Source organism: Talpa europaea (assembly GCF_964194135.1).
Source record: "Talpa europaea genome assembly, chromosome: 16".
Taxonomy (NCBI): domain Eukaryota; kingdom Metazoa; phylum Chordata; class Mammalia; order Eulipotyphla; family Talpidae; genus Talpa; species Talpa europaea.
The window spans coordinates 7,419,614-7,480,561 of record NC_140084.1 but is presented as its reverse complement, the minus strand read 5'-3'; the positions used below and the strand labels follow the sequence as shown (position 1 = coordinate 7,480,561).

Below are 60,948 nucleotides of genomic sequence, written 5' to 3'. Positions count from 1 at the left end.
TTGTCAAGAGAAATTGAAACTTCACTCTAGCAAAGGCAAAAATGAAATAGTTTTCTCCCTGCTGCCTCTTTGCCCTTACTCCTACATCAGGCCCCGGGGCTGTTAGGAATGTTCCGGTTTCACCAGCATCCTGGGCGAGTTCTCTAATTTTCTGTCTGGCTTGATTCTGACGCCCATCGGGTGTCATTTAAAAAAAAAAAATACAAAGAGGCCATTCTTTAAAGTTGGAAAATCCCTTCACAGTGTGATTGCAAATCATTCAAGTTAAGAGCGATCTGGCCCTCAAAGGCCTGAATAAATGGTAACTGCTACCAATGAACACGAATGGCACTTACCATGTAAGGTGTCATTCGGTCTCCAGAGAAGCTCCCATTTAATACATGGAAAACTGAAGCCAGCGCAGAGGTTAAGAGACTTGCTGGGAAATAGCAGAGTCGGGAGCCCCTACCCCTGCCTCTCCACATTGTGCCCACAGACTCGAACTCTCCAGTACCACACCCACGACAGCGGTCACCCTTCCAGAAAAGATGTCGCCGGTAGCTCTGGGGCGTGGGGGAGGGCTCAGGCCCTGGGTGGAGGCTAACGGTCTTCACACACAGAAGAGCAGTTGGGAATTTGTGGGGGAGGCAGATGGTTTGCCCCGACCTGGGTCGTAAATGAATCCTGAGCTTCCTCTACCACTGGGAGAAAGCTGCGGGGAGGCTGGCAGGGCAAAGGCGCCCACGCCCCCAGTCCAGCTGAAAACCCTAAAATCCACTGAGTGTACACCTGAAATGGGTGTGTGATACAGTGAGTTGTGTCAAAAAGGTCACTCCCCTGGCACCTCTGGGAAAAGTTCCTTTAATAAAAAAGGTTCTAGCACATTTACACGATTGTCATCACTCTTCATCTACACTTGAAAGGGAAAATAAAAAAGAACAAACTAGACACGCTCAGTATAAAAACGCTGTAACCCATTTGAACATGAGGCCTCGGGCCTGGGGATGAGTGGCGAGGGCTCCACACACAGCAGGTCCAGGCTGGGCTTCCAGAGGACTCCAGGGGATGGCTGAGGACCTGCCTCTAACTTTTTAAAAATTAAAAAAAAAACAAAAAACAAAAAACCAGGTTACAAGAAGACCTTTTTCTAAGGAGAAGGGTCCATTCCAGAAGAATGTCACCACGAGGAGGGTCAAAATCAGTCTGGGCCCAGGAGACGGCGCAGCACATTCTATGGCAGATGAGAGTTTCAGAAATTCGGCTTCCGGGGCAACCCCGGCTTGAGCTGAGAGGTTTTTAGTGTTGAAAGCAAACTGCCCACGTGGCCCTGTTCCCAAAGGCTCAGAAACCAACCCCTCAATGTCGGACTCAGGTCTCTCCCCTCCGAGCTGCTATAGCCGCTCTCGACCAGCTCCAAAGTCCTTGGCTGAGGTGGGACTGGGACACCTGGGAGCTGTGGCCGTGGCCTGACGTCCGGTCCCTGGCCCTGCCGACGGGCGGCCTAGTCATCCTCGCCGCCGCCATACATGTCGGCCAGCTTCTTGAAGCGGCTGCCCCACTCGCTCAGGTAGTCATAGTCCTGGTCCTGGTCCTGGTCCGAGGAGGTGAGGGAGCTCAGGGAGGCGGCGTCCGAGCCACTGCCCTCGTAGTCAAACACCAACAGGGAGTCGTAAGGGGGGGCGGTGGGGTCTGTGTTCGCCGCCTTCAGGTTCTGTGGCGACAGAGAGCAGGTGGTTAGGAGCTGCAGGGCGTGGGCGTGCTCACCTGGCCGGGCCGGCATGCCCACATCTGCGATGCCATCGCTCCCCTCCTGTACGGCTTGGAAGGATGAAGGAATGTCAGGCCTACACAGCTGGCCCTTGAACAGTTGGGGGTTAGGAGCCTCGACCCCTCCTCAGTAGCTGAAAATTCTCGTCCCATTTTTGACTCCCTGAAAACGATTACTCACAGCCTGCTGGTGGTCGGAATCCTGACCAAAAACATAAACAGTCACTTAACCCACAGGTGTTGTGGTGTTTTATCTAGTATATTCTGACAATAAAGTTAGCTAGAGAAAAGAAAATATAATTAAGGAAACACTAAGGAACTCTACCTTATTTATCTACACTTTAAGTTTCGCTCACGTTTTTACAAGGAAATCCAGGTGTAAATGGGCTGTTTCAGGGCCAGCTGGGCATGCTCTGCAGAGCCAGCAGGCCCGCAGCAAGTGCCCCGAGGGATACAGGTGTGTGGTCGCAGGCGGGGACCCTGACACAGGCCTCATACACTGGTTCTGTGATCTTGGGCAAGTCCCTGAGCCTCTGTCATTTCCCCCTCATCTCTGCAATGGGGAGTCCTCAGGTTTGGAGGAATAAATGAACACATGGAACAACTGTAAAGCGCTTATCAGAGCAGTCCCTGGCAGAGTGGGACACTATTTTCCCCTTGTAAAGTGAGGATGACAGCAGTGTTCCTGCCCTGCGGAGCGAACGGGGGAAGACAGTATCTGCCAACTGCCCGGCACACAGACATTGCGAAGGCGTCTTCATCAAACTGGAGGAATAAGCTCCGGGCACTTAGGGGCAGGCATCTTCTCAGACCAGCTGCCCCCTGCAGTCTCCCCCCAAATGATTTGATTTGCCAGCACTCTCAGCGTGCTCAGGCCCAAGAACAGAGCCTCACCATCAGGCTATTCTAGAAGGCAAGAAGGGTGAGCTGTTCGGTCTCTCTCTTTGCAGAAAGGAAGGCTCAGGCAGAACGTGAACAGGGTGAGGACTTGTGACTGCCCATCGAGCCTTCTGCCCAGGGCAGCTTCCTCAAATCCCCCAATCCATCCACCGATCTGTGCGGGCATCCATCCTTCCTCTTCAAAACCTGTTCACGGATTGCTGACAAGGTACCAGGCTGTGCTAAGCTCCTCTCTTCTCCTATGTACTCACTTTGGTGTCCCTCACAACCCAGGGTGTGAGTGATTCCCTTGGAGAGCAAAAGACCTGTCAGAGCTGAAAAACTTGGATGCCTGGATCGAGGCACTGGTATGAATCAAAATTCTTCAGGTAAGTCCAGCGTGTAAGGGTTCACAGTTATCAGCAACAATAGCAATCGCTCCCCAACAAATGCCAGGGATCCGGCCAGTGCGTCCCAAACTTCAATTACGTGGGAATCTTTTCAAAATTCTGAAGCCAGCCAGCCACTAAGTCTCAGCCTCAGGGGTGAGTCAGAGGCAGCAGCAGTTCAAGTTCCCCAGGCCATGCCGGCCTGTTCCAGGGGCTGCTCATCCCACCCTTACAACCTGCAACAGAGGGGCCCAGCCTTTGTCCCCCAGTGGGATCACCTGGGATCTCCACAACTTCAAACCCAGGTCGTGAGGTTCCTGTTTTCTCTGAGTAACTGCTGTATTTGTTGCACAGGTAAATAAGTAAATAACTTATGCCTAGCCTATCCTTACCCACCGCAAGTTAGGGCTCTATGCAGGAGGAAACGGAAGCCCCAGGTACTCTCACCCAGCTGGGTGGTGATGGGGCTGGCCTTGAACCCAGAGCCAACACCCAGAGCCCAGGCGCCACCCCCCTGCCGCCAGTGCTTGAGCACATGGCCCCGCGGCTGCACACGCTCACCTCAATGATGAAGTTCCCGATCTCGTCTGGGTTGGCGGGGCGCGGGCGGTATACGGGCGTGGGGATGAAGGTGGGCGCCACGTCATTGCGCAGGATCACCTCGGGCCGGGCCTCCAGGCCACGGTGGAGCTGGGTGATGTCATAGTCCTTCATGAAAGCGAAGGAGGGCGTGGGATCAGACCACGGTCTCACCATGTAACTTCCACCGACCTCCCCCCAACACCCGGATAGGCGGTTCACGGGCAGGTCTTGGAAGACAAGTCCAGAGATTTCCGAAGCCCCAGTCGCCACACACGAACCCCCTCCCCCAAATTAAGTGCAGTCTCAAGGTGACCTTGGCTGAGGTCAGAGAGCCGGCAACGGAGCGGACACCCCCTGGGCAGAGTGCGTGGTCAGCTGTGCACAAAGCCTGAGGCTTCAGGTCAGGGTCCAGTCAACACAGCTGACATGGTGAGCCGCTAACTCGCACGTCCCTGCAGTGGCCCCAGGGCCGGCCACCTCCCATGCCCAGACCTCCCGACGCCTGACCTGGTCCTCCTCGCCACCTCCCTCTTCGCCATAGTAGAAGACGTTGTCCCGCGTGTCATCTTCTGGGAGCAGAAGCGGTTCCTTGACCTTCCGTTTCTTTCTCACCAAGAAGAGCAGCACCAGCAGGAGGACTGAAGAGAGGGAGAGGGTGAGCACTCACCACCACGCTCAGCCACACGGCCATGCACAGCCCCCGCGCTCAGGACCTCATCTAACTCTACGCCACATTGCTCTAGCCAGGGCTGAACACACCTCACTTGCTTCCCGGCACCTCTGAGAACGCCCAGCTCCCAGAAGGGTACAGGACTCGGCCTGCCTGGCTCTGTCTGCCTCCCGCCCCCTGCGGTGGAGTCACACAAACACCCAGCAGGTTCCCAACTTGCAGGTACCTCCCCAGGGACACCCCCCCCACCCCGCCCAGACAGGCTCTCTCAGCTCAAGCTCAGCTTCCCGGCAGCACTGGGACACCCCTCCCCTCTGCCTCTACTCCCACCCCTCTAGTTCCGGGTCCTTTCCCGTCACTCCTCCTGAAGGAAAGCCACCTCTATTGGGGTGGGGCTCTCCCAGCAGATGTCATTTTGCAACAAGACTCTCCGGTCCCAAGTGTCCCCTAAATTAGCCTTAGATTTTATTTTTTTATTTATTTTTATTTTTTTTTTAATAGAGGCATGTTTTATTTATTTATTTGTTTGTTTTGTTTATACATGCACTGGGTACAGTCAGAAGCGCGGGAGGGTGAGAGAATTCACCAGAGCCAGAGCGGGGAGCAGAGCAGGCAGAAGGACCGAAGTACACTGCTGAGGGGAGCAGCGGGCGGCAGGAGAGGTCTGCGTGGGACCCTCCTCTGGTGGCCGGGGAGCAGCCAGGGATTTAACCGGCGCTGCAGAGGCCGTGGGCAGCTTTGCAACCCAGCGCTCAACCGCTGCGCCACCGGGGAGGCCCATAGCCTTAGATTTTAAGTTAAAGGCAAGACAGTGCAATAATCAGGTGCGACCTGAATGGAGGGACTGGCTTTAGGGACAAGGAGACTGGCCAACCGATGATGGCTGCTCTCCCTGACTGCCAGGACCACCCCAAGTTCATCCCACCGAAAGAGGGTGTCCCTGGCACTCTCTGTGGCTGTAGAACGGAAGAGGATCTTGCCTGCTCACGGAGCCGTGGTTTCTCCAGGCAGACAAAACAGACTGAACATTCTTTGGGCTCAGTGGGTTCTCAAGATGCACACCCCATGTGGGCTAGATGCAACCCCGCTGTTGCCCTCTCCTCCCATGCTCTGGGGAAAGGCACCCAAAGCTTGTGTGTCTAACTGCATACGGGTATTTCCATGCACCTGCCTGGCAAATCTCTCCGCGTGCCCTTTCCCAAACTGAAACTCCATGTTTCTACTTGTTCAGATCTTAGACTCATTCCTGGCTGTCTTCCTCCTACCACAGATCAGCCTGACAGATTCTACTCAAGACAGGACCATCTCTCACCACCAAGTGCATCCTGGTCGGAGTGACCACCTACCATCTGTGCCCAAGACCATGGCAACAGCTCCTCAGTGGTCTCCCTGCCACTCTTACCCTCTGCAGCCTATTTAGTAGGAGTCCTGTAAAAGTCAAGTCAACTCACATCACTCTTCTGCTCCAAATCTGATGATGTCCTGTTTTGCCCAGAGTTCTCACAACAGCTCACAAAGACCACCACACGGGACGTCCCACCACAGCCATCACCTCTCTGACTTCATCTCTTCTCCACTCCAGTCATTGCTGTTTCCATACACCAAACACAGACGGCCTCGGGCCTCTGCACTCACCACTCCCTAGGGTGCCTACATGGTTTGTTCCCTCACCTCTTTCAGGTCTATTCAAATATTCCCTTCTCAGCAAGTCCTTTCCAGCCCATCTTTTTATTTAAAAACTGCAGATCTCCTTCCCCATCTTCACGTCCCACCCTCCCACACTTTCTTTTTCTCCACAGCAAACACCTATTTCCCTGACAAGTTATTATTGTTTTTTGCTTCCTGCACTGGAAAGTAAGTTCCACAAGGACAGGAATTGGTCTATTTTATAAAGTAATGACTCCCAGAACAGTGCTTGGTGCACAGTATTTTGATGAAGCCATAGTATTCATATCTGATTGAATGCACTTTCTGTGCAAACACCAATTCAAAGTGTGGAAGAAATAACAGGTTCTATCTTTAGAGTAAAGGAAATATTTTTAACTAAATACAGCAGCCCATCAGACCAGGGTTCTCAAACTCCAGTAAGCCTCAGAACCTCACAACCCCTGGGAGGCTCTCTGAAGACAGAGATTACTGACTGGTTCTCACCCCCAAGGGTCTCATCAATAGGTCAGGATGGACCTGAGAACTGGCCTTGCTAACAAATTCCCAGGAATGCCAGTGCGGGTGGTCAGGACACCACCACCCCTTCAGAGCCCCTGCTCTGGATTCTAGATGATATGAGCCAGGGCCAAGGCTGTTTGCTCACCACAATGTCCTCAAGTCTCGCACATTCCAGAAGCTCCTTATCCACTGACTGAACGACACTCCTAGAACCACGAGCTTGAGGAAGATGGGGCCACACTGGTGGTCCCTTGGTCCCCAAAGTAGAAGGTAGAACCGTGTCTTCTAACTACCCCATCCCGGGGGGTGGGGAAAGGTGCTGGGACTCACGCAGCAGAGCCAGGACAGCCCCCAGCACAGGCAGGAGGAAGCCCCCCTTCCAACGGTCGGGGCAGGTCTTCACATGGCCGTGGCAGTCACACACAGTGGCCCTGATCACCGTCAGCTGCTCCCTGCTGCCATGGTCCAACAGAGACAGATGCACGTCATATGGGCCTTGCTTCAGGAACTTCTTCAGGGACAAGGCCACAGAGTCGCCTGGATGAGAGAGAGAATCTGTTCACCCTGGGAGGTTGTTAGTGGTGGTGACTGTCCACCACAACAGATGTTTGAGGAGACGGGGAGAAAGATTCCCCAAGCACACTTACCCGAGTGTCAAAACTCAAAGATAGTGAACATCAAATTCACCACTGTGGAAAGGATTATTATTATTTTTTTAAGATTTATTTATTTATTTATTTATTTATTTAAGCACTGGGTACAGTCAGAAGCATGGGAGGGTGAGAGAATTCACCAGAGCCAGAGCGGGGAGCAGAGCAGGCAGAAGGACCGAAGTACACTGCCGAGGGGAGCAGCGGGCGGCAGGAGAGGTCTGCGCGCCATGTGGGACCCTCGCCCGGAGGCCGGGGATCGAACCTGTGCTGCAGAGGCTGTGGGCAGCTTCGCAACCCAGCGCTCAACCACTGCGCCACCAGGGAGGCCCTGTGGAAAGGATTATTGAACTAAAAGAATAAATTCACCCCTTTATTTCTAAAAAAATACAATAGTCATAGTAGTTTTTTAATATGAACTTGTAAAAGTCGAGGCAGGCAGAGGCACAAACTTTCCAGTACTGCTGGCTGCTCAGCTATCTTTTTTTTTTTTTTTAAGGCATGTTTTATTTATTTGTTTGTTTTTTTTGTTTGTTTGTTTATACATGCACTGGGTACAGTCAGAAGTGTGGGAGGGTGAGAGAATTCACCAGAGCCAGAGCAGGGGCAGAGAAGGCAGAAGGACCGAAGCACACTGCTGAGGGGAGCAGCGGGCGGCAGGAGAGGTCTGCGCGCCATGTGGGACCCTCCTCCGGTGGCCGGGGAGCAGCCGGGGATCGAACCGGCGTCGCAGAGGTCGCCAGCAGCTTCACAACCCAGCGCTCAACCGCTGCGCCACCAGGGAGGCCCTGCTCAGCTATCTTGGGCTCAGTAAGAAGGCTGTTCTCCCTGAGAGGGCGACCCTGCGCTCCAAACAGTCACAGTGACTGGTCACCTGCTCCCCCAGTGGGAAGTGCACTGCCATCTGTTAACACATCATGCTGCTCTTGTGGCTGGCAATATGATGTTTATACCTCAACTGCATGATAGAATTTTCAGATAGGAGAACCTCTATTTCTAAGGGTGCCTAATTATTATTATTATTTTTTAGATTTATTTTTATTTATTTGTTTTGTTTTATTTATTTATTTATACATGCACTGGGTACAGTCAGAAGCGCGGGAGGGTGAGAGAATTCACCAGAGCCGGAGCGGGGAGCAGAGCAGGCAGAAGGACCCAAGTACACTGCTGAGGGGAGCAGCGGGCGGCAGGAGGGGTCTGCGCGCCATGTGGGACCCTCCTCCGGTGGCCGGGGAGCAGCCGGGGATCGAACCGGCGCTGCAGAGGCTGCGGGCAGCATCGCAACCCAGCGCTCAACTGCTGCACCACCGGGGAGGCCCAGGGTACCTAACTATTAATAAATCCAAATACATCATGACCTGTGGATGCAGCTGGTGCAGCTAGGCGGAAAGATGCTAACCCCTGTTCTCACGTCTTCCAAGCCTACATGCCAGCTCAGGGGCAGATGCTGGAAACCAGGCTGCAAGGAGCTCTGGGCCTTCAAAGGCCTAAGTGGGTGGCAACAGGGGTGGGGTGGGCCTTGCTGTGGGTGAGGAATCTAGGGTCAAGGCTCTTTGAAGAAAGGCCTTGAAGTTAGACCCTAGTTTCTCCAGGAGGGAGCTGTCAGTGTGGGCAGAACCATTCTACAGCACGTAGGACTCCCCAAGTGTTACTGTTCTCCCTACCAAATGCCAGTAGTGTCCCCAGATATGGGGGCCATCAAAAACAACCCCACTTTTCTAGCCCACCTACCCAGTGACCTCTAGCCATTTTTAGTTCAAAGGCTCTGGGCCCCTTAGTAAAAGGATCAGAAGGGAGGACCCACTGTTCCCCCTCAGCAGTGGCAGAAGGGGGCGCTGCAGAACAGGTATTTGGTCCACGTGAGAAGGGGCCAATGTAGGGTGTCTCCCCACCACCTCCCTGGTCTATGTCGCAGTACTGCCTTCTCCGTTGATGATGGGAGTGGTACTGGTGGTCATGGGAGCTAGACTGACGCCATGTGCCAGCCCTGCTCTGACCTCCAACTGAGCCCCAGAGATCACAGGTAATATGGCAGAGTTTTGATTATCTTGCTGGACGACTGGGGCAAAGTCAGGAAAACTAAGTAAAAAGCAAGAAGCAGGCACCAATACTGGGATGGGGTGTTGGTATCACTGGGGTCTTCCCATGATGCGCCCCCTCAGAGTCCCTCTGTGGTCGCCACTGGGAAACAGCAGAGGTGACGAGGGCACCCACTCTCCAGACATGACGCTCTGCCTGTTTCCACTCCCTCTGCTGTCGCGGCCACCCCTGGCGCCATTCTGCAGAGAGGGAAACTGAGGCCGAGAGGGATTCAGTAACTTGCCCAGTCACAAAATTAGGAAGAGGAGGAGTCAAGTCTTGAGCCAAGGCATTCTGGCTCCAGAACTCGCACCTGTATTGGGTGTGTTCAGGGAAGAAAAAGGTGGTTTCTAGACCACAAGGGGGTGGGAGGAGACCAACTTGGGTTCCCCAAAGTGAAAGTGCCGGACAGACACACCAAGTCACAAGACTCATAACTCGATGGGGCAGAGGCCGCAGGCCTTGGGGCCCTTTCTCGGCTGGGCTCAGCAGCTGTGAGGGACGCTGGGCATTTGCAGGGCAGAGCCTGAATGCAGGGCTTCTCCACCTCTCTCCCCGGGGACCGGAGCCACAAGAGGAAAGGGAGCATCATAAACCAGAATGACGCAGTGTCTCTGGGGGCCTTGCTGGCACCAGAGGGCTGGATCCACCTTGGCATGCACCCCGGGTCTCACTTGCTTCAAGTACTGTTTTCTGCTCTCTAGAAACTGCGCCCTGACTCCACCTCTGCTTCGTTCCACGATGCCAGTAAGGCCCTGGACTGGGAACTCTGAAGACTGAGCGGCTTCGGTGGGAGTGGGGTGGGGCGGGGCGGGGGGGCTGGGAAGGGAAGGCCAGAGGTGGATGGGATGGGAGCTGGGGCTCCGTGCTCAGCTTCTGCTGTTTAATCTCTCCCAACCTCATTCCCATCTGTAAACAGGGATCAAAACGCTGAACACAGAGAGTGGTAGGGAGAGTAGATGAGGGACAAAGAAAAACCCCTTGCCCGCGGCCGGCATGGAGCATCACACCCTGGACTGCCTGGGTTCACATCCCGGCGCCGGCACTTTGTAAGCTATTTAAGCTCTGGAAAGCCTTGGCTTGCTCCTCTCTACCCCAGGGGTGCACACGTGTGCTTGTGAGAACAGTACCTTCTTCAGGGGGCTGCCTTGAGGACTAAGTACCCTAACCTACGCGAGCACTGCACAGTAGCTCAGTGCCCGTGAGGGACTCTCCCCTGGCGCCCTGACTCGGGTGTGACACTGAGATGACATCACGTCCCGGCTCTCCCTGGGCCTGGGAAAGCAGCTGGGGAACAATGGTCTTTAAAGGCTCCTGGCAAATCCACAGGCGTAGACCAGGATAATAAGTAGCACCTGACGGATGTTCTTGAAGACACCTCGCACCGCCCCCTCCCCATCACTTACAAGATGTGGGGTAGGAATGTGTGTAGGGTCACGTTTTGGGGAGACGCCCACCCAGTCAAGCTGTCACCACCTACTGCCATTCTGTTACCTTTCTCGCTGACCTCTGCTGTCCAGTAGATGTCGGAGTCATGTGTGAGCCGGGCCTGGAAAGGGGAGGTGTGCGGTGATAGGTCCTTGTCCGTGATGTTCAGCACTTGGAGCACAGGGTTTTGGTTGCAGATGGTGATCTGAAGGGGCTCGGGCACCGGGCCGTGGTCGTTGATGTCGATAAGTGTTAGCAGGAGGGTGCCCGTGCCAGTGGTGGGAGGGCTCCCTGTGCATAATTACACATATGACTCCTTGTCAGCCCTTGGCTGGTTTGATGAATCAAGGTTAAGTTCCCTTGTGACCAGCCCAGTTGGCCCTAGGACGGTCCTGTTCACTGCCCAGCTGAAGCCTTAAGGCCCTCTATGCCTCACTTCACTATGGATGAAACCAGTGATGGCAGATTGTGGCATGCACACCATCATTCTCTTGTTGTGCCCACGGCAGACATTACTAGGCAATCACAGCACAGTTGCAGCCACTTCATGCACAGTCATTTCATTACCCATCTATTACACAGCAAAACCAGTATTAATCACTTAGAGCGAAAGCACAGCTTGCTGTTGAGCTTCAAGGAAGCTGCCCTTTATCACCCTGCATAACCCCTTACCTGCCTCCCAGCCTGGTTCATTTTAAGTCAAGCAGAGAATAACAACCACATCATGCACCCCCCCACCCCCTGCCACAATCCTATCATCAGGATTGTGTGTCATCACTAATTAGTTGTGGCACTTTCTAGGCAGCCCTATTCAAGCAATCCCAAGGGGGAAATGCAGGCCAATTCAGGGCTCAAGGAACCAAAGACTCAGGCTGAAAGGAGTCTTCAGGTATTTCTCAATACCTGGGTTTTTAGGGATTCTGGAATCGTGGGCAGCCACTCTAGGACCAGTCTTTAAAAAACATTACTGTAAATAACCCATTTAACCCTCCAGATTGGTTTGCTGAGCCCCTTCGCATCACACGCTCACACGTGCACACACACACACACCCCCCCATTCTCTGCCTATGGAGGGAACATGCTATGTCATGTGACCTCGGATCCATGTGGAGGGGCTGGAAGGAAGCTCTCACCATCATCCGTGGCCAAGACCACAACTTCATAGACATTATTCCTCACAAACCGCTCATCCTCACGGTCTAAGACACCAGCTGCGGTGACCTGCCCACTGTCTGGGTCCATCTCTAGCCATCCTGCTGGGTCTCTCAGGATGTGGTAACTGAAAAGGAAGCACCACAGAATTCTGTCATCATTCCAAGCCTCCGAGTGCCAACTGGAAGACGGAACTGGGGGCGCCTAGGCAGGGGTGGAACATGCATCTCATCCCTACACGGTAACTCGGATAGCAAGGGTTGGTGGGGGAGGAAGCTGCAGGGAAAATGAGAGACAGCAGAATGCCTGCCCCTGGCTTTGCTCAGTCTTCAGTCTTGGGGAGGGGAGGAAGAGGGACCCTGTGAGGGGTGATGCCAAAATACTTAACGATCCTCATGGTACTGACAGCATGTGCTGGTCATCACAGACTACCCATGTGACGGTGCCAGCACCGTGGGCTGAACATGAGTCCGTTCCCGAGTACCTGATCTTCTGCGTGCCCTCATCAGGGTCCTGCGCGGTGTAGGTGCAGACGGACGTCCCCACGGAGAGTCCCTCCTGGACCTCGAAGGCTTTGTAGGGTGGGACAAACTCGGGCGCCTCGTTGACATCGTCCACTAGGACCACGATGGTGGCCGTGGAGGTTGGGAGCTTCACCACGAAGGGAACCTCATTGGTCACTTCAATGTATAAGGTATACTGGTTCTGGGCCTCAAAGTCCAAACCCTGGGCAAGCAGAGGAGGAGGAGTAAATGCCACTTTGTGAGGAGCCCCAGGCCGTGCTGCAGGGTCAGAAGGAAAGGCCCCATAGTGGGGAGTTGGCTTCCCACCAGCAACTGTCCGCCTGCACTTCCTGAGTGGACATCCAGTGGGGCCTCTCAGACCACCTCGAAAGCAACTAGACTAGGCACCCCTAGAATACTGGCTCCCAACGGGGTGGTAACACCCCACAGAAGGTGTTTTAGAAACTTGAGAGGCATTTCCCACGATGGGGATGGGATGCCACTGACATTTTCAGGCAGGGGTATAAAGTACTTTCCCAATATCCCCTTGGACATTTGTGCGTCCATGGCTGTGGAGAATCTCTTTCTTATTTATTTATTTATTTATTTATTTTTAAAAGATTTATTTATTTATGCATACAAGAGCTGGGGTATAGGCCAGAGATGCGGGGGGTGAGAGAACTCACCAGAGACAGAGTGGGGAACAGAACAGGCAGACTGACTGAAATACACTGCTGAGGGGAGCAGCGGGCGAGACAGGAGAGGTCTGCTGCGCCATGTGGGTTGCTCCCTGGCCGGCTGGGGATCGAACTTGTGCTAGAGGCTGTGTACTGCTTTATAGTGCGGTGCTCAACCCCCTGTGCCACCAGGGAGGCCCTACACCTCAGTTCTTTTATGCATAAAGAAATGAATCTTAAAAAAAAAAAAAAAAAGAATTCCAACATAACAGCCTGGCCTGTGGGGCCAGATGGGGGCAGCAAAGCACCCAGGGAGGGTGCTGCCTCCACTGATGTGTGGTTAGATCAGAGACTCTTCTGTTTTTCCAGTTGGCCTCGGGGGTGAGATGCCTCTGCATGGAGGGCTTTCCCTGCGCGAGAGGGAAGGACGAGGTTGGAAGGTACAGGCCTGGCGCATCCCTGGCGAATGGCCCAAGGCAGGCGGAACCTCCTTATCCTGGAGGCTGTAGACTTTACTGCCCAAGAATGCCCTTGCCTGACGCCCAAGCCAACTGACCTTCCTGGTTGTCAGGACACCCTGGTTGCTCTCAGGGTGGGTGCTGATGGCAAAACGGTCCTCGTTGTCGCCTCCCACGATGCGGTAGGTGGCGCGCCAGGCCGGTGAGTCGGACACATCCAGGTCGGTCACCGTCAGCCTCTGCACCTCATGGCCCACCTCATTCTCAGGCACATGGGCCTCATACTGTCGGTGTGGGGGGAAGCACAGCACACTCAGAGCAGGGAGACAGGCTGGCCTGAGACATGGCTCTTCAGCAACTGGGGACCCACTCCCCAGGCAAGTCTGAGCCCCTTCCATTTCCAGGACCTGCTAATCCACTTCTCAGGATTTCAGGGTACACTCGGGGGCAGGAAGGCCCGACAATCAGCCACACGGCTGCTGGGACAGGTCACACTGCTCTTGGGCCTTTCTAAACAGCCAGAGGCCCGCCCGTCTGGTGCCCTCGCCCTCGTCATGGGTGACCACCAGCTGGCTGCGATGGGGAAGGTCTAAGGAAGGTGGCAGAGGGGCCAGGTGCTGACCACTCTGGGCCATCATCAGGGACTTTTGTGGCAGTCCTGCAACAGGTAGCAAGGATGGGAAATCAACTACTCAGAATAAACCCCCGAGTAATGCGCCACAACAGTCAGCGCCATCTGAAGAACAAGGGGCGGGGGGCGTCACCGTGGCCCTGACGGTGTTGAACTTTTCATACCAAACAAAGACTTTCTTATCTGGCACGTACTAGGCACTGGGCTTGTGGACACAGATTTTTTTTTCTTTTTAAATTAAAAGTCAGCACAAAAAGCAGTGGTAACAACCATCTCCATCTCTAGATAGGAAAGGGGACACAGCGGTTAGGCGTGTGCCTACGGCCACACAGCTAGGAAGTGGCAGATGTGGGGCTTGAGCAAGACAGGCCGGTTTGAGTCTCAGAAAGGAAATACCTTAGCCCTTCAAATCTGACGAGGGAAGGGGGGCATTAGCCCTTCATATCCGACGAGGGGAGGGGGAGCATTACCTTCTGGGGGTCAAACACAGGAGCATTGTCGTTGGCATCGAGGATTTCCACGATGGCCACTGCTGTGGTGGTGGAGCCGTCCCCGTCCATGTCTGTAGCCTGGACGGTCAGCGTGTACTCAGGGACTCTCTGCAGAGAAAGGAAAGTGTGAGGCCTCGGTGGGTCTGGTCTGAAGGTCCCTCAGCCTGGGCTCTCAGGCACAACTTGGGTGTGAGTGGAGGGACAGGAATGTTTCTTGCCTCGACCCCACTGCTCACCCGCCACCACAAGAACAGAAGCAAGAGGGGCAGAGGGTGGTCTGCAGGCTCAGACAGTTCTCTTGGGGTGTGGGCGAGTCCAGGCATTGACCGCACCCCACCCCGGACTGACCCAGAACGGGAGCTTCCTGAGGGGATTTGGGTGAAGGTATTAATTAGGAGACAGGCAGCAACTCTAATATCCACGGAGCTACTTCTACTTTGTGGCTCACAAGGGACAGATCTGGGCAATGTGCGTGCTCAGTGAGCCATTCCGAGAGGAAATGAGGAAAGCTACGGGAAATATCAAACGTCTGCATTTTATGGCTGCCTCCCCAGCTGAACGAGATCGTTTGGCAGCGGCCGCGGGTCCAAGGGAGCTGTGCGCGCGGCAACACGACTCATGACTTGGGAGGGAGTTGCCACCAGTCCCAGCTGACTTGAGATCACAATGCTCCCCTGGGGCTCTGGGGTGGAGACAGGGGCTTTTGCTCTGCTCTGAGCGTCAGGCCCCAGTCCGGGCAAACCTATTAGGCAATGCTCTCCCCAAGTGCCACTCACCTCTCGGTCGAGGCCGCTGGAGATGACACTGATGGTGCCTGTGCTCCGATGAACTGTGAACATGAGGTCGTGCGGTTCCTTCGGCTCCTGACTGTGGATGGAGTAAGCAACCACCCCGTTGTAGGTGTTGACAGCATCGTCCTCATCCGTGGCTGTCACCTGCATCACAGAAGTGCCTGGAGAGCGGGGAGGGGGTAGAGGGGCGACGTGAGCTCCCAGGGCAGCCTGGGCCACTCCCGGAGCTTTGAGTGCCTCCACCCCACTCACCAGCTCTGACCCCTTTCACTTTGTGATGCTGGTGACCAGTCGGTGCCCAGTGTCCTTTCTCCCTGCTTTCTTAGGAACATAATCCTAGTCATTTCAGGCGGAACAAAGGCCCACTTGGAACTAAAGTTATTTCCCATCCCTTCTTGCAGCGAGCTGTGGCCATGAGGCTAAATTCTGACCAATGGGCTACCAGATCTAAGGGCTGGAGCACTAGCAATGACATGAGGGAACCTCGGGACAAGCAGCAAGATACAAGGACCAGGTCTACGACGCTTCCAAGCGCCATTCCAGCCCGGCTTGGGCATCTCAAGCCTCTTGAATGTGAGGACAAAAAGATCCCATCTCATTTAAAGTACTGCTTTCCTCTTGGGAATCTGAATGTCACACGTCTCTGTAATTCTCCACAACACATAGGAGAAGGCAGCCCCTTCCCAGTGCAGCCTGGGCCACCTGTCTTCGAGGGCATTAATACGCAGCTACCTCCCTAGCCTTCCACAGGCCCCCTCCCGCCCTTTCTCCCAGTTCCGGCAATTTACTTTCTGTTCCCCATTCGTAGGAAACCTCGTGTGGGGGAGCCTCATCTTACATAATAGCCTGCTGTGCTGCTTCTAATTTTTCACAACTCCTTCTCAGAGAAGATGGAGGCTCAGAGGTCAAGAACTTGCCCAGGGTTGCAGCAGGTAAGGAGGCAAAATTCAAATGTAGGTCTTTGCAGCTGCAGGGTAAGCGGGGTGCCCAAGTCAGGCCAACTAGCTAAAACTTTCAGAAAGTGTCAAGTATTCAGATTCCAGACCTCTACTGAATCTGACTCAGGAACCTTGGGATGGAGTGGGGAAGGAGACTGCAGGTGATACCTAGCCAAGGAGATCAGAAGTGGAGTGTTTTCCAGCTTTTAAGGGTGTGGGCTGACCTCTGGGTGATTCCAGAAGTTGATCCAAGGCCAGGTCTCCACCCAGCAGATCTGTGACAGGCCCTCCCCAGGACTCTTACCAGGTAATACGCCCTCCAGGACACTCCCTCTGAAGACGTCCTGGGTGAACTTGGGCTTATGGTCGTTCTGGTCTGTCACAATGATGGAGATGTTCATGGGCTCTTCCACAGAGGCCCCATTCTCTGACACAGCGTGGCCATAGAGCTGTGGGCACACAGGTCTGGGGTCAGCCTGATGCCACCCCACCCCCACCCCCCCGCCAGGTCCTGGAGTCCTGCTTGTTGGATACGTGCCTCATACTTGGCAATCTGCTCCCGGTCCAGGGGCTTATTCAACAACAACCAGCCTGTTTCCTTCTCTATAGTGAAGACCCCCTCAGGGGGGCTGTCTGCCCCAGGCCCCGTGATGCTGTAGAAAATCTTGGTACCTCTGTCCTTGTTAGATTTCAGCTGAAAGCAAAAAAGATGGCAGCTGACAAAGTGTCAAACATCTCACAATCGCAGCAAACTCTTCCATAGGGAGGGGGACAAGGTCTGGTCTATCAGAACCCGCTTCCGCTATAAAGGCTTCCTCTGCAGTCCCAGCGCTCATTAGGAAGAAACCTCATATTTGGGCCTTTGAATGAGGGTCCCTGGAACTCCCAAGAACTCCAGGGAGAAGGCACAGATATACCTGATTCAGCTTCTGAGGGAAGGGGCCCTTGCCATTTTCAGGGACAGATATTGGCGGTACCACCCATTCTCTCTTGCGTCTTCGTAAGATACGTTTGAATGGAGAGATTGCCAAAGCCTTTCTTTCCTGCAAGGAGAGAAAGTCTCTTAACCCAGATGTGCAAAGAGCTGGAACACACTCAACAACATCCTCTCACCTGCAGGAGTTAAGGGTGAAGAGAGAGAACATGGGTCTATTGCAAAAGGAAACTTAGAAATGCTCTACATGTTCACTTATCAAGGAGGATTAAGTAAAGGTGCTACAGTACATCCACCTGGTGGAATAGCACACGGCTCTGAAAATGAGGAAGCTCTCTTTGTACTGATATGGGAAGATCTTTGCTATATTCTATTGCATGAGAAGACCAAGGTACATAATAGCTTAATACATAGTTCGGTGTTTTATTTAACACACGTCATGGTCAATACATGCCAGGCACTGTTCTGCTTTTAATGTAAAAGGATAGGACAATAAGACCATATACTATATTTGCTTGTACAAATACAAAGTCTAGGGCCTCCCTGGTGGCGCAAGGGGTTAAACACCACACTATGAAGCAATCTGCAGCCTCTGTAGCACAAGTTCGATCCCCGGCCAGCCAGGGAACAACCCACATGGCGCAGCAGACCTCTCCTGTCTCGCCCGCTGCTTCCCTCAGCAGTGTGTTTCAGTCCGTCTGCCTGTTCTGTTCCTCACTCTGTCTCTGGTGAATCCTCTCACACCCCACACCTCTGGCCTATACTCTAGGTCTTGTATGCATAAATAAATAAATCTTAAAAAAAAAAAACAAAAAACAAAAAAAAAACAAAGACAAAGTCTAGGAGATACAGAAGAAACTAATAACACTTATTATCTGCGGGGAAGAGGAGGCATTGTACAGATATAATAAATTTTAAAGTGCAAAAAGAAGGTGCAAATGTAAATAACTTTTACAGATAATAATATATGCAAAATACACACATATATAAAATGTCATTTATAACACAAGTGTATATTCACACAAACTATGGAAGGAAGCTGGTTAACGGTTTCTTAGAGGGGTGGAGAGGACAGACAATGGGGAGAAACGGAAGATTATTCATTGTGTAACATTTTAATATGTTTAATCTTTGAACCATGTGGATGTAACAACTATTCAAAATATTAAAGAGGGGCCTCCCTGGTGGCGCAGGCGGTTGAGCGCAGTGCTGTGGGGCTGTCTGCAGCCTCTGCAGTGCTGGTTCGAACCCCACCAGCCTCAGAGCAGCCCACATGGTGAGCAGGCCTCTCCTGTCTCGCCTGCTGCTTCCCTCAGCAGTGCATTTTATCAGTCTGCCTGTTCTGTTCCCCGCTTTGTCTCTGGTGAATCCTCTCACCCTCCCGCATATCTGGCCTGTACGGCTTTTGTATAAATTAAAAAAAAAAAAAAAAAATTACAGAGGGCCTCCCTGGTGGCTCGAGGGGTTAAATCTCAGCACTATGAAGCTGTCAGCAGCCACTGCAGCACGAGTTCAATCCCAGCCAGGGAGCACACGGTGCAGACCTCTCCTATCTTGCCCGCTGCTCCCCTCAGCAGTGTATTTCAGTAGATCCACCTGTTCTGCTCCCCACTCTGTCTTTGGTGAAGCCTCTCACCCACCCCCCTCCGGGCACCTCTGGCCTACGCCCCAGCTTTTGTATGCAAAAATAAATAAATGTTTAGAAAAAGAATGAGAGAAACAAAGCAGCGTGACCAAATATGAAGCTCCTAGGACTGGCAGTCTTGTGTTAGAACCACCTTCACTTGGGAGTTGCCAGCAAGACAAGGGAAAGGACAGGGTGGGGGACCAAGGAATCCCAGGGACGAAGGGCATGGTCATTACTCAATGGGCAGCTCTCTGCCCACTGGCCTGGCTCTCTGGCACCCCTGCTGGGTGGTTGCAAGCACTGCCCTCTCCAGATGAGTGTGACCACAGTTGTGGGCAGTTCAGGGCTAAGGCCCCACTGAAGGGTGACTCAGCTTCCTCCCAATCTAGTGCTTTACCTGTACTGTTCCGTCGCTCAGCACAGGGAAGTCGTCCTTGGCTCCCTGCAGGGCGGCCTCTTGTCCAGGGCAATCCATGAACAATACTGCAGGGAAGAGAAAGGGAGAGCACTGAGGAGGAGGGGACTTTTTGAAGTGAGCCCAGGGGAAACAACCCACCAAGAGTCCCCTGACTGGATGATGGGTGCTGTCAAGCCACTGCACTGGGGGTTACTGCCTCTGAAGAGCAGTGTGGCCACAAGTTTCAGGGGGGATTCCAAGTTTGAGGGAGAGTGCTTCATAGTCAGTTTGTAGGCCAAGCCACTTTCTTTGTTCTTAAGGTCAGAGAGCCAAGATCATAGACATTAGTCCCAGGTGGCCTCAGAGGCTGAGCCTAGGTCACAGCCAGAGGCAGGCTTTCAGGATTTTGAAGGGCATGCGTCCACACCACCGTAGTAAGTACCGGCTACACGGTCGCCCACACAGATCACGCTGGACGACCTCTGGTTGTTCCAGTTTGTCATGCTTTTCTGAATGCTTGCTGCTTGGCCACCCTTTATACAGGAGCTCTGAGTTAATAACTACCATTCACCAAGCCAGAGACCAGGTGCATTTCATCCTTTACAACTACCAAGGTAGGTATTAGTCCCCTTTCAAAGATGAGTAAACAGGTTCAGAGGCCAGGTGTGCCAACTCCAAGACACACGCTAGAGTGTTCACAGCGGCCCCCTTCCTGGTGGCCAAATCATGAAATCAGGGAAAGAGGCCGAGGCCACACCAGGGTCCATCGGCACCGCACTCTGCCCGGGCCCCTCGTTTGACTGAACACAACCAGGTTGGTGGTGTGTGATGGAAATGTTGGGGTAAGGTCCCCTAACTGTCCTTTTTTAAAAAAATTGTCCTATAGTCTTAAAAGTAGAATTCCAAAGGATTAATAACCAGAATATATAGAGAACTCCTAAATCTCAACCACAAAAGGCGATCAACCCAATTATTGACAAGAGTCAACCACCTACGTGAGAATGTTCAGTGTCGCCAGGCATTAGGGAATCTTCAGCCCTGCTTCCTTAAACTCACAATGACATGCCACTTCACACCCTCTTGGGCTGATGGCTTTTTTTTTTTTTTTTTTTAAATAGAGGCATGTTTCTTTCTTTCTTTCTTTCTTTGCTTGTTTTTTGTTTATACATGCACTGGGTACAGTCAGAAGCGCGGGAGGGTGAGAGAATTCACCAGAGCCAGAGCGGGGAGCAGATCAGGCAGAAGGACCTAAATACACTGCTGAGGGGAGCAGCGGAGAGGCCGCGGGCAGCTTCGTAACCCAGCGCTCAACCGCTGCGCCACTGGGGAGGCCCAGGCTGATGGCTTTTTTATTTTTATTTTATTTTTTTTTAATAATAAATTTTATTGTTATATTCCCCATACAATTGCAGCCCCCCCATTCTGACCCCAATCCCTCCCCTCCCACCCCCGCCCCCCTAAAAGTGTCTCTGGTTCATAGTTTTTTGTTGATTTTGATTTTCACTTTCTTATAGTTATTCATTTTCCTGGTCCCTTATTTAAGTTTTCTAGATTCCTGCTATGAGTGAGACCATCCGGTATTTTTCTTTTTCTTTTTGGCTTATTTCGCTGAGCATGATCCCTTCCAGCGCCATCCATGTTGCTGCAAATTGCATGTGTTTATCTTTTTTGAATGCTGAGTAATATTCCATGGTATATATGGACCACATCTTCTTGATCCAGTCATCTATTTTTGGGCATTTGGGTTGTTTCCAAAGCTTAGCTATTGTAAACAGTGCTGCTATAAACATAGGGGTGCAGGTGTTCTTTGGAATTGATGTATCTGTGTCCTTTGGGTAAATACCTAGGAGTGGAATTGCTGGATCATATGGAAGCTCTATGTTTAGTAGGTCCAGAAATCTCCACACAGCTTTCCACAGTGGTTGGACCAGTTTGCACTCCCACCAACAGTGCAGAAGAGTTCCTTTTTCTCCACACCCTCGCCAGCATTTGTTGTTGCTAGTTTTTTTAATATGTGCCATTCTCACTGGTGTAAGATGGTATCTCATGGTAGTTTTGATTTGCATTTCCCTGATGGCAAGTGATGTTGAACATTTTTTCATATGCCTGGGCAGAAGAGCTAAAAAGAAACTTCTCTGATGGCTTTTTTAAAAAAGGACAATAACAAGTGTTAGCAGGAATGTGAGAAAGCTCCTTGCACGGCTGGTGGCAATGTAAAATGATGCAGCTGGGGCCTCCCCGGTGGCGCAGCGGTTGAGCGCTGGGTTGTGAAGCTGCCCGCGGCCTCTGCAGCGCCGGTTCGATCCCCGGCTGCTCCCCGGCCACCGGAGGAAGGTCCCACATGGCGCGCAGACCTCTCCTGCCGCCCGCTGCTCCCCTCAGCAGTGTACTTCGGTCCTTCTGCCTGCTCTGCTCCCCTCTCTGGCTCTGGTGAATTCTCTCACCCTCCCGCACTTCTGACTGTACCCAGTGCATGTATAAACAAAACAAACAAACAAATAAATAAAACATGCCTCTATAAAAAAATAAATAAATAAAATGATGCAGCTGTAGAGAGAAAGTCTGGAGGTTTCTTGAAAGTCAGACATCTATCTGAAGAAGATGAAACCATCCACCTGAAAAGTTCTACGCAATACAGTGCTTACTGCAGTATTCTTTACAGTAGCTAAGATACAGAAGCAAGCGAAGTGCCCACTGGCAGGGGACTGGAGAAAGACACACAAATTAAATGGATAAACAGACAAATTAAGATAAACTTGTGAGTAATGAAAACTGCAATGAGACTACCAGAGGTGAAGAGGGAGGGGGTGAGAGCAAGGGTAGGGGGCATATAGTGGATGGTGGTGGGTGTTGTGTTGTTTCTTTGAACGTTAAACGTATTACTGCCGCAGGACCCAGTGATTCCACTCCCACACGTGTACCCAAATGTGTGCCTGTTCACGATTTTTCATAGCATCATTATTCACAATAGACAAAATATGGAAACAGTTCAAGGGTCCACCAAGAGACGAGTAAATAGGGGCCTTCCTGGTGGCACAGGGGTTAAAGTCTCAGCGCTATCAAGCTATCACCAGCCTCTGCAGCATGACTTCAATCCCCGGCCAGGGAGATACCCACATGGCCCAGCAGACCTCGCCTGACTCGCCCACTGCTCCCCTCAGCAGTGTATTACAGTTGATCTGCCTATTCTGTTCCCCACTCTGTCTTTGGTGAATCCTCTCACCCCCTGCACCTCTGGCCTACACCCAGTTCTTGTATGCATAAATAAATAAAAATAAACCTTAAAAAATAAAAGTAAAGTCAGCCACAACAGTGTAAAATGGGGCAGTCACTTTGGAAAACCATTTGGCAGCATTTACTGAAACGAAATATACACATTCCCCAAGACACCGCAACCCCACTTGCAGGCACAGATCCAATCAAAACAGTCACCAAAAGACATGGGGCTATGATGCCCACAGTAGCACTTGTCGGTAACAGCTGGAAACTGGAAACAGTCCAAACGTCCATCCAGCTAGAAGGAACAGAACATGGTGCTAGACTTCACAGACAGCATGAGGAATCAACTCCAAGGACAGGTGACAACATGGGTGAATCTTACAGACATAAGGTTGACTGACAGAGGCCAGATACAAGGGAGGCGGCAGGTATGATTCCATGGACATGAAGTTTAAAACCAGGCAAAACTAACCTAGATGAATTAACCTATTCTTTGGGGTCAGAGCTGGTGAATGGAAGAGGGCAGAGGGGACTGTAAAGCAGACAGCACTCCTTCAGCTCCCCACAGCCCCAGGAGCTCATGCACTCAGGCAGGAGCCTTTGTGGAGGGCTGGAATGTGCCCTGAGAAAGAGAAGATTGCTTAGAAACCAGCCCTGCTTCCTTGACAACATCCCCACTGAGGAGTCTTGGGTTGTGACATGCTTGGCCAGTGGGGAGGGGGAAGAGGCAGGTCTAATTCGGTTCCAGAGGGTCCCAGGGGCAGCGAGAATCCAGGGAGGCTGTCCTGCACCTGCAGCACACAGCTTTCTGGCGTCATCCTCTGAGGACATTTGAAAGATATGTGGCAAAGGTTAAATCATCTTCATATAAGGCACATACTCCATGGATAATTTACACAGCTATACAAAATATTTACAGTAGGGGTTTTTATTTTTTTTTAATTTTATTATTATTATTTTAAAAAAAGATTTATTTATTTATTTAGACAAGCACTGGGTACAGTCAGAAGCGCGGGAGGGTGAGAGAATTCACCAGAGCCAGAGTGGGGAGCAGAGCAGGCAGAAGAGGTCTATGCGCCACACGGGACCCTCCTCCGGTGGCCGGGGAGCAGCCGGGGATCGAACCGGCGCCGCGGAGGCTTCGGGCAGCTTCGCAACCCAGCGCTCAACCGCTGCGCCACTGGGGAGGCCCAGTAGGGGTTTTTAAAAACTATCTAGGGAAGGTTTTATGCTACAAAGGAAAGAGAATGTAGCGCTGTGTTCATAAGTACAGAAAAAAGACTGGAAGGAAATGAACAACTATTGACTGTAGTAGCAGAAATCCAGACAAGTTAAATGTCTATCAGTAAGAGATTAACTTTGTGTTATACACAAGATTAACTTGTGTTATGCGGCCGACACTATGCAGCCATTAAGAAGCTGTATAAGGTGAGGAAGTTCCTATGGAAAGATCTCTAAAACATAATGTTAATTTTTAAAAAGCACAGATCAATGTGGTCTGTGCTAACATGCTTTTTTTTTTTATCCCAAAATGTGGCTATTGGGATGGGTTCCCGTTCATCTTGATTCAGGGTGCATTTAGCGCTGCTTCCATCCGAGGGAGCACCCTTCTGTAAGCCTGGCTTTTCCTCCCAACCGCTGGCATAATAGTTTGTGCACAGCCACAAATTTGATAGCCTCCTGGGCATTTCACATCCATGAAAGAGGAATTGGGGTTCTTCACCAGGTGCTTCTTGAGTCTCCTCTTCTGGAAAGGGATGAAGGAGATCCTTTGCCCAGAGGCATGTTCTCTGGGGAGGCTGTCACTGCCGGAAAGGCAACATGTGTATCTTTTAATTACCTTTGAAAAACACCTCTAACTGGAAGGTTGGGCTTATGTATGGAGAAACCAGGTTAGAGAACAGGGATGAGAATTTCAGAGCACACCTTCTGAATCCCCACTCAAGGGAACAATCGCATTAGCCATTAGCGACTCATGCTGATAAAAAGTAAGTCACTTTTCCTATTCCCAAGGGAAGGTCTTCAGCTAGAAGACTGGCCAGATAAGTCTGTCAGCGATTTCCCTTAATGAGGACTCTGAACAGCTCTCAAATCCTCTCCTCCCTAACCACCCAGCAGGAGGTTAATGGACTGATGATCCTATTACACAGAAGCCTTAATCTCCCAAACTCTAAGAGTTGCCAGGAACTCAGAAACCCTCTTCCTGCTGTCTATAACATCTGCCCCCCATGAGTATACCGCACATTTCACCGCTGTTTGCTCACTTGTTTCCATTATTATGTGGTTCCAGATATTTGTAGCACAAACAGTAAGAATAGACTGTCCAGAAATGGTGCCAACCAACAAGAAGTCAATAGTCTTGTACCCCGAGTGTACATGCCTCCACTCAAGACTGTGCTTTCCAGTTGCATCAGAGGGCTTGGCCCCATCAGCTCTTCCCCACATTCGGCTGGACGGAGAACAGAACCAAGCAGCGTGAGTCAGACAGACAGGAACACACTTCAAAGACCCACCCTGCCTGAGACACGCAGCCAAGTATTTTCCTATCCGAACCCTCAGAAACTAACCTGCAGGGTGGAAGTTACTACTCCCACTCTGACAACTCAGAAATCAAGAGGCTGGCTGAGGCTGAAGTGCCTTAGAGAATAGCCATAGACTAGGAACAACAACTAGGAAGAAGCAGGGCCAGATTTCAAATCCTCAAGGCAGGTAGGTGATGGAGAATGCGGGATTTGGAGTGTGAAGGTCTTAGGTCCAAATCCCCATTCTGTGAACAACTGGAAGGAATGCCTGGCCCCGTGTGGCTACTGGGAGGTGAGTGGGCTAATGCTCACTCAGCACTGAGCACCGTGCCTGCCCAGAGTAGGTTCTCAAGGAAAGACCCCTTCCGCCTACTCACAACTAACCTAGGTTTCAGATTCCAAGTCCGGGTCTCCCTGCACACCACAGAGAAACTGCCTCGGAGGGCACAGGGGGTTGTTAGCCACAGCCACAGGCTTCACCTGCGGACAAAGCACTGAAGGGCAAAGGGGGTACACAGCACCAGAGTATAAAAGAGGGGGCTGGTTCAGTCTGCATTTGGAGAGGACTGTCCCTAGGGGTGCTCTGTGGTTATGGGGGCGGGGGGTGCAGAGGATGGAAAGCTCGCGGACAAGCTGACCTGCCCAAAGAAACGTACAGAGACACCTGTAGGGACAAGAGATTTCTCTGCAAGCCGTTGAGTCACCGAGAGACTGGCAAATGCGGCCGATCATTACCATTTCCTCCCAGATGCTTCCCGGCACTACAGGCTTGTGTCACTGGTTTCAAGATGAAACTGATCCGAAACCAGGTCTCACCATCTCTCCTCTTCCCTTCCACTCTGCCTTCTAACAGCGCACGAAGAAAGCAATGCCCGTTCCTGATGCACCCTAGCTCCGCGGGGCACTCATTTGGCCCAGACACGGGGCGTGAATGGGCTTGTGTCAAACTCTCCGGGGCAAGTTGGTGCACACTGCTGGACGCATGGGGCAACAGTTCTAAACATAGCTCTTCCACATCCACCTGCATGTTAAACAAAGTCACTTGAAAGTCTTGGATTCAGCTTCCCACCCCCGAGCTCAATCACCAGGCCAGTGAAGCTGAGGAAGAGGTCGGTAAGGTCTATGCCAAAGTTAAGTCGATAGCTTTCAGCCCTGAGCCTAAACACAATTGCTAGAATATTGTTGGGAAAGGGAGTTGGTAACCTGAAATCACATCTGGAGAAATTAAAAAAAAAAAAATTTAGAGCTGTTAACTGCTAGACGAACAGCCACTAGGACCGGCAGTCCCGGCCTGAGCCTAGAGCGCCTCTCTAAAGACAGTCCTGCCAAGCCCACCCCACATCCTGAACTGGTGCCACCATAAAACTTGGGCACAAAGAGTGGACTCTCTGGGGTACTAGAGCCGTTCAAAAAATATTTTAAAATCAATTAATAAGGATCGATGGGCACGGGGCTGGGCACTCATTCCTGGCTGCTTGTAGCTTGGAGTCACCTAGTTACCTCCAACCTTCCAAGAAACACCCTTCCAAGTCAGGAGTCTGTCTTCTCAGCCATGACACAAGAGGCTATGTCTATGTCATCCCATTGCTCAGTCTTACTGAATGTTCTGGCATAATAAACCACCCAGCTCTCTAAGGACACAACATCCTTTAAGTGATCAGTCTTGGCCGGTTTCCCTCTTGGTCTTGGTGCACTTTGATTAGCAAATGAAAGCGTCAGCTTGAAAGGGTTGAGACCAAACTGCAGCTGGCGGGGGCTTGGGAGAGACTGTTAAAGATGACTCCACTCTAGCTTGGTTTAGGGACATAAGTAGCTCCTAAAGCAAACAGGACCTGTCTTCACTGCTCTCACTACCTTCTGGTAAGGGATTGGGATAAGAAGGTGCAGTGGGAAAGCGTGTGGAAGCAACTGGCATTTTCCTGAGTAAAACTGCCTATGGGGGGAAAAAGTTCACTCTTCTAAGAAATAGTCAAATCAAAAGGCCACATGTTGTTGGACTAGCTGGGACGCAGGTGCCGCTAAACACATCAGGGACTTAGGGAGCACACACTGGCACCACTTTTGGCAATTAAGGAGCCTTTAAAAGCCTCCCTTTGACGTACAAATTGTGCCAGGACATCATCCCCCATGTCACAAAACTATACCGCAAGGATGCTGGGGTGCTCAGTTTTTAAAATATTGCAACAACTTACTTTGGACAGAATAGTTATGTGCTACAGTTGCTCAGATGACTAATCTACAGCTTTAAATGCTGTAAAGGAAAAAAAAAAAAAAACAGAGCTCCACCGAGGTGAAAAAAAACAGGTCACAAAATGGCCATTTATAGTTTATTGCCTGAGCCTGACAATTATAACATAAAATATTAATATTTTTATACTTGTTAAAAAGAGAGATGGAGAGAGAGAGGAGCTGAGCCTTGGCACCAGGAAGGCGACTAGCTCCCCCCACAAGCAATGCTCTTCCAGGCAACAACCGAAAAAAGCCCAAGATGTTGGCGGGTGAGCGGGACCTGACCCCTCGAGGCCAATGGGGAGAGGCCAGAGGCGTCTTGGGGAAACAAGGGAGCCCATGGTGCCAAGGGACTTGAAGCCTTTTGATTGACTGAGAGGTGGCCCACGGCATGCTGGGAAATAAAGCGCCGGGAGTAAAGCCAGGTAAACTCCCAGAGCCCCTAGGGCCCCTAGTAGAAGCCAGATTTTGCTTCCCGAAAGCTGAGAACGGACCAAGCGGCCCCACCATGGAGGTGGCAGTGATGATCCATCACCATAAGGCCATCTTCGGGGGTGCGCAGGAGTAGCATGTGCTGGAGGTGAGGCACTTGGTGGACAGCATTCTCCAGTGGCAGCCCATGCAGCAGCACCTTGACGAAACTGACCAGCTCCTGGAGGACAGCATGACCTTAGCCAAGTGCGGCTACAACTGGCAGGCAGCCCCAATCTACAGCTGTTTACCCTGGAGCTGGATCTTCCTGCAGATGGGGCCAGCCAGGCATTTGGGGCTGTCAGCATGGAGCCCTTCTCCTGCCCCCCCACAGGAGAAGAGGAAGGGGGACTGGCAGCAAGTAGAGCTGGAGGGGGGCGCAGTGCAACAGTGGGACTCGGGCCTCCTCCCTCCGATCAGGCACCCTCAACAGAAGACTTGGCTAGGGAAATGGACTGCAAGGCCAACAGACAGTGTTCATTTGCAGTAACAGAAGTCCTTACGGGCGGCAGGCCTTATGTTGCTCCTCTTCCAGTTGCCCACAGTAAGCCTGTGTTTGATTTGCAATTAGAATGAGATGTTGTCATTTCTTTCTCACTCTAACTAGAAAAGGTACATGTTAATCCCATTTTGCTGAGGACGCAGTTCTTTCTAGAAGAGTTACTGTGCTTCTCTACAGGAGGCTCTTTGGAATGAGCAGCACTACTGGGCTCCTCCGTACCCTGGGAGTCTGGCAGAGTCGCCAGAGAGGAACTCTAGCAGGGTACTACCCCATTTGGACCTTGGAACGTGGCTGAGTCACTGATTCCCACTCCCCAGGACTATTCCAGAACAGAGAACTCAGAGGCCATCTGGGGGAGCAGCGAAGGGTCTGGTGGGCAAAAATGCAATGACACTGCAGCCTTGGGTGAGTCATTTCCTATTTAAGTTTTTTTTTTTAAGATTTATTTATTTTTATACAAGAACTGGGGTACAGGCCAAAGGTACAGGAGGGTAAGAGGATTCAGAGACAAAGCGGGGAGTAGAACAGGCAGAAGCACCGAAATACACTGCTGAGGGGAGCAGTGGGCAAGTCAGGAGAGGTCTGCTGTGCCACGTGGGTAGCTCCCTGTCTGGGGATCAAGCTTGTGCTGCAGAGGCTGCGGACAGCTTCACAGGTTGCATCTTAACCCCTTGTGTCACCAGGGAGGCCCCCGCTAGCTCTTTTTAAAAGATACTTAGCTCTTATCAATGTCCTTAATGATATCACAGGACATTAAGTTCCCAAACATAGCTGATATTGATGGAGTCCGCTGGAGAACTTTTTAAAGATCTACAATGCCCTGGCTTTAGGGCACCCCTCTCTTCCACTGAAGCAGTTTCTGGAGGTAGAAGGCGGTTTATTGGTTTCTCCCCCCGCCCGCTTCCCTCATTTCTCCTAAGCAGGTAAACTAATACACTAGTACGGCTTTCTGAAGGCACGTCACAAGATATACCAAGTTTGAAATGTTCAGATCCTTCCTCTGACCAGCCTATGGAACTATCTATTCCATATCTCCCTCTGGATGCTTTAAAGTACATTGAAATCAATATGTGAAAAAGCAAATTCCTGATCTTTATTCTTAGCCTAAATAGGGTCCTTTTCCAGTGTTTCTCCCGGAAATGGCTTATCATGCAGCAACTAATTGAACCCAAAATTTGGGCCTCAGAAGTAGTACAGTGGACAGCACGACCTTGGCTGAGTGCCCCAAGGTCTAGAGTACCTGGGCTCCAACTCTAGTTCCACCACCGACTTCGGGCAAGTTTGGAATGATGCTAAGAAAAGCTAGCATCTTCATCTTCCTCGACCATTTTTACCTCAGACTCCCCTTCTCAGTAAGCCACTAAGGCTCATGCCTCTCCATTTTTATCTTTGCCACCTTAGTACATCATCTTTAGCCTAAATGAGTATACAAATCTCCGTTTTTTTAAAAAAGGATCTTTTAAAAAACGTAACAGATACATTTGAGAAAATGACATAAGCTCACTTCTTTGAAACTCATCAATGACTTGCCATTATTCATAGGATAAAAAACACAAAATTGGGGCCTCCCTGGTGGCGCAAGGGGTTAAGCACTGCACTATGAAGCAATCCACAGCCTCTGCAGCACAAGTTTGATCCCCCAGCTGGCCAGGGAGCAACCCGCATGGAGCAGCAGACCTCTCCTGGCTCGCCCGCTGCTCCCCTCAGCAGTGGATTTCAGTCAGTCTGCCTGTTCTACTCCCCACTCTGTCGCTGGTGAGTCCTCTCACCCCCTGCATCTCTGGCCTGTACCCCAGCTCTTGTATGCATAAATAAATAAATCTTTAAGAAAAAAAAAAACCCACAAAATTAATGTTCCCAATTCATACTGTCTAGCCACATTAGTCCTCTTCTTAAATCCATCTTATCCCAGGACCTTTGCACATGCTTCTCTATCAGAACGATGTCTCCCTACATTCCCACTGATATTTTATTTATATATTTTTTAAAGTTTGTCTTCATTTTTTTAAAAAGATTTATTTATTTATGCATACAAGAGCTGTGCTTGTGGCCAGAGATGCAGGGGTGGTGAAAGGATTCATCAAAGACAGAATGGGGAGCAGAACAGGCAGACTGACCGAAATACACCACTGAGGGGAGCAGTAGGCAAGAGAGGGAAGGTTTCCGGCGCCATGTGAGTAGCTCCCTGGCTGGGAATCGAACTCATGCTGCCGTGGCTGCGGAATGCTTCATAGTGCTGCAACTTAGCCCCTTGCACCACCAGGGAGGCCCCATCCCACTGATATTTTAACCAGTTAACTCAATTCAAAAGTTACTTTGTCTGGGAAAGTTTCCCTCAATCCTCCTAAAGTAGATCAGTTCCCCCAGTTAAAAAACTCTTCTAGGGCCTCCCCGGTGGCACAGCGGGTTGAGCGCAGTGCTGTGAAGCTGTCCTCAGCCTCTGCAGCGCAGGTTCTATTCCTGGCTGGCCAGGGAGATTCCCACATGGCGAGGCAGACCTTGCCTGTCTCGCCCGCTGCTCCCCTCAGCAGTGTACTTCGGTCCTTCTGACTGTTCTGGTCCCTGCTCTGTGTCTGGTGAATTTTCTCACCCTCCTGTGCCTCTGGTCTGTACCCCAGTGCTTGTACATAAATAAATAAATCTTTAAATAAATAAATAAATAAATAAATAAATAAATAAATAAATAAATAATTCTTCTAGCTCTGTTATTTTATTCCAAAGAATGTATTACAACTTATAATTACGCTTACTTCTGATTATCTAATTGCCTGTCTCCCCTATTAGTCTCTATAATGCCCAAAGGGAAGAACTGTTAGAACTTGCTTATCACAGTATCCCAACACGTAGCACTGCGCTTGGGACAAAGGAGGAGTTCGATAATTGCTGAATAAACTATCAAAGCCCTTTGATCCAACAATTTTGCTTCTAGGAATGTATTCTAAAGAAATATGCATACCAATTAGTCCAATTGTAACAACACTACAGGCTTTTCATACACCCACTCATCTAACCCTCACCACAGGATAACGAGAGCCCATTATCCCTTTTCAGATTTGGAAACTGAGGCACAGAGATTAAGTAAATTATCCAAGTCTCCACAGTTTATAAATAGATAGATTTAACTCACATACAGTGGCTTTGCAGCCCCAGCTCAGCACTCTGTACATCATAGTTAATATTTTATGTAAACTTCAACGTGAAACTGGAAATGGTACCATAAATATTCAAGTCTCACTTTGTATGCAAAGTTTGAAGAAATAAAAATCACCCAAATTAAGCAAAGTATAAAAAGTCACATAATTTCAAAGCTGGAGAGACTCGTAAATTGTGAACATCCCACTAGCTCTCTCATCCTACACATACACACTTCCCATGTGTTCAGATGAGAATGCAAGCCTTAAGTCATGGGAGCTATGAATTACTTGAAGTTTTCAAGAATGCATCCTGTACATCAAAGCAACCACCCTGTATAAGAATGTGTATTGCAGAAATATTTTGGCTTAAGAAAAAACTTGTAAATCTCTCTTGGGGGCAAAATAAGATCAGAAATGTGTCCTCTTTAAAAATGGAAATCAAGGCCTCCCTGGTGGCTCAGAGGTTAGATACAGTGCTATCAAGCTATAGCCAACCACTGCAGCTCCCCGGCCAGGAAGCTAACTCGCATGGAGCAGCAGACCTCTCCTGTCTCACCCACTGCTCTCCTCAGCAGTGTATTTCAGTAGATTTGTCTGTTCTATTCCCCACTCTGCGGTAAATACTCTCATCTCCCCCACCTCTGGCCTACACCCCAGTTCTTGCATGCATAAATAAATGCTTAAAATAAAAAAAAAATCAAAAACAAAAATCAACTTTTACTTAGCAAAATACTTGCTAACTAGATTTTCTTTTCTTTTCTTTTTTTTTTAAATGTGCCACTGATTTCTCCTTGGCTTACTTTGCCATGCTGATTTTTTATTTTATTATTTTTTTAAGATTTATTTATGCAGGCCTCCCTGGTGGCGCAAGGGGTTAAGCACCGCACTATGAAGCAATCCGCAGCCTCTGCACTCTGTACTCTGCACTCTGTACTCTGCACTCTGTACTCCAGCTCTTGTATGCATAAATAAATAAATCTTTTATAAAAATTTATTTATGCATACAAGCACGGGGGTTCAGGCCAGAGGCGTGGGAGGTTGAGAGAATTCACCAGAGATAGAGCAGGGAGCAGAACAGGCAGACGGACTGAATAAACTGCTGAGGGGAGCAGCGGGCGAGGCAGGAGAGGTCTGCCGCGCCATGTGGTAATCTCCCTGGCTGGCCGGGGATCGAACTCGTGCTGCAGAGGCTGAGGACAGCTTCACAGAGCTGCGCTCAAACCGCTGCGCCACCAGGGAGACCCACTAACTAGATTTTCAAACTAAGAAAATGAGAAAAAAGTCATTGTTACCTTGATTGAATGCCAGTCTCAAGTTCACCTAGGTAAAATAATGCTAGTGGCTAATAAACTGACTTCTGAGTTGTGATTTTAAATTTAATTTAATTTTTGGTGATTTCAAATACTTTTGAAACACTGGTCAGACAGTTAAGTATAAAACAATGGCTAATGTAAAAATAAACATTTTTAAATGATAATCTTATTAAACTTGCTGCAAAACCTGTCTTACAGACATCAAACATAAAAGCTTAATCTATCTGGGTGGGATTAAGATCAACAATTCATTTGATCATCCTTCTACAGCAGTCTTTCTTAATAAGGTGATTCCCTACAGATTTCTATAATTCCAAATACTTTACAATTTTTAGGTTAACTCCTCCCCACTTCCACATCTGTAATAGATAAAAAGGGAGGTTAGCAAAATAAATCATGGTATATCCGTCACGTAGAAGGCTACAGGCAGCTTTAAAAAAAAATAGATGTGTATTTAACTGTCTGGAAAGATGCCTGAGAGTCATTAAGTTAAAAAAGCAAGCTGCAGAGTATCGTTTGAATGCATAACATACCTTGTTTTTAAAATTCTTTTATGCATACATTAGGTTTTTATACAGAGAAACATCTACACGGATTTACATTAAACCATTAACTGTGCTTATCCCCGAGGAATAGAACTGAGAAAAAAAACTACTTTCACGTGTATATTTCTGATCTGCTTCTATTAAAAAGCTGTCAAACTCGGTGGTTCAACCTCAGGCTGCTTAGACTTGAATCCAGACTCTGCTATTTACCAGTTGTGTGATCTTGGGCAAGTGACATAGCCTCCTTGGCCTCAGTTTCCTTATCTGTAAATAGGTGATTCCAAACAGATAATAGGGATAATAGTACCTGCCTGGAGAAACGTGATGGTGATGAAACGAGGTAATTACATATAAAATGCTAAGAACCAAAGAGCAGTATCTGTCACCTAGCACTGCTACATGTTACTGAAAAACATTGCCTTTACAATGAGCAGACACAGCAAGTCCTTGAAAACATCATTTCTGTTCAATATCATTTTGTTATTGCTGACGAGGGAAAAAAAATTGATTCCTGGCCAGGGTCCCCATGTGTGGAGTTTGTACGTTCCCCCCAAGTCTGTGTGAGTTTCCTATAACCTGCCAAAGATGTGCAGGTGAGGCTCATTGGCATAACTCAGCTGTTCCAGACAAGGCGGATGTGTATGTGGTGTTGGGGGGGTAGGGGGGGAATGTGGGAGGTGTGTGGTAGGTTGAGTGTTACAGTGAGGCTCATTGGCATAGCTCAGCTATTCCAGACAAGAAGGCGGGTGTGTGTGTGTATGTGAATATTCCCTGAGTCAGAAAGGTGTCCTGTCCAGGGTTGGGTCCAACATTGCACCCTCTGCTCCTGGTCACCGGAAACCCTGAACTAGAATAAGCGGGTTGGAAAATGGATGGATGGGGCCTCCCCTGGTGGCGCAGCGGTTGAGTGCTGGGCTGCAAAGCTGCCAGTTCGTTCCCTGGCCGCCAGTGAGGGTCCCAGATGGTGCACAGACCTCTCCTGCTGCGCCCGCTGCTCCCCTCAGCAGTGTATTTTCGTCGATCTGCCTGTTCTGTTCCCCGCCCTGGCTCTGGTGAATTCTCTCACCCTCCCGCGTTTCTGACTGTACCCAGTGCTTGTATAAATAAATAAATAAATCTTTAAAAAGAAAGAAAGAAAGAAAGAAAATGGATGGACGGATGGATACAAATGATTGCTTAATATCAGACATATTTGGGGTCTTTATTTTGAAATTTGATTATGGTTTTGTGAGCAGTAAAGTGCTATAGGAACTTAACTCTTGTTTACATCAGTTACTCTACAGTCAAGTGAGTTTTGTGATACCTGTATTTCACTTAAAGCCTTAATTTCCCAAAACCTATCAACAACACTAAGTAAGGACTTACTGTATTTAAGTGTTAGTGTAAAACCCCAACAACCAGCCTAACCCTATATATAAACTAGTGTATACTGGGTTGGGGGATGGTAAAAATAAAAGGTTCCTTAGGAAATTCTGACCAGGCCAAGCTTACAAACTCCTGACCCAGAGGCCAAAAGCATAGTAAGGCAGCTGGAGTGTGCCTGAGACCCAGGTGGGGAATGAAGGAGAATTCTGGAAGTGGAAAGACCGTAAAAGACAAGAAAATAACAGGTCTGGAAGCCCTGGTGGGAAGCCCCGACTGGAGCCGACTCCACAAGGAGCAGCAGGGTGTGGGCCTGGCATCTTGTTCTGGCTTGTGTGTGGAGAACCCACAAGAGCTGCCTCTTCTCCCTGCTCGGAAGCTACAGCAAGATGGGGCTCGTTAGAGAAGGCAGCCAGCCTTAGGGCAAGATACCCGGATGGTAGCTCAGCCCTGCAGGCCTGCCTTTCAGCTGAGCAACCAGCAGTCTGCCTCTTCACAGCGCCAGGCGCCAGGGCTCCTCTGAGGAGCTGGGACAGAGTAACTTGCTTCAGGCCATGTAGTTTAGGATGAGAAGCAGGCCTAGAAGCCCATTTTCTCTTGTCGGTGCTCAAATATACCCCATCAAGCCTACCCCCACCACTGGGGGTAGAATCTAAAGCACTTCCTAGTGACCTGGCCTGGGCAGCCATGAGAGCAAGGGGATCTGTGATGCTTGGGGAGAGGTGAATCTTCTGAGAAAAACACACAGCATTTGCACACAATTCCACAGGAGCACAGATTTCCTAAATTTAAGGCGAGAAACCCTGAGGTCAGAACCTCCGGGCCAGCCCAATCTTCTAGTCTCCAAAACAGGTTGAGGATTTCATGGTAAAAGAGATGGAATATTGAATTAATCGCCTGTAGTTTCAAAAGTGGGATTTTTGATATTGAACGAGAAGAGGAAGCCCCATGCCTGGGGGTGGGCCATCTAGCCCCCCTTTAAATAGATGCCTCAGAGAGCAAGGGGAGAGTAGCTCCTGCCTGCCAAGGGTCCTTTCAGGCGGTGCAGCCACCAGCCCTCACCACAGCCTGGCTTATGTGGCCTGCCTCCGAGCCCTCTCCTCAGAGTCAGCCAGAGGCGGTACCCTGAGTTCAAAGATGGGGAAAGGGGTGCGCTTGGCATCTGTTCCCAGGATAAGGCGTTCTGGCTCACTGGGCAAGTGACAGGACAAAAACAACCCCAAGTTCCAGCTGGACCAAGGCCAAATGCAGCTGGGAGGAGACTGTCAGCTTGAGGAATTTGCAGACCACTGACACTCCCGGGTAACCAGACTGCAAGGGCACCCAGATTTGACTGGAGGGCTGGGGGAGCATGCACCATGCTCCTCCACTCAGAGCAAGGTGGGGGGAGGTCCTTGATGCTGGAAGTAGATGGGGGTGGGGGCGACTGCCAGAGCAGATTCTTTGGTGAGAGCACAATCAGGTCTGGTATCTGAGCCCTCCCCAACTGGCCCCCACGCTAAAAGGGAGGCCAGGGGTCCTGGATAAAAGCCCCCTCCATTCCACTCTCCCCCTCCCCCAACTCCAGCTCCTGGTGATTAACGGAGGCCTGCGGAGGGAACAGGAATTTGAAGCTCTTGGGTCAGAAGTTAACTATTTCCAATCTACCTCCAGCTTGGCTGCGGCCAGAAGACCCACCACCTCTTTCCCTCTGTCACCCCGACTCCCCAAGGGTTAGCAACTCACACTCAGGAGTCAGAGCTGGGTTCAAATCCCAGCTCGACCCTAGTTGGGTAACCTCAGGCAAACTACAAATTTACAAGTCTAGATTTCCTATCCAGTGAAACGGGGCCAATTCCACCCTCATGGGGCTTTTAAGATTGCATGAAGCACACGGTATACTTTCTGGAATTCAGTAAGCCCTCAGCAAATGGTACTCAGGTTGTTTTTTCATTTGTTTTGTTTGAAAGCCCTTCCTTGCCCATCTTGTCACCTGGGGTTGGCAATGCCAGGTAGCTGAAGGAAATGAGGGTGAGATTCAAGGTGAGGCAGACAAGGTCCTGCGGGGGAAGGAGGGTTAGGAAGGGGAGCTGAATAAGGATGCAGGAGGCAAGTCCAGTGTCCTGGCTCCAGAGTCCCAGAGCAGAGTGGATCTGGGCACCCCTGGGCCTTCAGCTCCCTCTCCTGCCCCTCCCAAGCACCCTGCTGCCTCTTGTCACTGAGGAGACAAATTCCCAGCTAGACAAGATAGACCCTGCCTACTGCTCCTTTGGCTTCCCCCCACTCTGCCCTCCATGATTCAGCCAGACTAAACATGTTTAAAGTTCTCTTGTCAAGAAGGCTCCCCACCACCTCTCATGTCCCAGGTTTGGGTACTGTTCCTGCAAGAACAGGTCGGCAGCCCTTCTGATACGAATTAATTTTTCCTCCTCTACCTCCCACTCAAATGCATACAAATAAATGCACAAAATACTTTGCCAGTTTCTTCCAGCAGGTAAGTGGCTACGAAGCCTGAGTTCTGTGCACCGCTGTATTCCCAGCACCTAGGATATAGTACCTGGCACTTAGAATGTACTCAATAAAAATGTGTTGAAAAGAACCACTATTCAAATTGCCTGGTGGCAGATCTGCTTCCTCCTCTTACTGGGAAGCATGCTGAGGTTAAGGAGCTATGGGCTATGCTCGACTCTGAACACCTAACACCCAGCAGGTGCTCAGACACTTGTTGCTAAAGATCCGCTCACCCTGGCATTGGGCTCAGACACCCAGAGAGTAGCTGGACTCCGTCACCCTAGCCATCTGAGGGGGCTGTGGCCCACGGACACACCAGGCAGGCTAAAGATCTCCACCTTGGGGGAAAAGTCTCACCTAAAAACTTGGGATGCTCGCCAGACACCCTTTCTGTTGTGGGGAAAGTAACAAGCATTAGCTTGAGGACAAATAAAGGAAAGGATGTCCCCCACTGCCTCCAGATAAAATGGTGACCGAGTGTACAATAAAGACTTGCTGTCTCTTGACACAGGGTGAAAAGCAAGAATCCAGAAGAGGGCCTCCCCTGGTGACGCAGTGGTTGAGCGCTGGGCTGAGAAGCTTCCCGCAGGCTCTGCAGCGCCGGTTCGATCCCTGGCCACTGGTGAGGGTCCCATATGGTGCTCAGACCTCTCCTGCAGCCCGCTGCACCCCTCAGCAATGTACTTCATCATTCTACCTGTTCTGTTCTCTGCTCTCATCCTCCCGCGCTTCTGACTGTACCGTGCTTGTATAAATAAACAAATAAATAAATAAATAAATCTTAAAAAAAAAAAAAAAAAAAAAAAAAAAAAAAGAATCCAGAAGAGATGGGTCTGGTAGGGAGGCATAGGGGGTGGGGTGGGGTGGGGTGGGGTGGGGTGGGGTGGGGGTGGAATCCAGAAGAGATTCCGTTCTTCAAGATGAAGGAAAAATAACTTCTCAGTACACAGCACAGTACAGAGTAATCCACAATCTGGTTAATCCTCAATTATCCCAGCATTACCCTCCCAGTTACGTACCTCACACCATGTACACATTGTCACCAAATGACTGGAACAATAGTGGTCTCAGCAGCACTAGCTGTATTAGCCAAGAAATGCAATTCCTCAAATGCCCATCAGCAGAACTGTGGCTGGTCAGCAATGAACACTAACACAACAATGAGGGTCAACCCCATGATGCTCAGAAGTGTGCAAGAATCCCACATGCGTGTAAGCCAGATCCCAGGGGCTATTCTATTCTTTTACAAAAAGTTCAAATACAGGCACATTCATCTCCAGTATTAGAAGTTGGAAGATTTCAGGCCTCCCTGGTGGCGTAGAGGTTAAGTCTCAGTGCTATCAAGCTATCACCAGCCACTGTGCCATGAATTCGATACCAGGCCAGGGAGCTGACCCACATGGCACAGCAGACCTCTCCTGTCTCACCTGCTACTCCCCTCAGCAGTGCATTTCAGTAGAACTGCCTATTCTGATCCCCATTCTCTCCTGTGAATCTTCTCACACACAACCCCCCCCCCCCACCTCTGGTCTACACCCCGGTTCTTGTTTGCATAAATAAATACATCTTTAAAAAAAAAAGTTAGGGCCTCCCCTGGTGGCGCAGGTGGTTGACCGCTGCGCTGTGAAGTTGTCCGCAGCCTCTGCATTGCTGGTTCAATTCGCGACCAGCAAGTGTCCCACATGGTGCGGCAGACCTCTCCTGTCCCGCCCACTGCTCCCCTCAGCAGTGTATTTCGTCAATCTGACTGTTCTGTTCCCCACTGTCTCTGGTGAATCCTCTCACCCTCCTGCGCATCTGACCTGTACCCTGGTTCAGGTATAAATAAATAAATCTTAAAAAAGATTTTTTGGGGGGAAGAGTAGAGATCCAGAGAGAAGGGGCATCTGAGGTGCTGGTAATGCTGTTTCTGGATCTGTGTGCTGGGTACATGGTTGTTTTGTGATGTCCATCACATAGGCACCTTTCTCCACCCATGTTGTTTTTCACTAACAGACATTCCCTGCACGGAGCAGGTCAGCCTCAGGACAAAAGCCTCTACTGATCTGACCATGATCTCCCTCCTCCTCATTCCTCTCCAAATGCTTTGCGGTTCTTCAGTTTCCCATCCTAGAAACTCTTAACTTGTTTCTCCTCATAAGCAGTGCTTTCCTCAGGCAGCAGGGAGGTCAGGGCACCCTGCCCTGGGTAACCTAGGAACAGGTGAGGAGCTGGAAAGGGAGACTAGAGGTTTGAGACCTGCTCCCCAGGCACAAGCCAACACTGCTGTACGGCAGCCCCAACTGCTGCTGAGCCCAGAACGCAGCAGGCCAGGCTCAAAGCCAATCCTCCCCCCAGTGCGTCCCCAAATACTCACTCCTCAGAGGCAGAACTGCTGGGCCCTAAGAACTCCCCCTGGGCTGCAGAGGCAGATGACCAGTTGGTGTTGACAGTCCCAGCGATCTCACGCCAAGTTCCGTACCCCATTTTTTTTTTAAAGATTTATGTATTTATTTATACAAGCACTGGGTTCAGTCACAAGCGCAGGAGGGTGAGAGAATTCACCAGAGCCAGAGCGGGGAACAGAACAGGCAGACTGACGAAGAAATACACTGCTGAGGGGAGCAGCAGGTGTGGCAGGGGAGGTCTGTCGCACCATGTGGGACCCTCGCCGGTGGCCGGGGATCGAACCGGCGCTGCAGAGGCTGCGGGCAGCTTCGCAACCCAGTGCTCAACTGCCGATCCACCAGGGGAGGCTCTCCATACCCCATTTTACAGCTAAGGGAATGTTACCACCATCTGCTCTGCAATTCAATCATAAGCATAAAAATAACTAACAGTAGACCAGAAATGCCCCAAGGCCAATGATTTGGTTTGGTACATGGCTTTAGCTGCAGTTCTACAATAGTGCCTGACACAAGCAGCCACCAAATATACCAAAAGAATAAGATGCAAATATACTGACACAGCCCAGAATGGCGGCTCCAAAATTTAAAGGCAATTTTTACACTCCTACTTGAAATAGGCAAAACCATCTTGAAGTTAACTCATGCTCAGTCAGATTCATTACTGAACTTTGAAGCTTGCTACCAACACTAATGAGGGATGGCTTTAATCTTACCCAAAGGCTGACTAAAGGTGATCTGAACCTGGGAGGGGCCATAATGAAGCCCTGGATTTGTTTTACTGCCATTAAACTACCTGTCTCAACTGCCATTAAGGATGTATAGACCACTTGAGAGCCGGCACTTCTAATCACTCCACTAGCCATGCAAGTTTCCTCCTCCCACCCCCCTCCTTTGTCCTTGCTTCCAGACCACACTTGAGGGAAGTGGGAGGCGGGCTGGAAGGTGGAGGTAGGGGACCAGCTCCTGTTTCATTCCCTCCCAGATTAATCTGCCCCAAATCCTACCATTAGGAAACTTAGAGATTGTACCCAAGCCAGTTTCCTCTATAGGAATGTTCTGGAAAACCCTTAAACATAAAGGAGTAAATGACTGAGCACTCTTGAGGTAGGGGCTGTTTGGGGTGATTGGGATTCCACATTCACATCATCTTCCCACCCACCTCTCACTTCCTAGTAGGAAAGTGTCAGGGAATTTGGGGGTCAGAAACTTGTATTTAAAAAATGAATTGAGGGCCTCCCCGGTGGCACAGCGGTAGAGCGCTGGGTTGCAAAGCTGCCCGCGGCCTCTGCGGTGCAGGTTCAGTCCCCAGCTGCTCCCCGGCCACCAGAGGAGGGTCCCACATGGCGCGCAGACCTCTCCTGCCGCCCGCTGCTCCCCTCAGCAGTGTACTTCGGTCCTTCTGCCTGCTCTGCTCCCCGCTCTGGCTCTGGTGAATTCTCTTACCCTCCCGTGCTTCTGACTGTACCCAGTGCATGTATAAACAAAACAAACAAACAAACAAATAAAAGCATGCCTCTATTAAAAAAAATCTTTAAAAAAAAAAATAAATAAAAAATGAATTGAGGGCCTCCCCAGTGGCACAGTGGGTTGAGCGCAGTACTGTGAAGCTGTCCGCAGGCTCTGCAGCGCGGGTTCGATTTCCGGCTGGCCAGTGAGATTCCCACATGTTGCGGCAGACCTCTCTTGTCTCGCCCCGCTGCTCCCCTCAGCAGTGTATTTCAGTCAGTCTGCCTGTTCTACTCCCTGCTCTGTCTCTGGCAAATTCTCTTTCCCTCCCAGCCTCTGGCCTGTACCCCAGTTCTTGTATAAATAAAAATAAATAAATCTTAATAAAATAAAATGAAATACGAATTTAAAGTAGAGCAAAGATTGAAATGCATTGCAGGTCACTGCAGAGCTGGCTTTGGGAAAACGAGAACCACTCAGAGTTCATCCTCAAATGGGCAGAAGTTCACAAAACTGTGTGACTCAAACACCTACTGGCCATCTTCTTATGTGCCGAGTCCCGGGCACATACCCGGAGGTGAAAACCAGGTCATGAGCCTCTCAGGGATGCTCATGAGCCACTCTGCTGGGGAACTGAATCCATGAAGCTATTCTTTCATTTTTCCACTTTTAAAACCTCCAACTGGGCTGGGTTACAGGGTTTCTGAAGTCCCAACTCTGAGATTAAGAGCTCAAGTTGTTTAATATTTACCTTACCAGCTTCAAGAGAATGTCAGGAGGATAAAGCAAGCTCAGAGTTGTGGGAGAGCTTTGAAGAGGAAAGCACACGTACAAACAAGGTATTAATTATATCAGATAATTTCTTTGAGCCCAACTTCATAGACACCTATGATATTCATAACCCAGGGGCAAACAGAGGCAATAGTACTTTTGCAATATGGAAACTGTTGTCTGCTTGGCCAAACTGGAGAGTTTGCATGTACCCTTAGGATAACCCTTTCAACCAGGCTGGATCCATGCTGTGTACTGAGGATGGAGAACTGAGGTGGAGGTGGGGAGGTAGAAAAAGGTCAGCAGCTAAGGTGAACAATACTAGTACTTTCTGTTCGGGAGTCCCAATTTATTGAAACCCATTGGGTCCAGAAACTTGCATTTATTTTAAAAGGGCAGCAACCTATTGCAGAGAAGACTCCTCCCAGAACCCCTCATATGTTGCAGGGAGGTTCAAGGTTGGCCAAGCACATTAACCCACCCTTTGTTTAATAACCCAGGTGTGCTCCTGGCATGAACCCGCCATTTCATGACCATAAGCCAGACATCCGAGAAAGCAATGTTTTCTCAAAAGGTTTAAAATGCCTGTCTGACGTCATCAGGAAGCACTTGCCACCGGACCATGAAATCAAAAACCTGATCACAGCTTCCCCTCAACAACCTCAAGTTTAGTGAAGTGACAGTTGAGCTGATATTTCTTGCTTCGGTAAGAAAGATGAGGCGCAGACAACACTCAAAGCCACAGCCGGCTGTCCGAGACTGGAGTCAGAACTTGACAACGAGGTGGAAGAGTACAGATTTGGCAGCAGAGGTCTGGTTAGCAATAAAGCTTCCTCGGGGAGCTGGAATTGAATTTGGGCCCTGCCCAAGTTAACATTTTTTACAGGTTGGCCAGAGTTGCAGTTTGTTAGCTCGTCAGTAATAAACCCATGTGCAAGAATTTAAAGTTTATGAGGCATGGCCTCTTAATGCCTCTCCTCGGCTCCCTACAGCCAAGAGTTTAAGGAGCCTGGCCTAGCCTGGGTGTTAATTATTTTGTCAATCTGCAGAGTTATTTGGGAAAGGAAGGAAAAAAGGTTTCCACAGACTCCAGGTTCCCAATCCTCTTTTAAGAAACAAAGGAGAGCCATTCTGTCCCAGAGGTACAGACACCCCCACAAGCAAGCGGTGCTAATTTGTACCTGGGGCGAAGAATATGCTGAGGGAGGCATTAGTAAAATGCTAGATGTAAACAGTTCTTTATTGTTTAGAAAGCCAGGCAAACTATAGATTCCCTCCCTAGAAAAACGCATCATACACTCGCAAACAATTTTACAATTTAAGGATCCTCTGGGACCCCACCGAAGAGTGCTGGGTGTTAAAAGAATTTGGATTTGGGGGGTGGGGGGGGGAACAGTCCTTGAATGGAAGTGCAAGAGGCCCTGCCAGGGTCTCTCTCTGTTAACACAGGTCCTCCTTCCAAACTGACTCCCCAACTCTCCATTTTTTTTTTTTTTTTAACTTGAGTGGGGAACAAATAATTGGGAGATGAAAATGTGCTTTGATCTCCCATCCAGAGCCCAAACAGTTCAAAATCTTCTGTATTGAGACCGACCAACTCCCGCCCCTTCCCCAAATGCCCTAATATTCCGGTCCCTAGACGCTGGGGTGGGGGCGAGTATGGGAACCAGGGGTGTCCCCTGTGCGTGATGGCCCTAATCCAGGTGTGCCAGGCCCGGTTTCCAGGCAGCTGCAGGGCGCAGGCCCTCCGGGAAGGGCAGGGTTAAGAGTGCATTCCAGCTGCCGGGGAAAGAAGGGGGGCGGGGAGGGGAGCGCGAAGAAGAGAAACAGACCTGGTCTGTCTGTCGAAGACACAAAGCACGTTACACAAAGGGGGCCGAGAGGGGCGAAGGGGCCTGCTCCGGGCACGGCTCATCCCACACCTGCGAGGGGGCTGGGGGCGGAATGTGGCCGGCGCATTCCTCCATGAGGCCAGCGGGGGCGAAGCGCCCGCATCCGGGCCGGGTGACGAGATCAGCGGCCCCGCGCGCTACAGAGGCGGTTAAGGTAAGTCGAGGCCGCAAGGCGAGCAGGGGCAGGACGTCCGAGGACGCCAGGGTCTCCCGCCTTCTCCAGGCACCCCAGCCCCCCATTCCGGCCGGGAGAGGCTTTCCGCGCCTCCCCCAGACCTGCGGCGGCGCCAGGAGCCCCTCCCCGCCCCAGCCCGGACCCCCTCGCGCAGCCCACGAGAGCGGACCACGTGCGGCCCCGGCTGCGCGGATCCGCCCGGGCCGCGCCCGCAGGCTCTTACCTTTCCCGAGCGCCGGGCCCGGCTCCAACTCCGCGCCCCCCGCCTGCAAGGTCAGCTCAGCCTCCCCGAAGCGCGCCCCGCACGGCTCCGAGGCGGCGCACGGCCGGCAGCAAACGAGCGCCTGAGGGACGAGGGGAAAGGAGGCGTCCGGGTCACAGATGCGCCGGCCCCGCACACCATGCGGGCAGCGGGCGTCGGTCCTCGCGTCCCGGTACCCCGGCCCCAAGGAGCGCGCCCGCGGCTCCCCCGACGCCAGCGCCGCGCGCGGACCCCACCCGCCCTCCAGGGAGCCCCCGGCGGGGCAGGGGCCCGGCGGCGGGTACCTGGAGGAGGAGGAGGACGTGGAGGCGGAGGGACGCGGGAGGCCCGCGGGGGAGCCCCATGACCCGAGCGAGGGCGGTGAAGCAGCCGGCGCGACGGCGAGCGGGGACCCGGCTCAGCTCTCGCGGCCCGAGTGCGCCCCGCGGCGCGCCGGAGCCGGCGGGGGAGGCCAGGTGAGCGCAGGTAGGTGCTGATTGGTCCGCGCCCTCAAGGCCCCGCCCCCGGCAGGTGGGGCCGCGGCAGGCTGGGTCCCGACTCCGGGAAGCCCCCCCTGCCCTCCGCGCCCTCCGGCGATCTCCCGGCTTCCGCGGAGCAGGTCCTGGCAGGAACCCAGGCCCGCTTGGTAGGTTCGGGGCTCGAGGAGGGGAAGGAGGAAACCCACCCCTCAACCTCTGCAGCGCGCAAAGAAAATTGTTTCTGTGTTTGCGGCTGCAGCGGAAAAAAGTGGACACACATCTGCACCCGACCGGAAAAGAGGCGCCCGGTTCATGCTCCCCGCGCCACCCCCGGGGGCTCTGGCGCCGGCCGGGTGCGCGCGCCCCACTCCGGGCCACCGAGGGGCCCCGCGCGGCCGCTGCCCCCCTCCCGCGCCCGCCCCGCCCGGGACCCCGAGGGCTCGCGGCCGTCAGAGAGGCCCGAGGGCAGCGCTGCAGGCTCGGCCACGACTCGCGGGAGCTCCCTCTTGCCCTTCTCAGCCGGACGCTGCGGGGAGGGAGAGAAGGCGCCCGAGTGCAGAAGCCGGGAGAACGCCCAAGGGTGCGAGGGATGGGTGGGCGCCCGACGGGGCGGCCTCCCCTCCAGCAAAGCCCCTCCGTCCCCATGAAGTGATTACAGTTTCTCAACTTTGTGTACATGGTCCACGAAGGCTTTTTAAAAACGCCTTTTTATTGGTGAAAAATGCAGATAAGCCAGGACTGTTGCCGCGCTGACTCGCAGGGGCCTCCCTTCGCCAGCAGCCCCTCCGCCCGGCGCTGCCCCTCAGCGTTTCCCGGCCTCGGCACACGGGGGGCCCCGGGCAGCGACAGGCCCCAGGCCCGTCCCTCCACCCTGTGCCCCTCTCTCCACCCGGCGGGGCTTTCCCACCTCCCCAGCGCCTGGCGAGCCCCGGGTAATACCCCCTCGGCCCTCTTCTCGCCCGACCCCAGCACAGATTTAGGGACTTGAGGACAGCCTGGGGCCTCGGAGAGACTCCCCGGCACCCAAGGGCCACGCGAGGCGTCCTCTCCGGCCGAGCTGCGGCTGTGGGGCCCGCGCCGCCTGCGCTCAACCCCTGGTTCGCCACGTACTAGCGCTGGGGCCCCACGCGAGCCCCCTGAGCCTCAGTTCTGCGTGCGACCATTGAGGCTGTGCCATCTGCCCCCCAAAATACTAGGATTAGATGAATCAATCCATAGAGACCAGGATGAGGTAAATGGTACCCGACACACACCAAGCGCCCAAACGTTGCCTGGGGTGAGAGTCTAGGGCAGCTCATTTCTCCTGCCCCCCCCGCCCCCCGCCCCGCGAGCTGTTTCTGCAGCACCCCACGTTCTCCAGCGGGAAGAACGAGGAACGCAGGACTCCTTCAATTTCACGGCTGAGGATAAAGCGAGCAACTGGCATCTGCTACCCCCGAGCGCTGAGCTCTCCGGCGCGCGGCCCCAGGAGCTGGGCTCAGGGGGGCGACACGCGCAGGGAACAGCCCGGGGCACTTGCTGGGCTGCGCGCCCCCCTCGCCAGCTCTCCCGCGAGGGGCGCCCTCGGGGAAGTCAGAGGCCCGCGCGGGGGTGCGCAGGCCGGACGGTACCGAGGGGCCCCGCCCTATCCTCGCCCGCAGTCCCCCCGCGCCCGCCCGGAGCCAGATGGAGTCATTAAACGGACAGTTAAACACCAACGAGCCTCGGGATACAGGCCCTAATTAAGTAAACACCGGCCGGCGGGCGTGGAGCGCTCATTTCCGCCGCCTCGCAGGCTCGCGGCGCGGGGAGGGGGACTGGGAGGCAGCTCCTCGGGCCGCCGCCGGACCCCACCGCTGTCTTGTCCTTCACGCCTCCAGGGGGGCGGTCCTTTGCGCGGCACTCATGAGCCCCGGGCCCAGCTCGAGGGACAACATGGTGAACAAAACAATCCCGGCACTCCTAGGACCTTCCCAGCGCGGGGCCCACAGCGGGCTGCAGACGGAAAATGCCATATTGGGTATATATGCTGCACAGCGGCACCCCGCTTTCAGAGGCCAGAAGATAGGGCCGAGTGTTGTCAATATAGTGATCCAGAAGATGCTTAGCACCTGGGACGGGAGAGAGTCCAGGTTTAGAGCTTCTTACTGAACAGAGCCCACCAGGTTCAGCTCTTACCGAACCAGGTACTTAGAAAGAAACACAGGTGATGTTCAGGAAAACAGCAAAAGCCTGGTGGTGTTAGGGGGAACAGGATGTCCTAAAGCTAATTCCATGCAGGCTTTGTGGACGCCACCCCCACCCCAGGCCAAAGCCAAAGACACTGGGAACTCCACATCCCATCCCCACCCAAGGGAAGGGGGCTGGGACCTGAGGGTGGGGTGAAGCAGCCAAGTGAGTATAAAGACAGACACGTGGGCTTTGGGGGGGGTCCCCCATTTTGGCTCTCCGCCAGCTCCCAGCATCCGGCCAGCTCTGAGAGTGCCTTTGGGTTTCCAGGTCTGCGGATCGGGTAGGACGCATTAAAGACTTTATTTCCCTATTTTCTCCCTAAGTTGTACATTTTCCTTATTTCCTTTTCCCTTGTAAATCAACCTTTTATGAACCTTTTGTGTGTGCCTGCAGTGGAGTATTCATAAGTCCCTTTTAAGCGCGGGTGAGGACCCACAGCCAGGCACCTGTTCAATATCGGGGCTGCCCTGTAACAGTGTTACTACTTGGAGGGCTGAAGGTGAAAGGGAAAATGGTGTTGCTGGGGGCGCGGAGGGGCTGGAGACTGGAGGACCACCCCTCCCAAATGCAGCCTGTCCAAGAGGGAACAGGATCACCTGGCCAGGGCAGAGAAGGGAGCGTGCAGGGAAGAAAATGCCATAGCATCTCTCCTTTGCCTTCATCTCCTGGCAGTGCCTCCCACCGACTAAGCACACCCAGAAGCCTCAGGGCAAGAAAGCCCAGGAGCTAATGTGTGTTGGGGTCTTTGTCCCCAGGAACCCGGCAGGGTGAGCAAACCAGAAAGCCCAGCGGCCTTACTGTCATGGGACTTTTGAACAGACATGAAAGAAGTGAAGGAGCTAGTATTCCAGGTAGAGAAAACAGGGCAAAGGCCCTGAGGCAGCACTAGGGCGAGGGAGGGCGGGAAGTAGCCGGTGTGGCTGGCGTAGAGTGAGCAAGTAGGAAATGAGTCAGAGCTGGAGGGTAAAGACAAGTCTCATAGGCCTCCGAGCTTCCTTATAAGAACCTGGGCTTTTACTGAGTGGGAGGGATGGAGGTGCTGGAAGTTGGAGCAGAGGAGTGGCCTTGAAAAAAGACTATAGGGCCTCCCTGGTGGTGCAAGGGGTTAAGCACCACACTGTGAAGCAATCCGCAGCCTCTGCAGCATGAGTTCCATCCCGGATGGCGATGGCCAGAGAGAAACCCACATGGCGCAGCAGACCTCTCCTGGCTCGCCCGCTGCTCCCCTCACCAGTGTGTTTTCAGTCAGTCTGCCTGTTCTGTTCCCCACTCTGTCTCTGGTGAATCCTCTCAGCCCCTCTCATCTCTGGCCTGTACCCCAGCTCTTGTATGCATAAATAAATAAATCCTTTTAAAAAAAAAAAGGAAAAAAGACTATAGAGGAGGAAAGCAAAGTTAGGGAGGTGAGTTGGGAACCTTTTGCAATCATCCAGGCAAAAGAAAAAAAAAATGGCTTGGTTCTGAGTGCTGACTGTGGAAAGGATAAGAAATGACCAGAATTAGGGCCTCCCCGGTGGCGCAGCGGTTGAGCGCTGGGTTGCGAAGCTGCCCGCGGCCTCTGCGGCGCCAGTTCGATCCCCGGCTGCTCCCCAGCCACCTCAGGAGGGTCCCACATGGCGCGCAGACCTCTCCTGCCGCCCGCTGCTCCCCTCAGCAGTGTACTTCGGTCCTTCTGCCTGCTCTGCTCCCCGCTCTGGCTCTGGTGAATTCTCTCACCCTCCCGCGCTTCTGACTGTACCCAGTGCATGTATAAACAAAACAAACAAACAACCAACCAAATAAATAAATAAAACATGCCTCCATTAAAAAAAAAAACTTTAAAAAAAAAAAAAGAAATGACCAGAATTAAAAAAAAAAAAGCAGAAACTAGCACGTGTTGGTGAGAATATGAAGACATGGAATGCTTATGCACAGCTGCTATAAAACAGTACAGCCACTATGGAAAATAATATGACAGTTCCTTGAAAAACTAAAGGTAGAATTAGTTTTTATCTTATTTATTTATTTATTTATAGAGGCATGTTTTATTTATTTATTTGTTTGTTTTGTTTATACATGCCCTGGGTACAGTCAGAAGCGCGGGAGGGTGAGAGAATTCACCAGAGCCAGAGCGGGGAGCAGAGCAGGCAGAAGAACCGAAGCACACTGCTGAGGGGAGCAGCGGGCGGCAGGAGAGGTCTGCGCGCCAGGTGGGACCCTCCTCTGGTGGCCGGGGATCGAACTGGCGCCACAGAGGCTGCGGGCAGCTTCGCAACCCAGCGCTCAACCGCTGCGCCACCGGGGAGGCCCGGTAGAATTAGTTTTAAATTGCCATGATCCAGCGGTTCTACTTCAGGATATATACCCAAAATAACTAATTAAGAGCAGGAACTTAAAGAGCTACCTGCACGCCCATGTGCACAGCAGTATTCATGATAACCAAAAGGTGAAAGCAACCCCAAGTGTCCATCACAGGGCAATGCCATGTTCTGCAATGGGAGGCATGTATAGTGGACACTGCAGGGGCCCCTCAGATCCCCTGGGATCCTGTTGGCATGTCTGTGCTCCCCCCTCTGGGCTGCTGTGTGCTGCTGCTCTGTAACCATCTTCGGAGGCCTGCCCTTGGCTACTGGAGCCCTCTGCCCTTGGAGGAAGCACGCAGGAGCTCGCCCCCACAACCTGTGGGCAATGACCCACTTGACAGGGCAGGAGTGTGGAAGCGCAGCTCCCTTTCCTCCAGCCAGACACCCAGCAGAGGTAACCTGGTAAGCTGTCAGGCTGAAGCTACCCTCAAGCCTTGGTCTAAAATCATACCCTTGCTAGACTTCCTGTTCCCTTTATCTTGCGTCTCCCACTCCTTTGCCAGCTCCTCCTGTGAGTCCTTGCTTAATAAGCCATTTGGGCACAGGAATCCTTGTCTAGGGTTGGCTTCCTGGAATCCCGCTGCAGGTGAGCAAGTCTGAGCCTGGGGGAAGATCAAGACCTCCACTGTGGGCAAGTTTAGAGATGCCCAGTAGTGGCATGTCCAGGAGGCTGTGGCTGGAGACACCAGTTCAGCAGAGATGTGCGGTTCGGGATCCTGTGCATTAGTCCAGATGGGAAAGGACCAATTCTGGGGCAATCTTAGAACCCTGGGCCTCTGGGTCTTCGGCGGCAGAACATTTCTACTGTCCCTGACACCCTCTTTTCCAGTAGGGCCACCTTCACCCATTTGGCTCTTTTAAAAAGACACGAGCTGCTGTGTTTGCAGCTCGCCGTTAAATTCCTGTGGGCTCTCTGGCACTGTTACTTTCCTGAGCATCTTCTGCCTCACTTCCCACTATCTCTTTCTTCCCTCTTTGAAAGTTCCTTGAGGTTGGGGAGCAGGACCTTCAGACCACAACTTCTCAGGATTGCACGGAAGTACTCAACCAGGGCGGCACCCAACCAAGGAAAGACACCCTCTATGTGATTCTTTTTTTTTTTTTAAGATTTATGTATTTATGCATATAAGAGCTGGGTTACAGGCCAGAGATTGGGGGGGGGGGGGCGGGGTGAGAGGATTCACCAGGGACAGAGTGGGGAGAATAGGCAGACTGACTGAAACACACTGCTGAGGGGAAAGGCGGGCTAGTCAGGAGAGGTTTGCTGTGCCATGTGGGTTTCTCTCTGGCTGGCCAGGGTTTGAACGCATGCTGCAGAGCCTGTGGACTGCTTCATAGTGTGGTGCTTAACCCCTCGCGCCACCAGGTAGGCCCCCCTATGTGATTCTGGCCTCTGAAAACCACAGCCTGGGTGACCTGGGAGAGTTCTGTATTCCCAAAAGCCCGGGGGAGTTAGTAATTGCTATTGATGGTGAGCATAATCCCAAATTGAACTCCTGACCTTCCCAAACCTGCTCCCCACAGTCTTTCCTTCCCAAAGGCAACTTTGTCTTTCACTCTCCTGCTCATCTCCTGTGCTACCCCTGCTTCTCCCAGCACACCTGCACTTGCTCTCCCTCTTCTGATCACCTTCCTCCCCCCCCAACCCCCCCCCATGTCTACTTGCCCCTCTCTCTCCCTCCTTCAGGTCCCTGCTCAGGTGTCCCTGCAGAGAAGCCTTCCCTGACCCCTCTGCAGACAGCATGCTCCCATCACCATCCTCTTCGCCCCTGAACCCCACTTTAGGTTTTCCACAGCATGTGGCACACCCTGGTTTATTGGTACATATATATGTATTAAAAGATTTATTTTATTTATTTATGCATACAAGAACTGGGTTGTAGGCCAGAGGTACAGGTGGGGCGTGTGTGAGAAGATTCACCAGAGACAGAGTGGGGAACACTGCAGGCAGACTGACTGAAAAACACTGCTGAGGGGAGCAGCGGGTGAGGCAGGAGAGGTCTGCTGCACCATGAGGGTTAGCTCCCTGGCAGGGGATCAAACTCATGCCACAGTGGCTTGTGATAGCTTGATAGAGCTAAGACTTTAACCCCTGAGCCATCAGGGAGGCCCCATATACAGGTTTTGTTTGTTTGTTTGTTTTTTTTTTGAGAAACAGAATAAAGTAATGATTACAAACAAGGCCTCTGAAATCACACAGTCTTTGAATCCTGAATCTGGCAGTTCCAAACTGTGAGACCTTGGGGAAGTGACTTTCAACACCCTTGTGCCTCAGTGTCCTCATCTGTAAATGGGATAAACATAATAACCCTTTGTTGAGTTAACATTTGTAAAGCACTACTGAATTTAGTAAGTTTTTTTTTTTTTTAAGATTTATTTATTTATTTATACAAGCACTGGGTACAGTCAGAAGCACGGGAGGGTGAGAGAATTCACCAGAGCCAGAGCGGGGAGCAGAGCAGGCAGAAGGACCGAAGTACACTGCTGAGGGGAGCAGCGGGCGGCAGGAGAGGTCTGCGCGCCATGTGGGACCCTCCTCCGGTGGCCGGGGAGCAGCCGGGGATCGAACCGGCGCTGCAGAGGCTGTGGGCAGCTTCGCAACGCAGCGTTCAACCCGCTGCGCCACCGGGGAGGCCCAATTTAGTAAGTTCTTAATAAGTGTTCATGAAATTGTATTATTTTTGTCTCTCCTGTCAGTGAGTGTATCCTCAGAGAGGCAGGGATTTCTGTTGACTTTGCTCTCTGCTGTATTCCCAGGATGTAGAACAGCATGGCTTAAAACAGACACCTAAGCATTTATTGAATGAATGAAATCAGTAAGATAAGCAACCTTTCAGCATCTGGCAGGGTGCTAGATGCCTAGTAAAAAGCAAAATCAATGTGGGATCCCTGACCTACTTCACAGAGCTGATGTGATATCCAAGGAGCTCACATAGGGGAAAGTATTTTTGGAAAGTGTCATACAAATACTACCAGTCATAATAAAATGAGCTACTACTGTTTCCTGAGCACTCAAATGACACAGGCTCTGGGCTAGGTACTTTCATGCATGTTCTCATTTTAATCCACAGAGTAGTTCACATTATCCCCATTTCACAGACAAGGAAACCGAGGTTAGATTTCTCACTCCAAAACTCTGCCTGAATCAACTGCCAATTTGCTATCCATAAATATTTGCTACAAGAATAAATTCAGGGGCAAACCTTCAGTATATTAGGGAGAATTCATGATATCCATTTCCTTTCTGTTAAGAACCTCTCAAAATAAACATATTTGCCTTTGGTCCAAGGTTAAATTCTGGGTCCTCCAAGAAACATTTAGAAAGAGGTTTTCTGCCCATTTTTGGTAGCAAAATTCCCAGAGCTCCACTCCCACAGAGCACACTTACGGGGATGTGTCCCAGGGACAAGGGGTATTTTCCAGTCTTTTCTAGGAAGTGGCCTGAAATAGGGTGAGACCCTATTTCCTGCCCCCCCCCCCTTTGCCCAGTGTTCTGCAAAATGATCCCAGAGTATTACTTCCTTGTGTCTATCTGTTTCTTAGTGTCTTCGGGGACCCTCCTGTTTGCATGGTGATGTCACTGGCCAGTTCTTCCCATCTAACATGTCTGAATTCTTTTTTTAAAAAAAAGATTTATTTTTATTTATTTATGCATACAAAAACTGGGGCATAAGCCAGAGGTGTGGGGGTTGGGAGGGTGAGAGGATTCACCAAAGACAGAGTGGGGAGCAGAACAGGTGGATCTACTGAACCACACTGCTAAGGGGAGCAGTGGGCAAGACAGCAGAGGTCATCTGCTACCATGTGGGTCAGCTCCCTGGCCAGGATCGAACTCTGGTGATAATTTGATAGCACTGAGACTTCAACCCCTGAACTACCAGGGAGGCCCTATCATCTCTGAATTCTTGAAGGTGCTGCCGATCCCCAATGAGAAACTCCATCCACACACCTTTCCTTTCCCTGAATCTTTAGTAGAGTTATATGCATCTGCGCTGGTCAATTTTTGCAAAGGCCTGAGCTGTCAGTTTCTAGAGCTCGGAGGTCAAGCATTTATGTATATGTGTATGTCCAGGGCAAGGAATCGATTAATCAATAAGCACTCACCAAGCCCTGAATCCTGTGGTTGGCTAAGGTCTAGAAAATTTGAGAACTGTAGAATCAAAAAACACCTTAGAGAAAATAATAACAGCAAAATAATAATAATCTGCCTCCAGGCCATTCTTCATCCTTCCCCTGAAAGGCAGGGCGACCTCTGCAGATTAGGTTTTTCAGGCTCCCAAGAGAGACTGGCTGTGGGACCAAGGGGAAAATCAGAGTTTCCGGCCTTTAGGCGTACAGTAACCCCTGCTTTCCTATACTAACCCATTCTATGGACATGATCATATAGTGAAAAGATTGTGATATGAACCCAACAGTACAATGATAAAGTGTAATTCATCTTAAGACAGCATGATTTGGAAATTTCAGCACCTAACTAAGCTGATATAAGACTGTGGTTTATACAATAAAACAACAAAAACATGGAATTTTGTTTTGACTGACATTAAAAAGATGAAATTAAAAATAAGTCACTTAAATTGGAAAAGTTTATGTCAAACCATTTAGAGTCTGCCAATGGAGTGGGTGGGAAAAAACAAGTTCTTGCACCAGTTCACTAACTTTTACACCATCAATGTGCTTTTTTGATAATTTCTTATTTCAATTTCATTGACATTTCCTTTGGAATATGTTTCTAAGCACCCACGGTTACAGTGTGGCATAATGTTTTTACACAATTGAATAATGACCTCTTAAATGAAAAGATACCTAAAGACTAAAAAAACAAAGCATTTCCATACCTCACTAAAAAAAAAAAACAACCCATAGACTAGTGACAAAAGAGCATCAAACTGATACCTGTGCTGTGATTGGCTCATATGCTAACAGTTATTCAAATGCCCCACCCATGTGTCCAGTTGGCCACAATGGTAATGTGAATATTAAATCATAAAGTGATTTATATTTTAATAGGAAGAACTCATGTTAAAGTGATTGGAACGTTTAGTGGATCAATCATAAAGCGGGGGTCTACTGTATCCTGGCAACGGTTGTGTCTTGTCTGCAGCTCTAATTCCAGTTGTTGGTCCAGGTTCTGCCAGACTCTGGGCTCTAACACCACCTTTGCCCAGTCTTCCTCCTTCCCGGGGGTGACTGACTGCTACTGCCTGACCTCTAAGTTGCCTCCCTGTCCCATTTGGCTTCTCGGTCTGATCGTCATCTCTGTGTTAAATCCCTCAGCTTTAAATCCTCACAGTGGTTTGTGTCTTCCTGATTGGACCCTGATTGTTAAAAGAGTTAAAACTTCTATACAACTAAGAGTGGGCCAGACACAGTTCTAAGTGCATTATGTAAATTAATGTATCTAATTCTACCATCTCAGGAACACCTACATTCCTCATTACACAAGGCACTGAGCGTTTGGTCAACAAGTGAGATTCCAAATCTGAGTGTACCAAAAATTGCCCAGAAAGTTCATTAAAAATAAAGGAGGGGGGCCTCCCCGGTGGCGCAGTGGTTGAGCGCTGGGTTGCGAAGCTGCCCGCAGCCTCTGTGTCGCCGGTTCGATCCCCGGCTGCTCCCGGGCCACGGGAGGAGGGTCCCACATGGTGCGCAGACCTCTCCTGCCACCCGCTGCTCCCCTCAGCAGTGTACTTCGGTTCTTCTGCATGCTCTGCTCCCCGCTCTGGCTCTGGTGAATTCTCTCACCCTCCCGCACTTCTGACTGTACCCAGTGCATGTATAAACAAAACAAACAAACAAACAAATAAATAAGTAAAACATGCCTCTATTAAAAAAAGAAAAAGAAAAAAATAAAGGAGGGGATGGACACCCTCCTGGCCCTTTTGAATCAGATCTGCCTGTCCAGGGGATCCAGGAATCTGGAGATGGAATGTGCTGCCCAGGAGCTTCTGATGAGGCAAACCCAGCAACAGCCCCAAGAACGGGCACTGAGTTAACCCCAACCTGGTGTTGGTGATGAGGACACCAAGCTCCAGATCAGGAGTGTGACCTGCCACGTCAGGCAGCAGCTCATTGGCAGACAACACTGCCAAGGACAGTGCTGTCTGTTACCTCCACTGCCTTCTCCTTCAAGGTCACATGGCTGCTTCTGATGTTTGGATTTGCTCTTCCTGGGAGCCATCTGAAGCCACTTCTTATTAGAAATGTTTTGGAAAATTCAGTATGTAAACAGACGTGTGTGCAGGATTGCTGAGTGGGTAACCAGTGTTTGGGAAAAGGAAAGCAGTTTAACCCACCTAATCTCTTATTTTCAGACCTTTTGATATAACTTTAGGGAGTCTGTTATCCACACCCTACTTTCCTCATTCTAACACTGTGACCGGGCTAACAGGGGGCCCATCTAAGGTAATCTGGCAATTTGGGAAAATGTGATCAAAATCAACCCTATAAAGACTGACTTGTCTCCCCCGACCCCCTGCACCCCACTGCTATAGTTCCAGAACAACAATAGTGCCTGGAATGTTTGTTGAATGAAATTACACCAATATTTTTTCCTTGTATTTCAAAAACATTTTCTGTACACTTATTCACTGATCCTCACAAAAGACAGAAGAGTCATGAGAGTCCTTATTTCACAGAAGATGAAACTGAGTGAGGAGACTCTGGGTGACTTAACAGGTCACACAGCTAATGAGATGTTCTCTCCATGAAATTCTTCTCTCCCAAATGACTGGACAAAGGTGGTAAGGCGTACCCGTAAATGAATGAAAGTAGGAATGGCAAATAAACTACCAAATACAAGTCAAATAATTCAGGGAGGATAAGAATTCTAGCATTTATTGGAAGAAGGGGATGAAGCCCCAGAGATTGCAAAGAACACAAGATTCCTCTCTCTCTGGACTCCTCGCTTTCCTCAGGCATCAACTCAAGTAGCCTTGCTTGCCTGCGACATATAATCAAACTTGCTCTTATTCCGTATCATTAATGTTAAGTGCTTTGCGCATCTTATCCCATTCAATTCTTTCATCTCTCTCTCTCTCTCTCCCCCCTCTCTCTCTTTCTCTCTCTCTCTCTTTTTCTCAATCTCAGCCTACTGCAATAGTCCTTAGTCCCCCCCCCCCACCTTGGATCTGTTTTTCCAATTACTGGCAAATTGCTCTTTTAAAACTTCTACTTTGCATCTCTGATTAAAATCCCTAAATGCCTTCCCACCATGCTCTGCCCACCATGCTCTGTCCAGGTCCTGCCTGGTCTGTCCCCTCCTATACCAGAGAAACCACCACCCAGTCAAGATATAGAACTTCCCAGCAAGAAGGCTAGTGCCAGGTTTTCAACAGAATAGACAAAGGCTATGTCTTCATGGGAGTCATACTTTGCTTCCCATGCGTAGGACAGCGCTAGTACATAGCAGGGGCGCTCTCTCTCTCTCTCTCTCTCTCTCTCTCTCTCTCTCTCTCTCTCTCACACACACACACACACACACATTTCTAGAATGTGTGTTACTTGTGAGTTAGACACCAGTTTTACCTAAGCTCTAATTTCCCAGAGTAGCTAATCTAGGACCTATTGATTGAAACCAGAAAAAAAGGCCATCAGGATGTAAAACGCCAGACTGAGAAGAGAGAAGTGTTCAAATAGGAGAATCTAGCAACAGTTTTGTCGGAAATGCAAAGAGTTCTCCCAATTCCCCCCTGCACCCCCCACCCCCACTAATCTGTAGCATTTTGTAGGTGCTTGTAGCCACCTCTGCTTTCACACTCTCATACACAATAGTTAAGGACACCAAAGCCGGTTAGTCTGCCTTCCTCAATAAAACAGTGTCAGCAAGACAAAACACCACCAACAGAAGTCTTTAAAAATTTACAGAGCCTGATAAAGTCCTCCATTCAGCATCTGCCATGGAAGGAAATGGCCTCTGGCGTATGTCTCTGTGTGCTCCCTCTTCCAGACTCCTGGACAAACACCCCTCCCCAAGGTTAACCCTCCACTGCAAGCAGACGCGTATCAGGGCCCCTTGCCTGAGGAGTGGGGAATGGGGAACCCCCTTATATTCTCATGAGTGGAACTAACGCAATCACGTTCTTTAAGCACTAGCAGATCAAAGCCCAAGATCTGAAGCTCTGGCGAGGACACCGCCGCCTGTGGGCATGGGTGGGTCGAGCCAGGAGGCCCCATCACAGTGCCAGGTGCTAGGCACACCCGGCCTACCCTGCTGCCTCGAGACAGGTGTCAGGGCTGGTTCACAAAGCCAGGTCCCCGAGCTCAAGCAGCAGAAAGGAAGGATTTTGAAGCATTGTAATTAGATTAATACAGGAATTTGGGTGGGGTGGTAAGTAAAGAAAACGGAAAAGAAATAATCGTATTCTCACCAAACCAATTTAACCAATGTTAGAATCTTAGTGTTTTGCTCAGTATTTTTCCTCATAAAACTATATTCTACAGAAGAAATTAGGAACAATAGAATGGAAATCCAAGCTCAAAAAAAAAAACAAAAAACCAAATTTTTTTTTTAAAGATTATTTTATTTATGCATATAAGAGCTGGGGTGTAGGCTAGAGGTGCCAGAGGGTGAGAAGATTCACCAGAGACAGAGTGGAGAGCAGAACAAGCAGATCTACTGAAATACACTGCTGAGGGGAGCAGCAGGCGAGACAGGAGAGGTCTGCTGCCCCATGTGGGTCACCACCCTGGCCAGGGATAGAACTTAGGCCACAGTGGCTGGTGATAGCTTCATTGTGCTGAGACTTAACCCCTTGTGCCACCGGGGAGGACCTCCTCACAAAACTTTTTTTAAATGATGCAGACAGTGTCCTTTTTGTATAGTAGGAAAGAAAGAACACCGTGGTTTAAGCAAAATTCCTTGATTTCTACTCAGAAACCCATTCCCACCTTTGCCTTCAAAGAGTCAAAGTCTCTGAGGTGGTCTGTGTCCACCCTGCACTTTGAAAGTGCTTTTACTGGGCCTCCCCTGGTGGCGCAGGCGGTTGAGCACCATGCTGTGAAGCTGTCCACAGCCTCTGCAGCACTGGTTCCATCCCAGCCAGCCAGTGAGGGTCCCACATGGTGAGGCAGACCTCTCCTGTCTTGCCCCCTGCTCCCCTCAGCACTGTATTTCATCAGTCTGCCTGTTCTGTTCCCCACTCTGTCTCTGGTAAATCCTCTTACCCTCCCGTGCATCTGGCCTGTACCCCAGTTCTTGTATAAATAAATAAAAAATAAATCTTTAAAAAAAAAAGAAAGTATTTTTACATAAGTCTTATCATCTTGCCACCTGCAAAATGACAATTTTTGAAAATTCTCCAAATTGATCGATATAGAATTTATTCCTTTATCACCTCTAGCACCTATGTGAACCACATTTTGTTGGTGGTAATGTAATACCAATGGCCCATACTTAATAGCATTCCTGTCTGTCAGAAACTATTCAAGTCGTCTGTGTCCTGGAATTAATATTACATATTAACCCCTTGAATTCTCACCAGAACGCAGGAGGCCATAGGAATAAGTCAAATAAATTTTTCATCATCACACAGCTGGTGAGTGGCAGGGTGGGATTTGGGAACCAGTCTAGGCCCAAAGTTTGGGCTTTTTTTCACACTTTACCCCCAGCCTGCACTTGGGTTACTTCCCAGTTTCTGACTACAAAAACAAGTCCTCCAACAAGTATCAGTTAGTTACTGCTGGGTAACAAGCCATCCCCAAAGATTTGTGGCTTGACACACAGCAGGTTATTTCTCATGAGTCTGTGGATTGACAAGATGGCTCTTCTGATCTTACCTGGACTCACTCAGTGGCTGTGGTCAGCTGGTACCTTGACTGGGGCCTCACTCCTCTGTCTGGAGCCTCAGCTGGGATGTCTGGGCCTCTCTCCAGCTGGACTTCTTCACATGATGGTGAAAATGTTCTGAGAGAGAGAAGCAGAAATTGCAAGGTCTCTTGAGGTCTGAGCACAGATAGTCACTTCTGCTGTATCTATTGGTTAAAGTGAGTCACAAGAACAGTGCAGGGGAGGGGTGGGGAACAGACTTCACTTCCTGATGGGAAGGACTGCACTGAATTTGTGGCCATTTTTCATCTATTAAGGTAACCATCCTTGGGCCTCCCCTGGTGGCACAGCGGTTGAGCCCTGGGCTGTGAAGCTGCTTGCAGCCTCTGCAGCGCTGGTTCGATCCCCTCACCACTGGTGAGGGTCCTCTCCTGCCACCTGCTGCTCCCCTCAGCAGTGTACTTCGTCAGTCTGCCTGCTCTGCTCTCCCCCCTGGCTCTGGTGAATTCTCTCACCCTCCCGCGCTTCTGACTGTACCCGGTGCTTGTATAAATAAATAAATAAATCTTTAAAAAAAAAAAAAAAAAGGTAACCATCCTTATACATCCTCCAACTGCAAAGGTTGGGTATGTGTCTCTAGAGTGTGGAACTGCTATAAATGGCTTTTTCAACTTTGGTTTTTTAATTACAGTACACATGTACAATAATTACATGATATACTGTACTTTGGGGGGCCTAATCCAATGCTATGAAAATCACCATTTCAAACTCAAGAGGTTTTAGGTTGGGTAATCACCACTATTACCTAATTCCAGAGCATTTTTCTTTTTTTTATATGTATATAATATATATATTATATATACACAAACAATGATGTTCATATATCATTGATATATAATATATATATTTTACATCATTGTTAATTTTTGTACAATATTTCCCTTATCCATCAGCACTCTTCCTCCACTCCCCCCCCTCCTCAGCCCTGGGCAACCACCTATAGATAAGATTACTCTGGACTTTGCATATAAATGGCATCATACATTTTTTTGTGTCTAGCTTCTTAAACTTAGCATGATGTTTTCAAGGCTATCCACATTAAGTATAGTGTTTCACTCTTTTTTATGGCTGTATAATATTCTATTATATTGATTAACCACTTCATTTATTCATTAATTATCCCTGCTTTTTGGCTATTATGAATAATGCTGCCACAAACATTCATGCACATATTTTTGTACAGTGTCTTCAGTTCTCTTGGATATATAACTCAGGTCATATAGTAATGTTATTTTTAACTTTTTGAGGAAATACCAAATTGTTTTCCACAGTGGCTGAACCATTTTACATTTCTACCAGCAATTCACAAGCTTTCCAATTCCTTCATGTCCTTGCTAACACTTGTTATTTTCCTTTTTAAAAAAAATTTGTGGTCATCCTCGTGGGTGTGAAGTAGTATTTCATTGGTTTTTATTTGTATCTCCCTAACAAAGACTCATACTGAGAATCTTTTTATGTGCTTGTTGGCCATTTGGTATATCCTCTTTGGAGAAATGTCCATTCAATTTTTTGTACATTTTTATAAATTTTTCTTTGTCTTTTATTTTTGAGTTGTCAAAGTTCTTCATATATTCAGGATTGCAGACCCTTATCGGATATAAACATAGTGCATTTATTTTCCCCCATCTTGTGGGTTGTCTTTTTACTTTTAAATATTTTCCTTTGAAGCACAAATCATTTGTATTATGTTAAAGAAGTCTAATTTATCTATTTTTTTTCTTTGCTTGTTCATGCTTTTGGGGATCATATTTAAGAAACTGTTGCCTAATCCAAGGTCATGAAGATTTACATTTATGTTGTCAACTAAGAGTTCTACAATTTTAACTTTTGAGGTCATTGATCCATTTTGAGTTCATTATTGTGTATGATGTGAGGCAAGTGTTCAGTCTTATTCCATTCATGTGGCTGTTCCCAGCACCACTGGTTGAAAAGATTATTCTTCCACCACTGAATGGTTTTGGGACTCTTGCTGAAAATCAACTGGCTATAAATTACAAATTAGCTTCAATATCAAATGGTGGGGGTGAAAATCAGCATCATTACCTTGTTCCTGATTTGGGAATCAATTTCTTTGTTTCACTACCAAGTATGCTGGCTGATATAGGGACATATGGATATTTATTAGGGACAGGAATTTCCTATTAGTTCTGGTTTTCTACTGTTTAATCATAAATGAGTTTTGGGTTTTACTTTTTCCTGGGAG

General features: G+C 50.2%; 1 protein-coding gene across 2 annotated transcripts; it reads right to left on the bottom strand.

Moving 5' to 3' along the window:
- Positions 1 to 1,480: 1,480 nt before the first annotated feature.
- CDH3 (cadherin 3) lies at positions 1,481 to 44,252 on the bottom strand (the record flags this gene model as incomplete). Of its 2 annotated transcripts, none has more annotated exons than XM_084257624.1 (16): positions 1,481 to 1,690; positions 3,576 to 3,722; positions 4,104 to 4,234; positions 6,763 to 6,969; positions 10,656 to 10,880; positions 11,723 to 11,868; positions 12,226 to 12,467; positions 13,478 to 13,663; positions 14,481 to 14,609; positions 15,278 to 15,453; positions 16,535 to 16,679; positions 16,769 to 16,924; positions 17,148 to 17,273; positions 19,189 to 19,274; positions 43,870 to 43,990; positions 44,193 to 44,252. In XM_084257624.1, the coding sequence occupies 16 exons, from the start codon at positions 44,250 to 44,252 to the stop codon at positions 1,481 to 1,483; spliced, it is 2,493 nt and encodes an 830-aa protein (XP_084113750.1). The 2 variants fall into 2 exon arrangements, with proteins under 2 accessions (XP_084113750.1, XP_084113751.1); XM_084257625.1 differs by having other exon boundaries at positions 43,870 to 43,984.
- Between the last annotated feature and the right edge of the window lie 16,696 nt (positions 44,253 to 60,948).